The 65423-nt window shown below is 38.9% G+C and overlaps 3 protein-coding genes across 8 annotated transcripts; 1 reads left to right on the top strand and 2 right to left on the bottom strand.

The window, feature by feature from the left end:
- Nucleotides 1-11199: 11199 nt before the first annotated feature.
- LOC142531464 (constitutive photomorphogenesis protein 10) lies at nucleotides 11200-23880 on the top strand. Of its 6 annotated transcripts, none has more exons than XM_075637615.1 (6): nucleotides 11200-11347; nucleotides 11453-11502; nucleotides 11970-12181; nucleotides 12950-13023; nucleotides 13262-13409; nucleotides 23677-23880. In XM_075637615.1, the coding sequence occupies exons 3-6, from the start codon at nucleotides 11971-11973 to the stop codon at nucleotides 23772-23774; spliced, it is 531 nt and encodes a 176-aa protein (XP_075493730.1). In that variant the 5' UTR covers nucleotides 11200-11347; nucleotides 11453-11502; nucleotide 11970; the 3' UTR covers nucleotides 23775-23880. The 6 variants fall into 6 exon arrangements, with proteins under 6 accessions (XP_075493730.1, XP_075493708.1, XP_075493715.1 ...); XM_075637593.1 differs by having other exon boundaries at nucleotides 11917-12181; XM_075637600.1 differs by lacking the exon at nucleotides 11453-11502 and having other exon boundaries at nucleotides 11205-11347; nucleotides 11917-12181.
- Nucleotides 23881-24045: 165 nt separating this feature from the next.
- LOC142531495 (vesicle transport protein GOT1-like) lies at nucleotides 24046-26989 on the bottom strand. The gene is made up of 7 exons (XM_075637646.1): nucleotides 26821-26989; nucleotides 26579-26671; nucleotides 26081-26172; nucleotides 25908-25988; nucleotides 25714-25811; nucleotides 25527-25608; nucleotides 24046-24333 (listed from the first exon to the last, which is right to left on the bottom strand). The coding sequence occupies exons 2-7, from the start codon at nucleotides 26607-26609 to the stop codon at nucleotides 24295-24297; spliced, it is 423 nt and encodes a 140-aa protein (XP_075493761.1). The 5' UTR covers nucleotides 26610-26671; nucleotides 26821-26989; the 3' UTR covers nucleotides 24046-24294.
- Nucleotides 26990-29169: 2180 nt separating this feature from the next.
- Nucleotides 29170-30586, bottom strand: LOC142537616 (uncharacterized). The gene is made up of 5 exons (XM_075643118.1): nucleotides 29962-30586; nucleotides 29767-29865; nucleotides 29642-29698; nucleotides 29484-29563; nucleotides 29170-29361 (listed from the first exon to the last, which is right to left on the bottom strand). Exons 1-5 carry the CDS (start codon nucleotides 30560-30562, stop codon nucleotides 29170-29172), a joined length of 1029 nt encoding a protein of 342 aa, XP_075499233.1. The 5' UTR covers nucleotides 30563-30586.
- Between the last annotated feature and the right edge of the window lie 34837 nt (nucleotides 30587-65423).

Below are 65423 nucleotides of genomic sequence, written 5' to 3'. Positions count from 1 at the left end.
AGCATGTAAAATTGCATGTCCCCATATAGAAATAGGGAGCTTTGTTTTCATAATCATTGGTCTAGCAATCATTTGCAGACGTTTAATCAATGATTCAGCCAATCCATTCTGTGTATGTACATGAGCAACAGGATGCTCAATAATGATTCCCATAGACATACAATAATCATTGAAAGTCTGGAAAGTAAATTCACCAGCATTATCAAGTCTAATTTTCTTGATCGTATAATCGGGAAATTGATTCCTCAATTTTATTATTTGAGCAAGTAATCTTGCAAATGCAACATTTCGAATTGACAATAAACATACATGTGACCATCTGCTGGAGGCATCAAACAATACCATAAAATATCTGAATGGTCCACATGGTGGATGAATTGGTCCACAAATATCACCATGAATACGTTCAAGAAACATTGGTGATTCAGTTTGGATTTTGACTGGTGATGGTCTTATAATAAATTTTCCAAAAGAACATGCTTTACATTGAAACTTATTATTCTGAAAGATCTTCTGGTATTTCAGCGGATGACCATGTGTATTTTCTATAATTCTTCGCATCATTCTTGAACCAGGATGTCCTAATCGATCATGTCAATTGGTTAATATTGAAGAATTATCAACTACCATGTTTGATTCAATGGGACTTATATGTGTATAATGCAATCCAGTAGAGAGCATTGGTAGTTTTTCAATCACATATTTCTTTCCTGATTTATATGTGGTAATACACATATATTTCTCATTCCCTTCATTCATTGTTTGAGTATCATACCCATGGGAGTATAGATCATTAAAACTCAACAAATTTCTTTTCGATTGTGGTGAATATAAAGCATCATTAATCAAAAATTTTGTACCATTAGGTAACAAAAATTGTAATAGCCAAGCCTGGTGTACGGTAAGGTTTAAGATTTCGTATGATTATTGACTATTTGGTTGAGTTTAAGTATAGTTTTGATGTTAAGAGTTGCGATTTATGGTTTATAGCATTGTTGTTATTAGTTGTTGTGTAGTTGTATTGTATCAGCGTTGCGATTCGATTTTAGTTGCATAGAGTTTGTTGTTGGCTTCAGGTGACAGCGCACCCGCGATCTTTAATTCAGATTTTTGATGAGATTGCCGAAGTCACACCGCACCCGCGGTGTAAAGGTTACCGCACCCGCGGTCGTCATGTTTGGATTTTTGGTTGGAATGCCGAAGGCATAGCGCACCCGCGGTGCAAGGTGTAGCGCACCTGCGGTGTTAGGGCAGAGACCAGAGCGCACCCGCGGTCGTCAATTGTGGATTTTTGGGTGAGTTGCCGAGAGCATAGCTCATCCGCGGTCGGAGAGGCAGCGCACCTGCGGTCGATGAACAGTAAAGTCGTGTTTTCGGTTTTAAGTGAATAAATACAAGAGATTGCTCACTTTTCTCTCATTCTTTCCTTGCACTTCTCGATTCTTCAGCCTTGGGGGGAGCTAGGGTTCCATTTCCTTTCTCTCATTTCTTTGATTCAAGCATCTTGTTGGGTATTTGAAGTGGGATCGAGATTATTTTGGGTTCAAAGAGCTGAGGTAAGCTTATGGGTTTGTTTATTTCTTGGTTTTGGTGTTGGGAGAAGTATTGGGTTTGTGATGGTGTTGGTTTTATGGATTTAATGGTATGGGTTTGTGATTATTAAGTTATTAATGGTGCAATACATGGTTTATTGTTGTAGAATTCAACCAAGAGTATAGAATCAAGGTTTCTATTGGTTTGTAAGTGGAATTTCATTCCTTGTGCTCACATGATAATATATGTATGGTGTTTCAATGGTTTTAATGTGCTATTCCCTTCATTTGATTCGTGATATGTATTGATACACTTTGTTGTATATTATGGAGGCATTTTTATGTCTCAATTGTGAAAAAGGGAATACAAGAGAAAAGAGTCTTCAAAGTGTTTGATTTAATGCCAAAGAGAGAGTTTAAATGATTTATTGGATTGATAGATATATAGTCATAGATTGCACGCAATTAGTTGATCAACGATCATAGGCTTATATCCCTCAGAGTTATCGATGTATATCGATGGGATATAGGTACAGAGACAGAGAGGATGTATATCGATGGGATATAGGTACAGAGACAGAGATACTATATAGATATCAATCCAACAGAGAAAAGAGAAATACCATCTTATTGTTATATTATGCTATGTTATTCATGTTTCAAGAGTTGATGGTATTTAATGATTTCAAAGCCATATTTTACAAAATATGATATATGTATCCATTGATATGTAAGAGTTCCACTTGCTGAGTTTTTTACTCATTTCAGTTATTTAATGTGATGCAGATAAGAGCGACAGGCCGGGACGTTGATTGTGGGCCGGAGTCATATGCATATAGAGAAGGAAGGAAGAAAAGTATTTTGATAGCATTTTTGACATGATCACAAAAATTATATTTTGTATTTTTGTTGTATCATTTGATTGATCATGTATATACTTTTGATTATACATTGACATGTATTTTAAATCCTTATTTCTTTTTAGAAAATTTTAAATTCCGCTGCTATTTTATTAAAACCGATTGAGGGTGTTACATTTAGTGGTATCAGAGCACCGTTTTTCGGACCAATGCATATGACTTCGTCTACTTTCAACAGTCCGGGTATGTCTTCTTCTACATCTATTCATTGTTATCTATTGATATGTATTGTGTGAGCATATTGTAGGAGTTATGCCTTCTAAGAGGAAAGCTGCAGAGGGGGAGGATAGTTCTTCCTCTAGATTTGTCGATGAGTTTGGCAAGTTATTGAAAGAGCAAGCTAAGGTTCACAGTGAGCAGATCCAACAGTTACTACGTTTGCAAGGTACAGGTCAAGGTAGAGGTCAAGTGAGAGGCCAAGTGGCACAAGCAGTTGGTACTGATGGGATCTTTACTGCTTTCAAGAGGATGGATCCGCCTGAATTTGCAAGAAGCATTGATCCGTTGGTGGCAGTAGAGTGGATCAAGGCACTTGAGGCTATTTTTGATCATCTCAGCTATGCAGACAAAGACAGAGTTGGATGTGCAGTGTTCATGTTAGTCAAGGCTGCACGCATTTGGTGGAATGCTACCAAGGTTAGTGTGGATGTTCCGGCATTGAAGTGGTCAGAGTTCACTGATCTTTTCTATGACAAGTACTTCCCAGACGCACTTCGAGCTAGGAAGGTGACTGAGTTCTTGGAGCTTCGACAGGGAGGTATGAATGTTGATGAGTACATTCTGAAATTCGAGGAGGGCTGTCTGTTTGCCCCGTATATTGCTTCCAATGACAAAGACAAAGGTGTTCATTTCATTAGAGGCCTTAGAGCAGAAATCAGAAGGGACATTAACATGTCGAAGGCTGTGACATTCAAAGAGATTGTGGCTAAGGCTTTGTTGGCCGAGCAAGATGAGAAAGACATTACTAGGGAGAGACAAGCGAGGCAGCAGGCCATTGTGCAAAGAGGCCAGGGTTCGAACCAAAGAGGAAAGGGCAATTTCAAGGGAAAAGGCAAGATAGAGTCGAGTCCGAAAGCACCGGCAGTTCCATTTGATCCCGAGAAGCCATTGTGTCCCAAGTGCGGTAGGCATCATCGGGGAGAGTGCACATTTGGTACTCATACTTGTTATCGATGTGGCACTACAGACCATATTGCCAAGGATTGTCCGAGAGGAGCGAGTAAAGAGAAGGTGCAGGGTCGCATCTTCACCATGACAAAGGAAGGTATAAACCATGATTCTTCTGTGATCTCTAGCACTATTTTAATTTCAGGCAGAGTAGCTACGACATTGATTGATACAGGTGCTACTCATTCTTTTATGTCTGAACTATTTTTTAGATCTTCAGGTTTAGTTCCTTCTATTCTTCCCCTCCAGTTTAATGTTGTATTGCCTTCGGGGAATGTGTTGTGCCCGACATCTATTGTGTAAGCGTGCTCTGTTCAAATTGATGAGCGAGTGGTTTTTTCCGATTTGATTGTTATTCTGATGGTTGCGTTTGATATTATACTTGGCATGATTGGCTATCAACCTATCGTGCAGTGATTGATTGCGTTGCTAAGACGGTGAAATTTGCAGATGATGGCAATAGGGAAGGTATGCTCGCCACTGCAGGTACTTCGCTGGTCCTTCCTTTTATTTAATGTCTTGAGGGTAAGAAGTTGTTGTTTAGAGGTTGTGATGGGTTTTTGGCTTCGATTGTGGATGTGGATAGAATTGTGAAATTGAATATTGATGAAATTGATGTGGCGAGAGAGTTCACTGATGTTTTTGAGGATGATGTGCCGGGTTTGCCGCCAGACAGAGATGTGGAGTTTGTGATTGATCTAGTTCCAGGTACGGTTCCTATTTCCAAGGCTCCGTACAGAATGGCCCCAACAGAGATGAAAGATTTGAAGACACAGTTGCAGGATCTTTTGGATAAAGGTTTCATTCGGCCGAGTTCTTCGCCTTGGGGAGCTCCGGTTCTATTTGTCAAGAAGAAAGATGGGTCTTTGCTGTTGTGTATTGATTACAGAGAGATCAACAAAATGACTATCAAGAATAAATATCCGTTGCCACGGATAGATGATCTTTTTGACCAACTGCATGGGGCTACAGTGTTTTCGAAGATTGATATGCGATCTGGCTATTATCAATTGAAGGTTAGGGAGTCTGATATCCCTAAGACGGCGTTCCGGACCAGGTACGGTCATTATGAATTTCTTGTGATGTCTTTTGGTCTGACTAATGCTCCTTCAGTCTTCATGGATCTGATGAACCGAGTGTTCAAGCCGTATTTGGATAGCTTTGTCATTGTTTTCATCGATGACATATTGATTTATTCCAAGACCAGAGAGCTTCATTCAGAACACCTCAGAGTTGTTCTTCAGTTGTTGAGAGAGAAGCGGTTGTATGCTAAGTTGAAGAAATGTGAGTTCTGGTTGGAGCATATTTCTTTCTTAGGCCATGTTGTCTCAAAGGATGGTATAGCGGTTGATCCAGTGAAAATCGAGGCGATTCAGAAATGGCCTATCCCTACCACTGAATCAGAGGTACGCAGTTTTCTTGATTTGGCGGGTTATTATCGTCGTTTTATTTCAGATTTCTCCAAGATTGCCCTGCCGTTAATCAATCTGACGAGGAAGACTGTGAAGTTTGAGTGGTCCAATTATTGCCAAAGTGGATTTCAAGAGTTGAAAGATAAGTTGACGTCAGCTCCGGTACTTGCATTGCCCAGTGGTTCAGAGGATTTTGTTGTTTATACCGATGTGTCGAAGAAGGGCCTCGGTGCAGTGCTGATGCAACGTGGAAAGGTTATAGCTTATGCTTCTCGCCAGTTGAAGGACTACGAGAAAAATTATCCTACGCATGATCTAGAACTGGCAGCTGTGGTTTTCGCCCTGAAAATCTGGAGACATTACTTATATGGCGAAAAGTGTGAAATTTTCACGGACCACAAGAGTTTGAAGTATTTGTTTTCTCAGAAAGAACTCAATATGCCACAAAGACGGTGGTTAGAGCTTGTCAAAGATTATGATGTGACGATTAGTTATCACCTAGGGAAGGCAAATGTTGTAGCAGATGCTTTGAGCCGTAACTCGAGTTCTTCTTTGAATTCTTTGATTCAGAAGCCATTGTTGTTAGATTTGCAACGAGAAGAGATAGCTTTGGTTGTTCCGGGGACCATTGCTCGCTTTTCAGCATTGGTCATTCGGGCTACATTGACGGACAGGATCCGTAGAGAGCAGGTCAATGATTTACAGTGGACAGAGTTGAGAGCCAGAGCAGAGGAGAGAGGTAATTCAGAGTTTGGATTGAATGGAGATGGTTTGGTGACTTTCAGAGGCCGTATATGTATTCCTGTTGGTGATGATATTCGGCGAGACGTCTTGACAGAGGCACATACCGCGCCATACTCGATACATCCAGGCAGCACCAAGATGTATCAGGATCTTCGTAGACTCTATTGGTGGCCAGGTATGAAGATGGATATCGCCATGTTTATTTCTCAGTGCCTAACTTGTCAGCAGGTGAAAATCGAACATCAGAGACCTGCTGGGACATTGTTGTCATTACCGATTCCTCAATGGAAATGGGAGCATATTACGATGGACTTCGTGACTGGTCTTCCAAGGACGCAGAAAGGTTTTAACTCTATTTGGGTTATTGTTGATCGGTTGACCAAGTCAGCGCATTTTCTTCCAGTCAAGACGACGTATTCTATGAACCAGTATGCTGAAGAGTACATAGCAGAGATTGTTAGACTTCATGGTGTTCCTGTGTCGATCGTGTCTGATCGTGACCCAAGATTTACTTCAGAGTTTTGGAAGATTTTGCACAGAGCGTTGGGTACACGGTTAGCATTCTGTACAGCATATCACCCCAGAGTGATGGTCAATCAGAGAGAGTTATTCAGATTCTAGAGGATATGCTCAGAGCTTGTACTATTGATTATCCTGGTAGCTGGGATTCCAAATTGTCTTTGGTTGAGTTCACGTACAATAATAGCTACCAAGCGACGATTGGCATGGCACCGTATGAAGCACTTTATGGCAAAAAGTGTAGATCGCCCTTGTATTGGGACGAGATTGGTGAGAGAAAGATGTTGGGTCCAGAGTTGGTCCAACAGACAGCTGATGTTGTTGCTGTTATTCGAGAGAGGATGAAGACAGCACAGTCGAGACAAAAGAGTTATGTTGATGTGCGTCGTAGGCCGTTGCAGTTTGAGGTTGGCGACCATGTGTTCTTGAAGATAGCACCTCTTAAGGGTGTGATGCGGTTTGGCAAGAAGGGAAAGTTGAGTCCGAGATTTATTGGTCCATTTGAGATTTTGGACAGAGTTGGTGATCGAGCTTACAGGTTAGCCCTACCGCCAGATCTTGACAGAGTTCATAATGTTTTTCATGTCTCCATGCTCAGGAAATATATTGTGAATCCTTCCCATGTTCTTCGCCACGAGCCATTGGATTTGACGCCGAATTTGACGTACCAAGAGATTCCAGTCCAGATTCTGGATCGCAAACTTAAAGTGTTGAGAAACAAAGAGATCGGCATTGTTAAAGTCCTTTGGAGGAATCATTTGATTGAAGAGGCCACGTGGGAACCAGAGGACGAGATGAAAGAGAAGTATCCTGAGTTGTTTGCGCAGTGACGTCAATTTCGAGGATGAAATTCCTCTAAGGAGGGGAGATTGTAATAGCCAAGCCTGGTGTATGGTACGGTTTAAGATTTCGTATGATTATTGACTATTTGGTTGAGTTTAAGTATAGTTTTGATGTTAAGAGTTGCGATTTATGGTTTATAGCATTGTTGTTATTAATTGTTGTGTAGTTGTATTGTATCAGCGTTGCGATTCGATTTTAGTTGCATAGAGTTTGTTGTTGGCTTCAGGTGACAGTGCACCCGCGATCTTTAATTCAGATTTTTGATGAGATTGCCGAAGTCACACCACACCCGCAGTGTAAAGGTTACCGCACCCGCGGTCGTCATATTTGGATTTTTGGTTGGAATGCCGAAGGCATAGCGCACCCGCGGTGCAAGGTGTAGCGCACCTGCAGTGTTAGGGCAGAGACCAGAGCGCACACGCGGTCGTCAATTGTGGATTTTTGGGTGAGTTGCCGAGAGCATAGCGAACCCGCGGTCGGAGAGGCAGCGCACCTGCGGTCGATGAACAGTAAAGTCGTGTTTTCGGTTTTAAGTGAATAAATACAAGAGATTGCTCACTTTTCTCTCATTCTTTCCTTGCACTTCTCGATTCTTCAGCCTTGGGGGGAGCTAGGGTTCCATTTCCTTTCTCTCATTTCTTTGATTCAAGCATCTTGTTGGGTATTTGAAGTGGGATCGAGATTATTTTGGGTTCAAGGAGCTAAGGTAAGCTTATGGGTTTGTTTATTTCTTGGTTTTGGTGTTGGGAGAAGTATTGGGTTTGTGATGGTGTTGGTTTTATGGATTTAATGGTATGGGTTTGTGATTATTAAGTTATTAATGGTGCAATACATGGTTTATTGTTGTAGGAATTCAACCAAGAGTATAGAATCAAGGTTTCTATTGGTTTGTAAGTGGAATTTCATTCCTTGTGCTCACATGATAATATATGTATGGTGTTTCAATGGTTTTAATGTGCTATTCCCTTCATTTGATTCGTGATATGTATTGATACACTTTGTTGTATATTATGGAGGCATTTTTATGTCTCAATTGTGAAAAAGGGAATACAAGATAAAAGAGTCTTCAAAGTGTTTGATTTAATGCCAAAGAGAGAGTTTAAATGATTTATTGGATTGATAGATACATAGTCATAGATTGCATGCAATTAGTTGATCAACGACCATAGGCTTATATCCCTTAGAGTTATCGATGTATATCGATGGGATATAGGTACAGAGACAGAGATACTATATAGATATCAATCCAACAGAGAAAAGAGAAATACCATCTTATTGTTATATTATGCTATGTTATTCATGTTTCAAGAGTTGATGGTATTTAATGATTTCAAAGCCATGTTTTACAGAGTATGATATATGTATCCATTGCTATGTAAGAGTTCCACTTGCTGAGTTTTTTACTCATTTCAGTTATTTCATGTGATGCAGATAAGAGCGACGGGCTGGGACGTTGATTGTGGGCCGGAGTCATATGCATATAGAGAAGGAAGGAAGAAAAGTATTTTGATAGCATTTTTGACATGATCACAAAAATGATATTTTGTATTTTTGTTGTATCATTTGATTGATTATATATATACTTTTGATTATACATTGATATGTATTTTAAATCCTTCTTTCTTTTTAGAAAATTTTAAATTCCGCTGCTATTTTATTAAAACCGGTCGAGGGTGTTACAAAAATTGTGCTTTACCACATCCTTTAATGAAGTCTACAGGACCTGATATTGTATTCAACATTGTTTTTGTTGGTTTTAGTTCCAAGAAATATCTTTTATCTCGGAGGATAGTGTGCGTTGTACCACTATCGGGTATGCAAACTTCAGCTTTGTTCATAGCATTTTCCATGTTTGAACTTCAAAAAAATATGCAATGAAATAAAATTACTGACAATACATTTATAAAAATAAAATACAATACAATACATATGTAAAAAAATATAGCACACGATAAAACATTATCATACGGGTACATAAAATATTTTACATATTTATTCCACCAACAAATTGATCATTATCTGAGAAATCAATCAGAAAATCTCCGGCATCAAAATGAGTTGAATCACTCAAAGGTTCACTCTGTTCAGTGAATTTGGTCTCCTTTTCTTTCCCCTTTATTGATTCTTTATAAAGTTTACAAAGGTGCTCAGGGGCTCGACAAATACGGGACCAATGTCCTGGAGTACCACATCTGAAACAAGAACTTTCAAATCTTTTTGAGTGATTCTCATTAACACTCATATTTTCATGGTGCCTTTTCTGTGGATGGTTTGGGACACTCTTTTTAGATTAGTTATGGAAGTAACTATCTCGATTATTTTCAAAACCACGGCCGCATCCACGACCACGACCACGTCCACGTCCACGACCACGACCTCGATTTCGTCCTCGACCAAAATCTTGTCTATAACTTTGATTTTGGTTTCCAGATTTAAATTCATTTTTGTTTACCACATTTACTTCAGGATATGCCGTTGAACCAGTGGGTCGTGCCTGATGATTTCTCATTAACAGCTCATTATTCTTTTCCGCCACAAGGAGACAGGCGATAAGTTCAGAATATCTCGAAAATCCACGCACTCTATATTGTTGTTGTAGAGTTATATTCGATGTGGAAAAGTGGAAAATGTTTTTTCAAGCATTTCGAATTCAGTAATCTCGTGCCCACAAAATTTCAATTGCGAGATTATTCTATACATCGCCGAGTTGTAATCACTGACTTTTTTAAAATCTTGGAATCTCAGCGTATTCCATTCATCTCGGGCGGTCGGAAGTATAACTTCCCTTATATGTTCGAATCTTTCTTTTAATCCCTTCCACAAAGCCATGAGATCTTTTTCAATTTGATATTCACATTTCAATCTATCGTCGAGATGTCGACGCAAAAATATCATGGCTTTTGCCTTTTCTTGTGATGTCGATATGCCATTTTCTTTTATGGTCTCACTTAGACCCAATGACTCAAAATACATTTCTACATCGAGAGTCCATGGCATATTATTTTTCCATGTAATATCAAGAGCAATAAATTCGAGCTTTGTCAAGTTTGACATGGTGGTACTAAAAAAATTACGATGCATTTTATTAGTTAATGAATATTGCAATACAAAGTAATTGATAAACAACAAGTACAAGCATTCGTCAAAATAAAGAAAACACACGAGGATGATATTCTCCGATAAATACAAGACTCGTGAGTAGGATAACCAAAATAATTAAAAATAACCTTGAGAAAGTCATCTTCTTTTTTCTTCGAAAATTTGATGAAGAATAATTGTTTAGAGAAGAATAGAAAGTTGGAGTGATTGAATGTGTTTGTGAGATCATATTTATAGGGCAAAAACTAACTGTTTTGTTAGCGTTTATGACCGTTGGTGTACAAAAAAAATAAATGTATGTATTTGTATAATTTTATGGTAATAATATGATGTATAATATTAGTCATGTTTAAATAATTATGTATATCATATCACATTATTATAATGAGGTGTCATAAGTTATTTTGTTTAAAAACCTTATAGGCTTTTATAGTTGTCGTATCCCTTACCGAGAGTGTGGGATGTCGTCTTAACATCCTCCCAGGATTTATAACAAGTTTTTGAAAAATTTATAACATTATATTATAGATTAAATATATACACAATAAATAAACAATAAAATAAATATTATTACTTTTGTTACCTTTTTCTTCTGTTTTGGAGTTTGGAAAAATATGGAGGACCTTTAGAGCTTCGTGCTGATAACGTGTTGTGAAAAAGTAAAAAATTTATAGTAAAAAGTAAAAATCTCAAACTCTCAAAATTTACCAAACTACACACTTTATAAAATTTTTCTCTCTACTCACTTGTGAATTTCATCACAAATGGTGAGGCTATTTATTGAATTTCTTTACAAATAATCTAAAAATAAATTTATCATTATCTACATCATCACACACTAATTTTCAATATTTACAACTCTTATTTCAACATTCAAATATTCAACACACGTGTTTTAAATATTAATTTTCAACGTAAATTACTAATTTTTTTTTTCCATAGAAAATCTATTTAGATAATATAAAAAAATAATGAAACTTTGACTCCAACTGGAACAATGACCCAGCTTGACCAGAGAGCTTCATGAAACTCCATCAAATTTGAGTTCTATCCTCGCTCACAACCGCCCGCCTCTCTTGGAGTGAAAATTGAGTGTTATTTTCGTTTTCAGGTACTCGATTAAAGATTATTCATTTGCGCTATATAATGTATTTCTCATATTGGTTGCAATTTATTGCTGATAGATAATTTTTTTCTATTTTTACCTGTTTTGCAGAGTACCTTGCATAAGGATTGACTTTAAGCAAAAGGGTTTGGTCATACACTGTAAGAAAATAGGATTTTTTTGTTTAATTTTATTCCTTCTCGGTTCGACATGGAGTAGAAGTTTACTTTTTAAAAAAAACAATTGTCGAGTTTCTAGGTCTTGGGTACCGAAGAATTGAGTAATTTGAGGGCTGATATGACAGCTATTCATCTTATATTATTGAATCTAGCTGATCACTTTCTTTGTTTCCCTCGAATTTTATAGTACCTTTAGTTTAGAAATTTATTTCTTAATTTCAATTCTGATATTAGCGAGAATGTGAGATTATGACGATGATGAAGTCTTAAAAGGTATAAGTTTGCCTCGTCAAAACGGAAGTGGAAAAGATATTGCCATGAACATAAAAGCTTGTAAATTCTTCGTGTGGTGAATACGTAAAGACAGATTACTGTAAGGGTTTGTTCTGGTTTCAGTGAAGGTTGACAAGTCAATTGAACATATAATTAAAGATGAGTAATAATAACAGCATGATGATGATGTCAGCTGGAGGTGGTAGAGGAGGTAGCCGTGGAGGAGGAGGTGGTCGATCATGGCCATCGACAACTTCAGTCTCATCTTCCGGAAAGAGGATTCAGAAAGAGATGTCGGAGCTCAGCATGGACCCTCCTGCTGACTGCTCTGCCGGCCCCAAAGGGGATAATCTCTATCATTGGGTCGCCACTCTTTTCGGTCCTCCTGGTTTGTTTTTGCCTTCTTTTAAATCTGAACTTTCTGTTGTTCAGTCTTGGGCATGCTTCTATGGTTGTGTCAAGCTAGTATATTCCACGGAATTCCTCAATTTAAACCTTGTGTGTGGTGAAATCGTAGATGATAGTCTGTTTCCACTGTTTTAAATCTCATAGAAAATACCCTCTTTGTTTGGCTTTCAAAGAAATTTAAAATCAACATATATTTTAATTGTCATATCGATGTAATCAACCAAATTCATCATGATGATCATCCAAGTTCAACGGAAATTTCATCTGGTTAGTATGTTTTGTGGAGTCCCTTAATTTACTGGTTTCACCTTGATCTTGGAAAAGATATGGACAGAGCGATTACTTGTGCGTGCACTCTCTTTCCACCATTCCCAGCAAGAATTTTCCTTGAATGACTAAAACAAAATGTGAAAATTGTACGTATTTTATGGATGTATAATAGTTTTTTTTTTTTTTTAAAAAGGAATCATATGTTTGAAAACTCGTTTCCGGAGATCAGTTTTCATCTATACTTTCTTTTATCAAATGAGAAAGCTATGTTTTCCCCTCACTTCTTTATATATCCTTTTCCTTCTCTTTAATGTCTGCTGTAGACATAGCTTCTGAAAAATAACTATAATGCGATTTGAGAATGGGTTCATCTGCTGGACATATTGAGCAAATCATATGTCTAAAATTTGTTGCCCTGGCATGGGTTTTTTCTGTTTAAATGTGACAGATCTAATTGAGCTTCTCAAATTATTTGTAGGGACACCATACGAAGGAGGCATATTTTTCCTAGATATAACCTTTCCTAGCGATTATCCATTCAAGCCTCCTAAGGTAATGCGGCACAGCATTTAAACTAAGGTTGAGTTTGGAGAGACCGATGGATTTATTGCTATTAATTCGAAATCTCTAGCTCCAAATCCACCAATCTAAATGTAACTTAATATAATTCGTGAGACAATCTACATACACTTTGAATACAAGTGGCAGATACCCTCAACGGAAGAATCACGGTCTGACACTGTGAATTCTTTAGCTTTACTTTTTCTGACTTTGGATTTTAGGTTTGCAGGTTGTATTCAAAACCCGCATTTACCATTGCAATGTTGACTCTATTGGCAATGTTAGTTTGGATATCCTGAAAGATGGTTGGAGCCCTGCTCTAACAATATCAAAAGTTCTGCTTGCTCTCAGATCGATATTCACCAGCCCCGATATCTGTGAGTGTTTTTAAACTTTGAATAACTCATTTTCTTTCTTTTTTCGAGTGATTAATGAAGAGAAGGGCAGACCACAAGTTCTTCCCTTGCTTTCTGAGAATGTAAGGTGGTGGGTCTGTATGCTCTCGGGCCATTGTTTTTCTTGAGTTTTATTTTTGGGACCTTTCTGTGTTCCTAGTTTCACGCAATACCTGGCAGGATCAATAGTATGTCTCTTTTATGTTAAAAGTGTTGGATCTCGGTTTTCTATAAAAATTTTTATTTTATTTTGACAATCAAAATATGTTTTGCTTTGGCGCTCGTATGATTTGACAAAAAACATTCATAGGATGTTAAAGAATTATACCTTTGGTGAATAATTTCACTTGGCACCAACTACTCCGGTATTAGCGGACGTAGCTCTTGTTGTAAATCCCTACGAACGTTCTTCGATCCACTTCTTTAATCTTCGAATCAGGTCCACGACCGGATTACTTGTTCCTCTTCTAATTTGCACTAGAAAATTATAAATACTTTTCCGTAGAGATAGAACACGAAGAAGAAATCGATTCAATTCTATTAATTAGAATTGCCGAAAACTTCTTGCAAAAGAAAGAAGAATTTTCGAGAGCAGTGCACACAAAAATTGGGAAGAGCCGAAAGTATTTTCTTTTTCAATTCCAAGGAATCTTCGAATAATTGATATGCCATTAAAATAAAGAAATCTTATTATTTATTTAAGCCATCATTTACTTAATTAATCTAATTAATTAAGTAAACTCAAGATTCTAAAATCCTTATTCATTGTTTTAAAGCTTCGGTGGTCTCCCTTTTCAACCAAGTCAATACATATTCTATTATTTCAACTAATGGTCATTTCCTTAATTAATCACATTAATTAAATAATTAGATTTCAATAAATCTTTGACTCTCAAAATTAGCACACTCATAATCATCCAATATTATTTTCTTTGTGTGCAAGTTTTTAAATTATGATATCATGAATATTTTCATATTACATAAATCAATACCATATTTTATAAAAACTTAATGGGCTATATTTTAACTTAAATAAAATATAATTCAATTATTAAAGTCCATTTGAACTTTAATAAATTAGCATGATGTGCTTATACTTTTACAAGCCCATGCTCCCATTACATTAATTTCATCATAATCCCGATCGACGATCCAATATCATCGATGTGACAAATTCAACTTGTTTGTTATTATGATGCACACTTTAATTTTGAGATCACCAATGTCTAAATAAGGCATATGTACTCCTTTTGATTGTCTTAACAGTCATGCTCTCAAAATTTCTATAAGCTTTTATAAACTTTATTTATAAGCTTATCGATTGATCATATCGAACTTATTTCTTACAAATTCAACTCATTGAATTTATTATCTCAACGGGAACAAATAAACCAGTGCTTGTGTGACCCTCAATGGTTCAGGGATACAGCTAGCCTTGGGTTCACAACTCTTTGTGATTCAGGACATAATCCTTTATTCGGGCTTACCCTAGTTAGCCTCATTCTTTTCATCAACACCTTGATCAAGAATGTCAGAACTCATTTCTGATTGTACCCATCGGATCATGGTAAGAGCGTCTAGTAGCATCGCCCCATGATCCCCTAGGTATCACTGATAGTGCCTGCAAGAACCAATCAATTATGATTAACGTATAGTATGGTCCCTTCATCTCATATATCCCGATCGAATCTGCAACCATTGGTTCATCGAGGGTTGCATAATAATTCGATAACTATGTGATACATATAAATAGTGGCATCACATGTACAATTGGAGAACTCCTTCTCCAATGTACATCTCATACTCTGGCCAGAGATTTCATGCACTATTATTACATCAGATCACATAGGATATCCACACCCGTAGGTGAGCGGTGAATCCCCGACTACAATGCACTGGCTCCTATATGTGTCGCAACTGTACCCAACCTCGCCACCTGATGACTCTCCTGGAGCCGGTAAACGAGTCAAAGCACAGCCCTAGCATATAGAGCCTCAGTGTTGTCCCGGGTCGTAAGGACTAATGGTGTACAATCATAACCACGGACTTATCCTCTCGATGAATGATAACCACTTGGAAAGTCCGAGGGAGGGTTGTTCGGTATAATCATCATATGACTACCCATCTGCATGTTTGGACATCTCTATGCCCTTACCAAGAAACGCAGTACACAACATCACAGATGCTAGTCTCGAGCTCAAGCGGCCTTTATCCCTGTTTTAGGCGGCTGAATCCACTAGGAACGAATTTAGAATATGCAGTGTTTACAAATGAGTTTCAATATCGAATTACGATTCATTTGTATTAAAGCATAATCAAGGACTTTATCTATGCTGTTTGCATGGGTATACAGATAAAGTATAACAAGATCATAAAAAGTTAAATTATATTAAAATGAAGATTGTTTATTTCACTTGAGTCAATAAATTCCCTAGCCAACCGTTGGCTTGCAGGGCATCTACTCTAACAATCTCTCACTTGCCCTAGAGCCAACTACCCTTAATCCCATTGCTTCGCGATGCTTTTCAAACAATGGTCCTGGCAAGGGCTATGTAAGTGGATCAGCAACATTATCTGCAGAGGGGACTCTTTCGACTGATATGTCTCCTCTTCCCACAATCTCCCGTATGATGTGGAACTTCCTCAGTACATGTTTGGATCGCTGATGAGACCTTGGTTTCTCTGCTCGTGCAATGGCATCAGTGTTGTTCCAGTACAACGGGACTGGATCAACTCCATTAGGAATAACGCCCAAATCTTGGACAAAATTCCTCATCCAAACTACCTCTTTGGCTGCATGAGATGCAGCAATGTATTCAGCTTCAGTGGTGGAATCCGCAACGGTGTCTTACTTGGAACTTTTCCAAGAGACAGCCGCACCATTAAGCATGAATACAAAGCCAGAGGTCGATTTCGAATCATCTACGTCACATTGGAAGCTAGAATCAGTGTAGCCTTTCAATTTCAATTCTCCACCCCATAGACCATGAACAAGTTCTTAGTCCTTCTTAAGTACTTAAGAATATCTTTCACGGCCTTCCAATACATTGGACCAGGGTTTGCCTGATATCTGCTTGTAACACTCAGAGCGTAAGCAACATCAGGACGTGTCTATATCACACCATACCTGATACTACCAATGGCTGACGCATATGGAATATGTGTCATCATCTCTATCTCTTCATCAGTTTTGGGACACAAAGCTTTAGATAGAGTAACACCATGACATATTGGTAAGTATCCTCTTTTGGACTCTTCCATAGAGAATCGTTTCAAAAATGGTATCGATATAAATGACTTGGGTGAGCCCTAGCATCCTCTTTGATCTATCTCTATAGATTTGTATTCCCAATACGTAGGATGCTTCACCCATGTCTTTCATGGAGGATTTACTGGCTAACCATACTTTAGTTGAATGCAGTAATCCTACATCATTCCCAATGAGCAGGATATCATCAACATAAAGTACTAGGAATGTCACCGCACTCCCACTAACTTTCTTGTACACTCATGGTTCCTCAAGATTCTTAGCAAAACCAAACTCTTTGATAGTGCTATCAAATCTGAGGTTCCAACTCCTTGACTCCTGCTTGAGACCATATATTGATATCTGAAGTTTGCATACCTTATGCTCACTTCCTACTGATGTGTATTCCTCAGGTTGAGACATATATATTTCTTCTTTGATGTCTCCATTGAGAAATGCAGTCTTTACATCCATTTGCCATATCTCATAGTCATACCATGATGATCTATGGCTAGTAGTATTCTAATGGACTTAAACATAGCAACTGGTGAAAAAGTTTTCTCATAGACAACTCCTTACCTTTGAGTATAACCTTTTCCAAGCAGTCTTGCTTTGAAGGTCACTACCTTCTCATTTGCCCCAAGCTTTCTTTTGTAGATCCATTTGCATCCTATGGGAACGATTCCCTCAAGTGGATCCACTAATGTCCAGACTTGGTTTGAATACATAGAGTCCATTTCTGAATGCATGGCTTCAAGCCATTTGGTTGAATCAGTATCAGATATTACTTCTTTAAAGTTCATTGGATCACATCCAACACAAGGCTCATCATGACCTTGTTCATGAAGAAGTGTATATCTTGCAAGTGGTCTAATAACCCTATCAGACCTCCTAGGAGCTTGTACTTCAACTACTGGGTTTAGCTAAAAAAAATGAGTAGCAAACTCAATACCATATTCACCTTATCTGGTTCTTGGGAAATGGGTTCAACTTCTATAGTTGAGGGAGTATCTTGAATTTCTTCAAGTTCTATCATCTTGCCTTTTCTATCTAATAGAAATTCCTTTTCCGAAAAGTGGCATTTCTTGAAACAAACATTTTGCTTCATTGGGATGATAGAAATAATATCCAACAGAATTCTTTGGATATCCTACAAAGTAGCACAAAGTGGATCTACTATCCAATTTGTCTCCCACTGTCTGCTTCACGTAAGCAGGACATCCCTATATTCTCTCGTAAGAATATTTCGGAGTTTTTCCCATCCATATCTCATATGGTGTTTTATCCACTGCTTTAATATGGACATTATTCAACAACATTGCCGCGGTTTCAAGCGCAAAGCCCCAAAACGATGTAGGCAATTCAGTGAATCCCATCATTGATCGAACCATGTCAAACAAGGTTCGCTTACGACGTTCAGAAACACCATTCAATTGTGGTGTTGCTGGTGGAGTCCACTGTGAGAGAATCTCATTCTCTTTTAGATAACCCAAAAATTCAGCACTCAAGTATTCTCCACTTCGATCAGATCGAAATGCCTTAATACTTCCTTTTAGCTGGTTTTCTACTTCAGATCTGAATTCTTTGAACCTTTCCAATGCTTCAGATTTGTGTTTCATCATATAAACATACCAATACCTCGAATGGTCATCAGTAAAGGTAATGAAGTAGGATTGCTCATATTTTGTTCTAACACTTAGCGAGCCACAAATATCTGTGTGGATCAAATCCAACAGACCATGCGCACGTTCCACGTTTCCATTGAATGGAGTTTTAGTCATTTTTCTTTTTAGACAGGACTCACAAGTTGGTAGAGAATTTATGTCTGACAAGTCAAACATGCCTTCTCCCACTAGTTTGTGCATCCTTATTTGGGAAATGTGACATAGTCTAGCGTGCCATATTTGAGAGGGATTTGGATCATCTAACTTTATTTTGTTTGTTGTTGAAATCATGTTTACTTTGACATTCACTTATCATTTTCAGAACATTTCTGGCACATATAATTTCTTATGTCCGGACTTCTTGCAGTGAAATAAATATGTTCTAACTTATCGGGCTTTGTAGGTCTTTTAAGTGTCTTTCAGAGTTTGCCTCTTATTGGGATTGTTTTTCTTGTGAGGGGCAGAACATCTCTTTCCCTTACCTTATGGGCCATTTTTTCGTCCGACGAGAAGCCCATTATAAAAACAACAATTTCTTATTTTATGGTGATCTCATAAGTCATAAGCGTATTGACTAGCTCTTCAAGCCTATAATATATCTTATTCAACTTGAAGTTCATCATAACCCCGTCAAATGAGGAAGAGAAAGACAACAAATTAATGTTATCTAGTAACTCATTAGGAATCACATATTCCAGGCCCACCACATCCTCAATAAGCCCAGTCATACGTACACTACGCTCATGGACCAAAGCCCCATCTTGCATTCGTGTAGTCATGAGCTTTTAAAAGTGGTGTGCATCACTGTACGAGTTTCATGTATCATGCAACTTTTGCATGTGTATTCGAATGTTAGCAGCATTCAACATTTTCTCAAACTGTCCCTACAGTTCATTTGACGTAGAAGCGAGCACATCACACTTTAGCTTGCATACTATGGTCCTACCATCTTGCATGCTTTGTCAGTTCAGCAAGACTGACATTAGTGTGTATGTCATTTTCTCCGAATTTAGAACAATTTTTCCCAATCAGTCTTGAAAATTAGATTCGGTTAGCTTGTTACTAACAGAAAATATACTGATATGGAAACAGAATAATGGTTGCTGATTATTTTAAAATAATTTTAAGATATAAAATATGGATTTTATTTTATAAATCTCCCTCCCACTATTTTGACATTTCCACCACCGTCTGATGAAAAAGGGAAATCGTATTTCCTTAGTGGGCACGTAGAGTCCAATTAGCCAATTATAATCCCAAATAATATCAGCCAATTATAATTTCTAAAAGGTAGAATCCAATTGCATCCCTATGCAACCTCCGCGTGTTTTTCCTCACGTTTAATAAGAACCCAATAATATGACGTCGTTTATTTTCGCGTGTCAAACCAACCCATCAATATTGAATTGTAGTAGACGATCGCCATGAGTTCCCCCAATAATATGAGCCGAAGTCATGGAAGTTCCACTCAATTCACATCATATGTCCGGTGGAAGTCACAGCTTTCCGGCGTACAAGCCTCCCCAATAATATGAGCCAGACACTGTCCGCGGGTAGCGATCAACATGCAACCACGGTTGATGGAAGGCAAGGAAAAATTAAACTCCTTTAATTTTTACTTTTTCGGTTTGATATAAATTTTGAATCTTATTCAAAATGAGGGATTTTAATTTTAAAATTGTCTCATCATTTTAATTTAAAAATCGCGTGCCACGAGTTTGTATGTTTGCTGGATCCATGCAACTATATTATCTAATAATATACATACATGCATACTACTATATATCGCATATATCATAATATGACATTCAACAATAAATAAGGATGATCGATCGCCAACACTATTAGATCCATGTGAGCCATACATGGATCTTGGTCCAAACCTAGGTGAATGCAGGGATGCAAATGCAACTATTACAAAAGCTTCCAATATTTTACATGTCTTCGTCTTGATCATCGGGCCCACCATCTTCCAGTCTTGATCTCCCACTATTTCTAATATTACATTTAAATAGCCATGGCACATAAGGGATACATCTCATGGGGTGGGAACGGGCCATAAACCAGGCCCACTTTAACAATATCAAATATTAAAAACGAATAAAACAGTAAAATATCCTAACATACACCTAACACATTGGTCAAGGCTCTCGATCATCCTTCATGCATTTAATATCAAATATTAACATCAAATTAATTAAACAATTTAATTAATTGATAAATCATATATCTAATAATTATATCACTAACCACCACAATTATTAAAGAATTTAATAAATTAAATAAACTCCTTTATTTAATTTTCAATTAAATCAATGATAATTGATTTCTTATAAAAACTCATTTTTACCATAAATAATTAAAATCATATTCTAATTATTTATTTTACAAGAAAATTATTGATTTTCCAAAATTAATTTGTTTCGAAATAAAAATTGAACCAATTTTCAAAAATATCAATTTTACCCAAAATTTTGAAAAATCAGAAAATTGCACAATGGGCCCAAACAATTCAAGCCCACCAATCAGAACGCTTCCCGAGACGATCCCGGGAAGTCGCCCCCGCTGCCCGCCCGCTGCCCGAACGTTTCGGGCAGTGGCAACCACCTGTGCGCGCAGGGCGAGCACAGGTGCGCGCGGCGCAGCGCGCAGCGTGCGGACGCTCCGCACGCCGCTGCGCGCTGCCCAAGGCAGCGCACGGCGTGCGGACCCTCCGCACGCCGCTGTCGCGCTGATGTGCGCGCAGGCGCTGCGCGCTTAGCGCGCTACCCTGCGCGCGGGTCTGCCCGGAACAGTTCCGGGCAGATACGAATTTTTCCTTTTTTTTTTCGGAAAAATAAAATATTTTAATGGTGCATTAATTTTCTGAAAAATTTTCTTGTGTGGTTAGAAACAAATTATTCAAAATTAAACCATACGTTTTAGAAAAAACCTTGGCTCTGATACCACTGTTGGATCTCGGTTTTCTATACGCCCAAACGCAGCGGAAGTTTAAAAATTTTTATTTTATTTTGACAATCAAAATATGTTTTGCTTTGGGCGCTCGTATGATTTGACAAAAAACATTCATAGGATGTTAAAGAATTATACCTTTGGTGAATAATTTCACTTGGCACCAACTACTCCGGTATCAGCGGACGTAGCTCTTATTGTAAATCCCTACGAACGTTCTTCGATCCACTTCTTTAATCTTCGAATCAGGTCCACGACCGGATTACTTGTTCCTCTTCTAATTTGCACTAGAAAATTATAAATACTTTTGCGTAGAGATAGAACACGAAGAAGAAATCGATTCAATTCTATTAATTAGAATTGCCGAAAACTTCTTGCAAAAGAAATAAGAATTTTCGAGAGCAGCGCACACAAAAATTGGGAAGAGCCGAAAGTATTTTCTTTTTCAATTCCAAGGAATCTTCGAATCATTGATATGCCATTAGAATAAAGAAATCTTATTATTTATTTAAGCCATCATTTACTTAATTAATCTAATTAATTAAGTAAACTCAAGATTCTAAAATCCTTATTCATTGTTTTAAAGCTTCGGTGGTCTCCCTTTTCAACCAAGTCAATACATATTCTATTATTTCAACTAATGGTCATTTCCTTAATTAATCACATTAATTAAATAATTAGATTTCAATAAATCTTTGACTCTCAAAATTAGCACACTCATAATCATCCAATATTATTTTCTTTGTGTGCAAGTTTTTAAATTATGATATCATGAATATTTTCATATTACATAAATCAATACCATATTTTATAAAAACTTAATGAGCTATATTTTAAATTAATTAAAATATAATTCAATTATTAAAGCCCATTTGAACTTTAATAATGCTCCCATTACATTAATTTCATCATAATCCCGATCGACGATCCAATATCATCGATGTGACAAATTCAACTTGTTTGTTATTATGATGCACACTTTAATTTTGAGATCACCAATGTCTAAATAAGGCATATGTACTCCTTTTGACTGTCTTAACAGTCATGCTCTCAAAATTTCTATAAGCTTTTATAAACTTTATTTATAAGCTTATCGATTGATCATATCGAACTTATTTCTTACAAATTCAACTCATTGAATTTATTATCTCAACGGAAACAAGTAAACCAGTGCTTGTGTGACCCTCAATGGTTCAGGGATACAGCTAGCCGTGGGTTCACAACTCTTTGTGATTCAGGACATAATCTTTTATTCGTGCTTACCCTAGTTAGCCCCATTCTTTTCATCAACACCTTGATCAAGAATGTCAGAATTCATTTCTGATTGTACCCATCGGATCATGGTAAGAGCGTCTAGTAGCATCGCCCCATGATCCCCTAGGTATCACTGATAGTGCCTGCAAGAACCAATCAATTATGATTAACGTATAGTATGGTCCCTTCATCTCATATATCCCGATCGAATCTGCAACCATTGGTTCATCGAGGGTTGCATAATAATTCGATAACTATGTGATACATATAAATAGTGGCATCACATGTACAATTGGAGAACTCCTTCTCCAATGTACATCTCATACTCTGGCCAGAGATTTCATGCACTATTATTACATCAGATCACATAGGATATCCACACCCGTAGGTGAGCGGTGAATCACCGACTACAATGCACTGGCTCCTATATGTGTCGCAACTGTACCCAACCTCGCCACCTGATGACTCTCCTGGAGCCGGTAAACGAGTCAAAGCACAGCCCTAGCATATAGAGCCTCAGTGTTGTCCCGGGTCGTAAGGACTAAAAGTGTACAATCATAACTACGGACTTATCCTCTCGATGAATGATAACCACTTGGAAAGTTCGAGGGAGGGTTGTTAGGTATAATCATCATATGACTACCCATCTGCATGTTTGGACATCTCTATGTCCTTACCAAGAAACGCAGTACACAACATCACAGATGCTAGTCTCGAGCTCAAGCGGCCTTTATCCCTGTTTTAGGCGGCTGAATACACTAGGAACGAATTTAGAATATGCAGTGTTTACAAATGAGTTTCAATATCGAATTACGATTCATTTGTATTAAAGCATAATCAAGGACTTTATCTATGCTGTTTGCATGGGTATACAGATAAAGTATAACAAGACCATAAAAAGTTAAATTATATTAAAATAAAGATTGTTTATTTCACTTGAGTCAATAAATTCCCTAGCCAACCGTTGGCTTGCAGGGCATCTACTCTAACAAAAAGCTCATTATTAGCTTTCGTTGGAATGCAAATAGATACTGGTTGTCCTGGGCAGCAGAAGTACAACCCATCCATGTGCTGGTTAGTTACATGCAATTCAAATGTGGTATTAATTACTAACATGCAATGTTTCTTGCAGATAAACCACTTGTTCCCAGTATTGCCAACTTATACTTGGCTGACAGAGCGAAGCACGACGAACAAGCAGCACAGTGGACACTAAGATTTGCAAAGTAGCTGACGTTCAAGTGGGGGGCCTATTTTTGGAAGGCTCGAACTCAAGTGTCCAGAAGTTATGACTGGATTAATTTGAACTTTCATCTCGTTTGTTGAGTGATACCGGAAATGCCTCACTTAATTACACGCTTTTATGGATAGATAGATAGATAGATAGATAGTAATATGGCATAGGAAGAGCATGCACATCTAAATGAACGTAAATTGTTTTTCTTTTTTTTGGTTTTTATTACCTGGATATCCAAACGAACTTCTCATGAAAGAACGGAGAGAATGAACAAGGCCATATATTGCTAAATTCCTACGTAAAATCAATCGGTGCTAGAAGAAATGATTTTGTTTTGTACGGATTAGAAGAACGAGGTTAAAAAGATCAACAGGAACTAATCTACCCCACATTGTAGGTCTAACATATTATACTTTCACAAGCTTATACAAAAACGTTGATCCCAGAGCATTTTCCAGGACTTACAAGTGGCCTGACGCACCGCTTCTTGAACTTCTCTCTTCTCTATTACAATTACACGGGTACTCTCTTACCTCGATAACGTTCAATCAACTGCAACAACAAATATATCAAGCTTGTGTTTATCATATGATGCAACAATACATGTGAAAGATAATATCTGGCCAAAGGGAATCTTGGACGGATAAGTAACCAATTTGTCTAGCGTTTAGAAAAGTTTTACAGGATGAAAAAGGGTAAAAAACTGCAAAAAAATTGCACAAGTAAATGCGTAAATACCCTCTAAATTAACAAGAGCATGGTTAAGTAACGGCCGATATTTGTGATTCTACGTTGCTCATTTTCGAGCTGACAACAAAGCATCAAATAATAATCCCAGTGTAGGATTTAGAATTATTACCAAGGTTATGTTCAAATAAGAACAATGGGAACAAAATATCTAGTTAAAAATTAAAATATTCTCTTTTTTACTTTCATATTAACAAGAAACCGATTAACCTTCTAATAGTTATATTTAATCTCTACCATTGATCATCATGCCTTCCCAAGCATATTGGCCACAAGAACCCTTCATTGGTGCATGCAACAGTAAATATATGATGCATACATTTGGTACCAGTGCAAATCAGCATTCAAACAATGAACAAGTGACCTTCATCTGAACTTCTAGTTTTGCTTAAAAAATAAAACAAAACTTCAAAGAAATACTAGACCCAAGAAAAAACAGATACATTTCTTAACAACACTCTCAAGTTTCAACACCGAAGAACATCTCGAAGGATAACCTTCTGTTACGACATTATCGATCAGTGGACATTGCTCAGCAATACTCTATCAGGATATGGGAAAGGGTTCAAGATAGTAGATGATTAAACAACACACGGTCACAGACAATGAAGAGCATAGTAATGCAATTTTTCATCTTGTTACGTAATTTTTATATCTTTGGTGTTCCCATCAGGATTTTGTGACAAATCAGAAAAGAAGATTCATTCAGGCGTTTTGGCATCCCAGCTTAAGTATATTGTAGATGATTATTAAATTTTAAATATAAGCTTCAGATAACAATGTTCAATTTAGTAACAAAATTTTCGATCCAAATAATCATTCGCTCACCGACTACTTTGAGTTACTTTATCATACTTCCGAACACAGACAAATTCAGGGAATCAAATTTAGTAAACAAACCCTACAAGAATACAACTAAACACAAGACCATCTTCTTTCCAAATGAAATCATAATAATAAATTATTGTTCTCTAAAATATAAATCCATATATACATACCGTTCTGACAAAAGGCTGCTGGAAAAGCCAACCAATAACAGGTATCTTCTGCAGAAAAACAGCCACTGTTGGCCAGAAGCCACTGCAAATAATCGATAATTAACAAAAATTGTTTCAGTCTAAGAAGATTGAAATTAAACCAAATAGAAGTTAACCGTTCATCCTTTATGCATAGCTAGTGTTAAACCTGAATAAAACAATGAATCCATACGACTCAATAATCATTCCTAGCACAGGCCATCCAATGATGACTAAGAAGAAGCCAACACCAAATGAAACAGAACCCTGCAATACGTGACAAAAACATATAAGATCGTTATAAAGAAATAAAAATGTTGACAAACAACAACAATGTAGAGTAGTCTTCGATGGCAAAGAAACCTTAAAGTTTGAAGACCTCAAGAAGAATTGCATGGACGATTTAAGTCCAATTGTTAATGCAACCCCGGACATGAAGAGGATCTGTTTTAGAAACATAATCAATATTAGCAAAATGAACGATGAGAAAGATACCAGTGAAAACAACTGATTGCCTAATACAAAATCACACTTACATTTCCCATCGCAAGTAGTCCTTTGTCGAAGAAGAAAATGATACCCAAAAATGAAAAAAATACTCCAAAACCCGTCAAACCAAGTCCAATTTCTGTTTCATTACATCAGATAACGAAAAAAGTTTTGATCAACCACATCAAAAACTTTATTCACCAAAAATAAATTAATTTAGAAGTCGAAAATCCAATGACTTTGCCTATTATTCACCATAACCATGAGAGAAAATATTCTCATTGGAGAACAATGAAAAAATAAAGGAACGATATTCACTTCATTCACGGTTGAAAATAAACAATAAACAATTCAAAATTTCATCAACACAGGCAAATCATATGAAAAATATCCACAAAAATACCTAATTACACAAGCTCCATATCAACTATTAACAAGCCAAACATATCATATGCAACAAACAAACACAAGCACACAAACGCAAAAAAGTTTCAGAACGCTGTAGAAATTATGGACAATAGATTAAGGACGATAGGTTAACATACTTTTCCGGTCGTTCATCTCAAAAGACATCATCTTCGCAGACGCAGATTAAGATACAATATGGTTCAAATCCCGAAATGAAACTTCGCACCACTCTGCACATAAATCAGACATCAATTACACAATAAAAATGCAGAAAATAACATGTACAGTGAGAACACAGTCAAGTTACTACTTGTTAACGAATTCGAAACACAAAAAATTAGGGTTAGAAACAAAACAATCACAAGATCTAGCACCCTACCTCCTAACTCCTGGAATATCTGGAGTCTGGGATAGAATTGCTCGAGTTATTTCACTTTTCAACGTCCAAAGGGAAGCAGTCACTCCATATCAATGAGAGGTGTGACGACTTTACAAATGAAACGACTGCATTTCGTTATTCGCAGATCGAGAGTTAAAAAAATAGGATTGAGACATAAAAGATTTAAAAATGAAAGACTCTGACCTTTTTTTTTTTCTTAAGGAGGAGTTCTCCTGATTATTATATCAAGTTTTAATTAAACTGTTAACTTAATAAATTAATTGTTATGATCTATTTTTTCTCTTTCTTCTTCGTCTACTCACTTCTTCTCCGTCGACCAAGAAGACTTCTTGTTGGTCTACCAAGTGTGGGAATTCTTCTTTGGGACCAGGTTTTGTGGACAGAAGAATATCTTGGTCGACTAAGATGAATTCCTTCTTGGTCGACCGAAATTAATTTGTTCGACTATAAGATTGATTTATATGTCATGATGCATGGCTTACTGAGAGACTGTGTATCCCGTTTCGGAAGAAAATGAATGGCCACGCAACATTAATTTTCCATTGGTGTTACCCCTTTGTTAGAGAAGAGAGTTGGCAGAAGAAAACAAAACAGAATTCCTTCGATCGGTGAATTCAGCAAGAGATAGTTTGAGGGTCGACCAAAGTTTTATTTTTGGTCGACCATGAGCCTAATGGTCGACCAAGACCATTAGTTTTTTTGGTCGACCATCAGGCTCATGGTCTGGGAGTAGCCTGATGGTCGACCATTAGCTTGATGGTCGACCATTAGTTTTTTTTGGGTCGACCATTAGTTTTTTTGGTCGACCATCAAGCTAATGGTCGACCTTTAGCATGATGGTCGACTATTAGCTTGATGGTCGACCATTTTTTATTTTTAATTGATATTAATAATTGTCGAATTAGGATAGTTGTGAGATTATTATTCCGTGATTCATATGTAAATTAAAACATATAACGTAATGCAATTATTATTCATATTTTTTGTTGTAGGATCGTGACATATTTTTTTAAAATGTAACATGTCGATTATTACATATAACATAATCGTGAAATTACGCTTCGTATTTTTTAAAATATAACGAAATAGTTCGATTGTGATTCTACGGTTCATAGGTAACTTAAACATATAACATAATCATATTTTTTAAAATGTAACAAAATACTGAGATTGTGATTCTGTTATTTATATGTAATTTAAAACATATAACATAATCCTGAATTTACGTTTCATTTGGTTTTTTAAATTTAACATGTTTGTGAGATCGGGACACATGTCAATTATTACATATAATATAATCGTGAAATTGCGCTTCATATTTTTTAAAATATAACAAAATAGTTCGATTGTGATTCCTCGGTTCATAGGTAACTTAAAACATATAACATAATCATATTTTTTAAAATGTAACAAAATACTGAGATTGTGATTCTGTTATTCATATGTAATTTAAAACATATAACATAATCCTGAATTTACGATTCATTTGGTTTTTTAAATTTAACATGTTTGTGAGATCGGGACACATGTCAATTATTACATATAATATAACCGTGAAATTGCGCTTCGTATTTTTAAAAATATAACAAAATAGTTCGATTGTGATTCCACGGTTCATAGGTAACTTAAAACATATAACATAATCATATTTTTTAAAATGTAACAAAATACTGAGATTTTGATTCTGTTATTCATATGTAATTTAAAACATATAACATAATCCTGAATTTACGATTCATTTGGTTTTTTAAATGTTACATGTTTGTGAGATCGGGACACATGTCAATTATTACATATAACTTAATCGTGAAATTGCGCTTCGTATTTTTTAAAATATAACAAAATAGTTCGATTGTGATTCCACGGTTCATAGATAATTTAAAACTTATAACATAATCATATTTTTTAAAATGTAACAAAATACTGAGATTGTGATTATGTTATTCATATGTAATTTAAAACATATAACATAATCCTGAATTTATATGATAAATCGTGAATTTACGGGTCTAAACCCTAAACCCTTAAAACCCTAAACCCTAAAACCCTAAAACCTAAAGCACATTGGTCGACCAAAAGGACAGTGGTGGTCGACCAAAAAAAGCTAATGGTCGACGCACAGTGGAGGTCGACCAAAAACCACAGTGGTCGACCAAAAAGCGCAGGGGTCGACCAAAAATAGAGTTGTCGACCAAAAACAAGTGTGGTCGACCATTATAACATAGAACATATTTTTTTTGAGATTGAATCATATGTAAATTATAACAAACGGAGGCTAGGGTTTACGTAACAAACGTGTCCAATAATTACATAAAATTATTCTATACATCACAACAATGACCAATCATTAAGAAACATATTACAAGCTAAAAAATATCTAAACTCAGATACTAATTTTTCATCAAAAGTTAGTACTAATTGGGCACTCTTTGTAGACAAAGAGTATCCAGCAACCGCTAACACAAATGCTCCGCAATCTTCACTATGAAAAATAAAAATAAAATGAAAAGTTATTATTTGCTGTACAATTAAAACAAAACAAAAAATGAAGTTATTATATTTTAAATCAACTTACTGTATAATCTTGGGACTGAATTCATCACGAAGCTTTACATAAATATAAAATCAAAAAAGTGCATTACCTCACCTTCCGAGGACTCCTCTGTAATGCTTGGAAGGTTTGGCTCAAATATCTGTTGGGTAGCCAGATTATCATCAACACCTAACAGCGTACATTAAACAAATTAAAATAATAACAACTTTAATGCAAATATGAATAGACAAGGTGTAGTGTAATAACCTCTCGACGTGGTCGCCTCGCCACCTGGCTTACACGCATCCGGAGTCACTTGAATATCTAAAAATAAAGTTTATTGTTAAATATACTATAGATAAATATAAAATCGAAAACGTGCATTAACTCACCTTCTGAGGACTCCTCTGTAATGACTGCAAGGTTAGGCTCAAATATATGTTGTGTTTGGCTACTACTGCCAATTTCCCTAGCCAGATTATCATCCACACCTAACAGCGTACATTAAACAAATTAAAATAATAATGACAATTCTACTAAATCATTCTATTACATAAACATAAATATAATTAATAAAATTAACTCACCAAAATCTGCCTCGGATGATTTCCTCTTCCGCCCTCTACTATAGGCAACGCTATAATTTTTGTTCTGATGCACTAGCATGTTAGACCTCATCTCAGCAAAACCAGCTCTGATCTGTTCAGGCATACTCGATCTCAACTCATCGAGACCAAGATTAAAACTCGATTTCATGTCATCTAAAGCCATATTTATATTCCGGATACACGCTCTGGTCTCAATAAATTCTGCTGACATCTTAACATACATAGACCTAACGGAATCCTCCAAGACAGTCAACCGCCTCTCGAAACGATGCTCCAAGGGTGATAGCTGGCGGGAAGGATTGAGTCCAAAGTGAACTCTAGGACCCGTACGCATAGGAGAACTCGTGCTAGAGCTGGATCTATTGAGATCTCCAGAACGGGTGCCGGAAACGTCCTGAGATGCATGTGCAGAAGGCGTATGCTGGAGTGATCTACTCATCACCATAAATGTTGCCGGAAACATCAGGACTTGAATGTGCAGAAGGCGTGTCCTGGACTGAGGGAGACTCCAAAGGGTGCTCGCTACATATGACTGTTTGACCTTCCCTCCAGAGCTCGAGCACCCGAGTGACGACCGCATCAGGCGCAGAATCAACAAAAAGACCGGTCGCAGTAGCGATGAATCTTCTCAAATAGCGATGAATCTCGCCAATCTCTTTATATATGTATTGAATTGACAATTTGCATCGAAGAATTACATCCCTGCCTAGTTTTTTCGGCAAATAGACCTGTCACAAAAAATAAATAAATACGTTAGTAAAGTTATAAAAGATTGGTCGACCAAAAAGAATGGTCGACTACACAATGTCGACCAATTTTTATGGTCGACTAACAAAATTGGTCGACCATAAAATTGGTCGACAATGTGTGGTCGACCATCATAAAATTGGTCGACCAATAATGGTCGACCAATTTTTATGATCGACCAAAATAGTTGGTCGTCCACAAATGGTCGACCAATCATTTTGATCGACCATAAAATTTGGTCAATCGACCACAAAATCAAAGTCGATCTCAACTCATCAACGAACACCGCAGCAAACCTAAATCGACAAAAATGCAGAAGCAAAATATCGACATAAACGTGAAAATTACCACATTTTCGTTTGCCATTCCTTCGATTGAGTTTGCGTCGCTTCGACTGAAGGGTTTTTCCGTGAACGGCGGGTAGGGTTTACGGGGGGAGGTTTCTCTGTTCTTTTGCAAAGATTTGTTTGTGTGGATTTAATTGTGTGTTTAAAGATTTTAAACTTAAAACACAGGGACATAAAAGTAAATGTACGTGTGGATCCTTTTTTTAAAAAAAAAAAACACATTTGAGTCCCTTTTCCCTAATTTTCCCCAGATGATCTCCCCTCCCTTGTCTAAAATACCCCTAATGGAAATATTTATATTCACGCACATTAAATTTTGATATAAACATTATTTTATGCATGATAATTTTCTATATAAAATATAATTACATCAAAATAAATTTTTCTATCTAATTTTAATTTTTAATCACTATATAAATTATTTAAAATATATTATTTATTAGTGTTTTTATTACAATATGGACGTTTTTTTTAAGCGTAAAATAAATTTCATATATTAAAATATTTATTAATACAAAATACACGAGTATTTTTGGACAAATCAAAGCAGCTAGGATCTACAAAGAAACAGTAACACCAGACATACAGGAGCCAAACAGAAACATACAATAGTGTTGGGGTTATATTTTAATTATGCCAAATTTATTCAAACCTAAGTTCCAGAAAGAGAACTGACAATAGTCTATAAGAGCCATCGATAATTTGAATTGATTTGAATAAATCAAAATGCGTCCAAATAGTATGTGATCATAGAGAGATGATGAGAAAAATCATTGAATGTGAGAAAAACCGTCCAAAAACTCAGAAGAAAATAAGATCGGTAGAAACAAAAAAGGACAGACATCCTTTGCACAAATGCTAAAAACTCCATGTAGAAATTTAATAGTTTAGTCAAGTGTTTTCATTCCAGATTCAAATAGTTCGAGACATTTTCTTTCAGATTTACGCAACATTATTTCATTAAATGTTACTATTTTGTAACTTCCTACATTTTATTTAAAATATAAATCATGTTAGGAGTTTATATTTCAATTTTTAACAGTTCTTTAGTTTTCTTCGTTTATGTCGTTATTGAAATGTCCATAACTTTTTAACTTTAAAATCCTATTAATTTTTTTATAAACGTCGAAACTTGCATACAGAATAACTCAAAATTTCCAAAATCCAACAAATCTCAAGTGCATACAAATCCCTAAATCGTCAATTAACAAAAATCATACGTCAATCTTTAACATTTCGAAACTAAAATTCAAAATAAAACATAAAAATCTCTAAATAAATTGATGCAATCCGGGCCAAATGGAAGAGCCGGGTCGGATGCTCCACCGGATCTGCTATTAAGATGTTTGAAGAAATAAGAGCAAGATGTCCGAATCAAAAGCTTTCTTCCTGAGACAGCTGAAAGGATCCGCAACAAAGAAAGTAACCACGTGAATGGGCACCGGAGGGGTATCCGGCGTGATCACTCCGATGCTTAAGTCAGTGAATGACTCAAGCTATAAAGCAATATAACCAGATAATGGTTGTGATATTGGTGTGGAAGATAAGCAATAAATGTGTGTATTTAAGATCTGAATAAAGAGTGATTGCAAAGAAAAAACCTGTTATTTATAGTAGGAGATGTAATGATGACCTCGTTCTTTGTGCTGCTCATTAATTATAGTAGGGCGGCTGATTATATCCTATTATTCTGACATGTCAAATCTCATACTAGTCACATTTAACCTACCTGATTTTGTCAACCACTTGGATTGGTGTCAGAGATATGTCGGCCGCACACACCCTACTTTGTTGGTATAATTAAATGCGTCACTTATATCGAAGTGGCCTGGGAAGAAGGCCTCCCGAGAACTTGCATGAGAGCCCAGGGAGAATATGTCCCGGGTGTTCAATGGCCCGGCCCTTTGATGGGCCTCTTCACAGATTCTCCCTGTCAAGCTATACCTTCAATGTCCCGGGTACTTTTCAGATCCTTCCATTGCCTCGGATCATCCATGACCCGGGAATAAATCATATTCCTGAACCGGGCATTATCCATGACCCGGGAATAAATCATATTCCTGAACCGGGCATTATCCATGACCCGGGTCATCCCGGGACATTATCACTCCCTCCTTAAATAGTCGGGCTAGAGTCATACTCGCTGTCCCGGCTAGTCCTGTGTGCCCGATCAGGGAAGAAAATTTGTCGTTTAGTATCCTTGAGTCATTAGGGCTGATGTCATGATATTAGGGCTGACGTAAGCCCTACAATTAAAATCTGTCACATACTTTTCTTATTCCGAGAAAAGAAAATCATTGCGATGCTTCGAATTTTGAGCCCGTCTTTTCAAATATTCCACTCGATTTCCCATGTGAATCTCAACCATCCATGTGTTTTACGATCAACGGCTCAGATTAATTCCTTCGTCCCTATATATATCCGTACCTTAAGTTCATTTTTACTTTTTAACTTCTCGCGCTTCTCTTCGAACTTCTTCTTCTCTGACGACGCGTTCTACCTCAGGCGATCTCTTTGTTACCAGCCACAAGCCACCTCCTTCACCTCGTAAGTTCTCTTTACTTACTTCCTCTTGCTTCTTCTTGTTCTTTTTCATCATGTCTCATTCTACTTCCTCTACTTCGGGTCAAGACATCAGGGGTCTGTCGGAGGATAACTCCCCGACTCCTTCTGAAACCTGCGTCCATATCCCCATAGGTATCCCCATTCCTTCCTCCCGACTTCTTCCTAAAAAACAAACAACCAAAGCATCTTCTTCCCGACCTACTGGCCCCTAGGGCAAAGGGAAGAAGAAAATTACGGGGTCACTGTGGTTTTCCATTGTAAGTTCCACCCTTCGTTTCGGGGCTTCTGATGAAATTAGGTCCCTAGGATCGATCCCTTCTACCTATAGAATCAAAATACCCGGGCCAACCGATCACCCGGACACTCTGCCCCCAGGCTTTCAAATTTTTTTTGTAGAACAACTCAGGAGTGGGCTTCGATTTCCAGTGTAACGCCCCGAAAATTTTAAGATCCACGCAAACCACATGTATTTGAATTATTAAATTCTTTGTACTTTAATTAATTGTTTTAATTGCATTAATTAATTATGTGGTGCATTTTGACATGTTTAAAATATATTTTTCTACATGATTGCATTAAAGTGTAATTTTTAAAGGTTATTCGAGTTGCGATCGAGGAACGGAGACCGAGGGTTGAAAAATTGAAAATGTTTTTATTAAATAATTGTTTTTAATTATTTAAAATATGGGTGTTGGTTTTTCTTATTTTGAAAATAAGGGGTTTTTATGTGATTTTATACGGCGGGACGTAAATTTTATCGGTGTTGGTTTTTCAACAAAAATACGAACATTTTGACAACTCGGATAATAAATTCACAAACTTATTTAAACAAAATTATTTTAAATATTTTAATTAAATACTAATGGGCTAAGAAGGCTTAATTAAGTTGTTAATGGGCCTAAACTAGCAATTAGAATTTAATTAGGATTCTAAACATTATTTAAAGAATAAAACCCACCCATTAAACCTACAACCCCACGCCCCACAATCTCACAAATTCAGAATTCTTTTCCTCAGACTACACGGCATACACACAATATTTTGAAGGAGAAAAGTTCAAAAGTTTGCAAGGGTTCTAGCCGCCGTCTCCTCGTCGTCGATAGTCAACGAGAAATCTTGCGTTTAAAATGCAAAGGCACGCCATATTCTCTTTTTACTCATCATCACATCATAATATGTTTTATGCATGAAAAATATGGAAAACAAGTGACACTTTTGTGTATTTTCGTTTTTGTATATCACATGAAATTTCAAGCAAGGTTTTTGATTCCCAATTCATGTTATTATGTGTTTAAGAGGGCTGCCATGACTAGGACACAATTAAGCATTGTTTTTCATGAATTTAGAGTCCTAGCACATCACCTAAACACCACACACGATCATGAAGCAACCGGAAAAGCAACTTGCTGTCACATGTGATCATGGGTTCGGTTCTATGGGATTGTTGGCTGGGCTTGGGTTCGGTTGGGACCAGGGCTTGGCTAGGGTCTGTGAGGGGTCAAGGGAAGAGTCCTAGCCACGCTAGGATGCGAGTCAAGAGGCTGGGAAGGAGTACTAGCAAGCTAGGACTCCAACCCGTGAAGCCCATGAAAGCTGCGCAGGTACAGCAGCTGGTGCAGAGAAGGGATGGCTCGGCCTGGGGGCTCTGGGCTGGGATAGGTCAAGTCATTAGGGTCCTAAGAGGGTACACAAGGGTTAGGGTCAGGGGCTAGCTCGATTGGTTGGAATCCTAGCAAGTTCGAAGAGTCCTTTGTCAAGTGAAACTCTCGGCCATGGCATGCTACTGGTGTGTGGCTGCGGTTTTCAAGCTTGGCTTTGAGTGTGTTGGTTTTAAGGGTCCAGGAGGGTGCCTAGAGGGTCTGGGTCGGGGTTGGACTCGATGAAAATTCAAGTTGGCTCAAGGGTAGTCTAGGTGGGTTTGTTGGCTGTTTCTGCAGCTCATGTTTTGCTTCATTTTTGGAGCATAAGGTCATGCCCAATGGGTTCTAATGGTTCAGTAGGGTTCCTAGATGGGTTGGCTAGGTTTTGGTTCAAGGCGGCTCGGGCGTGGCTCGAGTGAATTGGGATATGGCTCGGTGTGTTCGAATAGGGGTCAAAAACGAGATGTTAAGAACTAAAAATGAATCCATGGGTCCACGGGTGTGGCTCATGACTTGGAATGATAGAATAAATCATAAAAAGGTTATGTTAAAAATTTGGGACCAAAATAACGAGTTTTGGATTTATTCGGAATTTAATTGCCGCACGAAACGTCAATTAACGAGTTAATTGAAAAGCCTAGTTTTAAGTTTCATAAAATTATGAAAAATTAGGTTTAAGCTTAAATAATTATTATAAGTCTGAGTTTTCAATTTGGGAATTTTATAATAAGGTTTAGTTTAATTCGAGATTAAAACGCATTAATACGTCACATTCATAGATTAATTTAAAAGTCATCGAATTAAGCTAAATAAAAATATGAGAAAATTCATGTGGGCTTAAATAATTATTTGGGACATGTTAGAATCAATGAAATTAAGAAAAAGTCAAAAACGTAAAACGTCACGTCCAGGGGTAAAACGGTCTTTTTACACCGGAAAATTAGTAAACGTCATGGCAGTGCCCTATTTGCTGTTTTATATGCTAATATGATTATTTTTTTAATGTTTATGAATGTTTACATGTTAAAATGATTAATTTATATGTTTATGAAATTTTATACGTTTATGGATTTTTATGTCAAAACGTTTATTTTAAATGTTTACGATTTAATATGTTAAAATGTTCATTTTAAATGTCTATGGATTTTTATGATTAAACGATAACGTTAAAAGACATGTTGCATGCTTGGTTTAAAATGAAAAATGTTATATGCATGATTTTTATTAAGTGATGATAACATGTTGAAGGATGTGAAAGGATTGTGACTAACACGATGATATGTTGGAGATATCGTGAGGGTTATGGTCCCAGTGGGAGCCCAACGATCGTATTTCTTTGGATACGAATATGGATATGTATATGATGATATGATAATACGTAAGGCAAGGGCCCAGTTGACCGGTGAGAGTGTTGCTGGTGTCCCCCGCCGCCCAGTACTGTGGTTACATGTAGATGGATCCATCGCCTAACACGTATATGAAAGTCACAATCAACGATCTGAATTCAACAAACACGAACATGAACACGAACATGAGTATGAATACGAATATGGACATGAATATGAATATGTTTAAGTGATATGTTTATGTCTTTTGAAAATGTTTTTATGCATCATGAAAATGTTTACGAAAATATTTAAGTTTAAGTTTATTCATCTTCATGAAAACGATATTTTAAGTACAAGTATTTTTCACTGTTATATGTTAACTGTATTATGTATTACTCGTTATCAAGAATATGACGTGTTGAGTCTTTAGACTCACTAGGTGTGTTGATGCAGGTGATTTGAATAGCAATGATATTGGAGGTCTTGACGAGTGACTTGCTGGACTGTCGGTGCACATAACCCGGGGACCGACGCTAGTTTTCCGCACTAGTTATGATTTACAATTTGGAGTTATGTTAAAGATATTTTTACGACGTTTTATTTATGAGTGGTTTTTGAGAGGTTATAGTATGGGCTATACTTTTCAAATGTTAGTTGGTTGATTTATTTTAAAATGATGTCAAAAATATTTTATGCTTGTGTATGCAATTCGGCCGATGCTAAGTGAGGTTTTAAAAAAAAAAATTTCTAGTACTTTTTAAGAAAACGAATAAGCAGACGTTTCATCCAGTCCACCTTTTCTTTGAAGGGATTGCTCGGTTCTTTGGGCTCCCGATTAACCATCTCCACCCTAATTCCTTTAGGATTATGGCGGCTACTTTTATTTTGTTCCGCATGAAAAACATCCCCATCAATTCTTCCATTTTCCATTATTTCTACTCTTGTCGGTTTAATGACGGGGTTTTTTCTTTCATGGCCCGGATACATTACTGATTTTTGACAGACATCCCTTCCTTTCTGAAGGGATGGAAAACAAAATTTTTCTTTTTGCAATTCCCGACTCCCCTTACGTGCTCGACATGCTTCCTACCCTCAATGTCAGAGCAACCTGAACTTTCCCGGGACTTCAAGCTTCTTCCCTTTTTTACTCATGCCCGGGACGCCTTGGAAGGCCAGTCCTTTCTGTCATCTGTGCCGATCAGGTGGGGGGGGGGGGGGGGGGGGGGCAATCTGGTTCACTACGGGATAGGGCCCCGCCCTCAAGACCCTGTGGACCAGATAATAGACGAGTTTGGGCAGGCCTGGTCCACAAGCTGGTAAATTACTTTCCCCTCTGTCCCTTTAACTTGTATTTTATCTTTCTAACTCCCAACTTTGATGCAGCAGAAGAAGAAATGATTAAGGCAAGTCTATTGGAAGCGGCGGCCAATAAAAAGGCCAAACAAAAACAAGCCTGGGCGGAATAAAAAGGCCCGGGAATCACAAGAACAAGGAGAACGTCAAGCCCGGGCAGATGCTGAAGCCCGAGAAAAAACTGTCCCTACCATAGAGGAGACCACCTCTCTGGTCAGCGAGGAGGACCGGGCTCCTCTAAATCACCGCAAGAGGAAAGAACGCATGGAGCCGATCACAGAAACAATCACTGTGGAGGAGGAGCCCGAGGTACCTGCCCAATCGCCTATTCTTCCCGGTTCCTCTGTTGGCCCTGATTTCCAGGGTGGAGCTCCCTTAGACTTGTCAAACCTTTTTGGCGATGAGGTGAGCACGGATCTGACCAAGATGGTGCGAGGCCTTCTTCGTCCCGTGGAGGTGGACCATCTCAAGGGACTTCATCCAGACCAAAAATTGTATGAAGGGGTTTCACGGTCCTTCTCTGTGAGTTCAACTCCTTTCCCCTCTTTTTTTATTTATCAATCTGGCTTTTCCTTTGACTGGCAGGGCTTGCAGATGATGATATCTGTGTATGAGCAGGTGGCTGTGGCAGCCAAGCATGCAAATCATCGGGCCTCCTCTTCCCGAGAAATTTATAATAATCTTAAGGAAGAGGTGGGCCGGATGACAGAGGTCCATGAGCATGTCCTGGCCCGGGAGAAAGCCGGCTGGAAGCAACAAGTGGACCTGGTCCAAGCGGAATTGGCCGAGGCCCGGAAAGCCCTTGAGGACCACTCGGCAGCTGCCAAGGTAGAAGTGCAGGCTGCTAAAGAGGAAGCAGAATCCTCCCGGGCCCGAGCTGATGAAGCGATCGCTGCCTTTGAACTCTTGAAGATTGCCCAAGACGAGAAGATGACCCAATTCTTGAAGTCCCGGGAGTTCAAGAAGATGGTGGCTGATAATGTCTTCCCCTACTTTGACTTGAGCTTCAGCAAATGCCTAGAGCAATTCCAGGAGGCGGGCCTCGTTCCTTCTGACCGGAAGGACTTCCCGTACTTGGTCAAAGCTGTGGCCTCTCTCCCGGAGGAAGAGGAGGAAGAAAATGAGCAAGATCCTGAATCCAAAGTAGAATATATTTTACTTTTCTCCCTGGCTTCTGGGCTCTTTGTAATTTTTCTTTTCGTATAATGAAAATGTTCTCTTTCCTTTTTTGCATTTGATAATCGTTTTAAAATATTTCCTAATGTTGTAGATGATGAACTTTCCTTAAATATTCTTGTAGATTTTAACCAACCTTCACAAAGCACATTAATAATCGGGGTATAATTCCTTGAGTTAAGTAATCAATCTTGGCAAATAACCGGGGTGTGGGTCACCAGGCCAGGGTATGGGTCCCTGGACTTAAGAGATAACCGGGGTGCGGGTACCTGGGCCAGGGTACAGGTCCCTAGACTCAGGAGATAACCGGTGTCTGGGTCCTCAGGCCAGGGTACGGGTCCCTGGACTAAATAGATAACCAGGGTGCGGGTCCTCGGACAAGGATACAGGTCCTGGACTTAAGAGATAAACGGGGTGCGGGTCCCCGGCCAGGTACGGGTCCCTGGACTTAGGAGATAACCAGGGTGCGGGTCCTCAGGCTAGGGTATGGGTCCATAGAATTAAGAGATAACCGGGGTACGAGTCCCCGGGCCAGGGTACGGGTCCCTGGACTTAAGAGGCATTTTTCAGGAGAATCTCTTTATCCGATAGACAAATAACAGATACAAGATTTGGAATTTAAAAATAATATTTCTTTAGGTGAAATGCATTCCATGGTCTCTTAAGGGTGTGCCCCCTGAGGATCTTCCAGGTAGTAGGCTGCACCCGAGCTGACTCTCTGAATCACTTTGAAAGGTCCTTCCCATCGTGCTTCTAATTTTCCCACATCACCTACTGGCTTCACCTTTTTCATAACTAGATCTCCGACCTGGAAATCTTGTGCTCGAACGTGTTTGTTATAGGATTTCATCACCCGGCTTCGATAGGCTGCCATTCGAATGACTGCCCGATCTCTTTTTTCTTCAACCAAATCAAGCTCAATGGCATGGGTCTGATCATTGTTACTCGGATAAGATTCTATCCGAGTACAGGATTGTCCAATCTCCACATGTAAGACTGCTTCTGAACCATAGACTAAGCTGTAAGGAGTTTCCCGGGTAGCTGTTCGAGGTGTGGTCCGATACGTCCACAGTATACTCGGCAATTATTCTACCCAATCTTTACCTTTTCCATGAATTCGGGCCTTTAATGCTTGAACGATGATCCTGTTGGTTACCTCGGTTTGGCCATTGGCTTGTGGGTAGGCTACTGAGGTGAAAGATTGAGTGATCTTCATTTCTTGACACCAAGACGTGATTTCTTCCCCTGGAACTGCCTCCCATTGTCTGAAATCAATCTTCTTGGGATACCGAATCTACAAACAATAATTTTCAAGAGAAATTTCATCACATCTTCCTTAGTAATTTTAGCCAAAGGTTCAGCCTCTACCCATTTAGAGAAATAATCCACAGTCACAAAAAGAAATTTTTTCTGTGTCCGGGTTACGAGAAATGGACCCACGATATCCAAGCCCCATTGGTCGAAAGGACATGATGATGAGATGGATTGCATCCCAGTAGTTGGATTGTGCTGAAAGTTAGAATGATACTGGCAACCCTTACATGTCTGGACAAGTTGAGCAGCATCTTGATTCATTCGGGGCCACCAAAATCCGGCTAATATTGCTTTCCGAGCTAAGGCGGTTCCACCGAGATGTTCGCCACAGCACCCTTCATGCATTTCTCGGAGAACATATTCCACTTCATTTTCCGCTAGACATTTGAGCAAAGGGCCCTGATATGATCTTCTATACAAAATATCATTTAAAAGGACAAACATGGGTGCTCGCTTTTTGATTTTTAAAGCTTAAGCCCGTCTTCCGGGAGCTTGGCATGGATTATATACTCGATCAGAGGAGTCATCCACGAATTTTTCCGGGTAGACGGCACCTCTTCATCAACAGAGAGCACCAGCTGGGTAAAACACAAGACTTCCCAGGTGCTTATATCTGACATAGAGGTGGCTAATTTGGCTAAGGTATCAGCCTCTCCATTCTCTTCTCTGGAGATCTGTTCGACACTCCAATCAGTGAGAAATGCTGCCCGGGCCGTGATGAGCCCTAGATATTTGATAATTTTTTCATTTTTGGCCTTGTATGTTCCTTTTATCTGCTAGGCGACCAGTTGAGAATCAGAGTAAATAATGACCCGGGAAGCTCTGAATTCCCGGGCGGCTTGTAGTCCTGCCAGAACGGCTTCATATTCAGCTTCATTATTGGTGACCCGGGAGTCGATTCTTAGAGTTAATTTAATCTTCTCTCCTGATGGAGCAATCAAAACCACTCCGACTCAACATCCTGACAAATTCGATGCACCATCAACAAAAACTCTCCATATTTCCTTTTCTCCTGGTTGAACAATCTCTATCAAGAAGTCTGTCAATGCCTGGGCTTTTATAGAAATTCGAGGTTTATATTCAATGTCATATTCCCCGAGCTCTATTGTCCATTTGACCATTCTGTCCGATACTTCAGCATGTACCATGATTCTTCCAAGCGGGGAGTTATTAAAACCACGATAGGATATGAGAGAAAATATGGTCTTAGGTTCCGGACAGTCACCACCAGGGCCAGGGATATTTTCTCTACTTCACTGTAATTCAATTTTGCTCCTCTGAGGTCATGACTGACATAATATACTGGCTTTTGGTCGGTCCCCTCCTCTCGGATAAGTACAGAGCTAACAACATATTCTGTGGTGTACAAGTAGACCCATAGCTTTTCCCCGGGCTCAGGCTTTACAAGGACAGGTAGCTCGGATAAATGCTTTTTCAGATCAAAAGCCTGCTCACACTTTTCATCCATCCGAACTTTTGTGCCTTTCTCAGGACTTGGAAAAATGGATAACTTCTGTGTGCAGACCGAGAAATGAATCGAGATAAAGCAGCAATTCTCCCGGTTAACCTCTGCACTTCCCGGACAGATTGAGGGGAAGGCATGTCAATTACTGCTTTAATCTTCTCTCAGTTTACTTCAATTCCTCAATCTGTTACCAGGAAACCCAAGAACTTTCCACTCCTGACCCCGAACACACATTTGGCCGGGTTGAGTTTTAATCCATATTGTTTCAGGATGGCAAAGGTCTTGGTCAGATCAGCAACAAAGCAAGAGACTTCCCGAGTCTTGATCAGAATATCATCCACATAAACTTCCACATTTCTGCCTATCTGCTTCTGAAAAACATGATTCATCAGACGTTGGTATGTGGCCCCGGAATTCTTCAATCCAAACGGCATAACCACGTAGCAGAAAGTGCATCCAAAACTGATAAAACTGGCTTTATCTTGATCTTCCCGGGCTAAGGAGATTTGATGGTACCCCTGATAAGCATCCATAAAGCTCAATAGTTCGAACCCTGATGTTGAGTCAACCAATTGATCAATCCGAGGAAGTGGATAACAATCTTTGGGAAAAGCTTTATTTAGATCTCGGAAGTCTACGTACATTCTCCATTTCACGGTAGCTTTAGGAACAAGGACCACATTTGAGAGCCAAGTGGGGAATTGTACCTCCCGAATGTGACCGGCCCGAAACAACTCTTCCACCTGTTCATCAATGACTTTGTCCTTATCGGGACCAAAATGTCTTTTCTTCTGCTTCACAGGCCGGGATCCCGGGATAATATTTAATTTATGCTCAGCCACAAGGGGCGAGATTCCGAATAATTCCTGTTGAGACCAAGAGAAAACATTGATGTCAGCTTTTAAACAATTTAAGAGACTTACCCAGGTGGAAATGTCAAGGTCTCGGACAATCCGGATATATTTCCCTGGCTCAACTTCCACCACCTCCTGCTCCTCCTTGGCAACAAAATTCACCTTCCTTTCCTCTGCCACCTCCTTCATTAGAATCACCCTCTTTCCCTTGTCTTCCCTCCTCGCTCTCTTCTGATCCACTCGGACAGTCTCCCCATAACACTTCCGAGAAAAAGACTGGTCTCCCTTGACCTCCTCGACTCGTCCTCGTACTGGAAATTTAATTTTTTGATGGTAAGTGGAGGCCACAGCTCTCATCTCATTCATACCTGGCCTTCCAAGGATAATGTTATATGAAGAAGGGGCATCTACCACTGTAAGACTGTCATGACCGTCTTTCGCAAATCTCCAGATCGCAGAGTTAAGGGCAATGTTATTTCCTCTTCTGGGTATACAGGTGGCCCGCAAAGCCAAACAAGGCAGTCTCAACCACCTCCAACGGGTACTCATGTAAATCCATTTGAATCAAGGCCTATTTGAAGATGACATTGACAGAGCTGTCATTGTCAACGAAAACTCTTAATACATCATAATTGACCACTTGGGCTTGAATAACGAGAGCATCATTATGGGGCAGACTGACTCCCCTGAGGTCTTCTGGGCCAAAACTTATGACCGGCTCCTTAATCCCCTCCCATCAATTTCCAAACACTCTCTTCTAGTTCTTGCTTTCCGGGCCCGGTTGGAATCGCCATCTGTAGATCCTTCTGAAATCATTTTTATTATTCCGCGAATTGGGGAGGAATCTTTCTTTTCTGGTTGTTTACTTCTCTTCTCCCGGGACCCTCCTTCTTCTTTCCTGCTCCAACTCGGGACATCTGCCAATCTTCCTGAGTTGTTAGGTCTGGGGTGCAGGGCTAGCCAAGGTGCTTGCCTCGGTTCACTATGTGTGTTAGATCTTGGCGCAGAACGCTGATTGGATTCTCTTTTTAAAGTTCGACACTCATTAGTGTCATGTGAACATTCTTTGTGAAGGGTGCAATACCTTTCTTCTCTAGTCTCGACAATGATGCCTTTGGACCTGGGCGCTGGGTCAAGTTTGAGCTACATTCTTGGACTTGCCGGTCCCGGGTGATTCTCAAGGGGATATGAGAAAAATTCCCCGGACCACTCTTCTTATGAGCTCTCTCCTCGGGCCTAAAAATTCTATCTCCTCGGGCTCTCTTCAAAGCCTTATTTTTTGGTTCTGGATCTCTTCCATATTGATATATTTTTCTGCTCGGGATAAGAGATCTTCAAAATCTCCGGGCAATTTCTTTGTTAAAGATCGAAAGAAATCTCCTTCCCACAACCCTTTCATGAACGCATTAGTTTCAGTCTCGGGGGCGCAGAAAAAGCTACTCGATTGAATCTTTTGATGTATGCTCTTAAAGTTTCATCCTGGCCCTGCTTCACTTCAAACAGACTAAAAGCAGTCTTCTTATATTTCTTGCTGCTGCTGAACTGGTGCAAGAATATTTTCTGGAAATATTCAAAGGATTTAATACTTTGAGGCGCCAATCCTTCGAACCACCTCTGGGTCGAGTCCACCAAAGTAGTCAGGAATACTTTGCATTTGATTTGATCCCCATAACAATGTAGCATGGCCATGTTTTTGAATCAGGCAAGATGCTCTTCCGGGTCAGAACTCCCATCATAGTCCTTAATCCTGGCTGATTTGAAGTGCCCGGGAAGTGGTTCCCAGACGATGACATCAGAGAATGGGCAACCCTTGACGAAAATTCGAGCACTGCTCCTAGAGCCGACTTGCCCCTCCAACACTTTCACCTTCTTCCTCAATTCTTCTAGCTCTTCTGCCACAGTAGGAGATTCAGAACCAGCACTTGACTCCCTCTCTTCTTCCCTTACCTCTTCCTCTAGATCCTCCCGCAGCTACTTATGCTCCTACTCTGGATGGGTAGAATGATGAGTAGGGGCTCTCTTCTCCATGGCTGCCTTCACAGCATCAGTTACAATCTTGGTCAACTCTTCAGGTGTTAAATTGATGGTAGGCTGGGGATCATTAGGTGGCAGACCACCTGCACCAGAAAAACGAATGTTATTCTCTTCCTGGATCCGAGAAATGTCTTGGTTCATCCTCCTGGTAGGAGCCATATCAACGTCTTATAACTCTGTTTCCGACAGACGGCGCCAATGATGCAATCCGGGCCAAATGGAAGAGCCGGGTCGAATGCTCCACCGGATCTGCTATCAAGATGTTAGAAGAAATGAGAGCAAGACGTTTGGATCAAAAGCTTTCTTCCTGAGATAGCTGAAAGGATCTGCAACCAAGAAAGTAACAACGTGAATGGGCGCCAGAGGGGTATCCGGCGTGACCACTCCGATGCTTAAGTCAGTGAAGGACTCAAGCTATAAACCAATGTAACCAGATAATGGTTGTGATATTGGTGTGGAAGATGAGTAGTAAATGAGCAATAAATGTGTGTATTTAAGATCTGAATAGAGAGTAAATGCAAAGAAAAAATCTGATATTTATTGTAGGAGATGTAACGATGACCTCGTTCTTTGTGCTGCTCATTAATTATAGTAGGGCGGCTTATTATACACTATTATTCTGACATGTCAAATCTCATACTAGTCACATCCTAGCCTACCTGATTTTGTCAATTACTTGGATTGATGTCAGAGATAGGTCGGCCGCACACACCCTACTTTGTTGGTATAATTAAATGCGGCACTTATAATCGAAGTGACCTGGGAAGAAGGCCTCCTGAGAACTTGCATGAGAGCCCGGGCATCCAATAGCCCGGGGCGAATATGTCCCTGGTGTTCAATGGCCCCGGCCATTTGATGGGCCTCTTCACAGATTCTCCCTGTCAAGCTATAAATAAGTGTTCCTCGGGAGTGTACTGACGGACTCAATCTACTCAAGCGTCAGTACCTCCCTCAATATCATCCTCACATGCAACCATCCAAATCTAGTGAGTCTAATAACTCAGCACGTTCTAAACATGAGTAATAAATACTACATATACAGACACATGCATAAAAACCATATTTTTATTTAAAATAGCTACCGTAAATTTTTAAGCATAAATAAATCATTTAATCGTAAAGCTTTCCACCATCATATATCATTTTTGGGTGAAGTTTGATTCTTGAAAGTAACTAGCTGTAATCGTATTGTGTAGTTGATTGATTAGTCTTAGCTCACCATTTCACATGGAGACTGGCTGTAAGGTCTAGGAAATTCGAACTACGTAACCCGACTGCCTTGCAATCTAGGGTTTCTGTTAAAATATATGATTTAAAATTTTATGCATTTTATTGAATATGTATTGTATGGTTAAGTGTGTATTTCATTGGTTGCTAATGTCTCATGCATTAAGGTTTTAAGTTGCATTTCACGTTCGAACGAGTAACGAAGACCGAGGATATTTAGGAAAATATATTTATTGAATAATTAATTTTAATTATTTAATATGTGGTGTATTTTAGTATGATTTTTGAAAATGCATCTTGGTTGGGTAATTTTACTCGCCGAATCATATTTTTAACCGGTACGCAAATTTTAATGATTCGGAGGACTTTTTGAGTGTTCTGGCATTATTTTCAAAAAGTACCAAAACGAAATATTTTTCGGGAGTGTGTTTGGGCTTGAAGGGTTTATTTTAGTGCTTAGTGAGCCCAAAACCCTTTTAAATCTATTTAATTTTAATTAGAGGCTCATTTATGCTTAAACATTTTATTTAAACACACCATTAGAAAACCCTAACCCCAGCACACCCATTCGACCTCCCCTCCCATCCATCAGTAGCCTATTTTCGAATATTTTCAGCAGCAAGTCTCGAAATACTCCATAGTTTTCAAGAAATATTATTCCCCTCTCCTCCGGTGTAAGTCATGCGCGCATACCTTCGAGTTTTTGAGCTCGTAAACGTTAAGGCAAACCATGTATCTTCTTTTTCTCATCATTCATGTTGTGTATATACTGATATGTGTGCCGTGTATGAATATGGGGCAGCCCTTGCATGTTAAATCGTTTTTGGCTTCGGTTGATCATGGTGCAAGGGGCTGCTGTGTGAGGGTTCTAGGGGTCTGTTCACGTCGAGGAAGAAGATGTCACTAGGCTGGATTCGAGAGTTGGTTGTTCGGGTTGAAGGCCGAGGCGTAGCAGTGAGGCGGCTAGGGTTTTCTTGACACATCCGAGCCTTGGGCGTGCATGGTGTGTTGTCGTGCTTAGGGTTAGTCCAGTGGAGGTCCTATGTGGTCTGGCATGGTCCTAGGGTGTCTAGCTGGGGTCAGGTCTTGGTGGTTTGGGGCATGAGTCGAAGGGTTAGCGCTAAAGGTCCGAGTATTGTGAAGGGGAACCCGTGCAGTAAAATTCAAGCAACTTTCCAGGGCTGGTCGAGGGTCTTAGGTGGTCTAGACTAGGTGGCTTATGGGCTGGTAGGGCACGGTAGAGTCATGGTTTAATTTGGGAAGATTTGGTTAAGTTTTATGTTGATTCGGGTTAAAATCGGGGGCCTTTTCAAGCATGCGGGCTCCCTCTGAGGCCTTCTCTCATAGACAGGCTCCCTCTGGGGCCTTCTCTCTCATGATATTTTCAATCATATCATATCGTATCATGTTTTTCACAGTCATTTCACATCTTTCAAAATATTTTTTTCCGTTTTTATTCATAAAATATCGTATCCTTTTCCAATTTCGTAAAATAACATTTTACTAGGAAAATCGTATAGCTTTAGCGTAAATCATAAAATTACATATTTTCATCATAAATGTTTTAAAATATCATTTATCATATATTATGATTCTTCGGGATACTATCAGACCTTTCGAACAATTCGGGACTTAAAATGACCATTTTACCCAGACCCCAAAACCCTCGATTTTGACCTTATCTTACTTTTTTCGACTCGAGCTTATCCCAAATCATCATATAAGATTAAAATTAATTTTTAATATTTTTATTAGATGTAAACCCAAGCCTTTAGATTTATTGACTTAATAACTAAATTGTGAAGCGTGTTTATCCCGAATTAATTCAAAACTTAATATTTTCTTCCCAAACTTTAAACATAAACTTTTAATACCTAAACTACCCTCATGAATCATGATTCAACCCCTATGGATCACGGTTCAAACCACTTTCCTTTCTAAGCCTCAAAATCAAGCCCTAGCCTTAAATCAAGCCACGCTCTCGTCAAACACCGAGCCACCCTCAAGACACCTAGGACCAGACCCTCACCAGTACCTCTTAGACCCTTCCTGATCTAGCCTTGCCCAGTGCATCAGCCCCTATCCCAAAGCTAAGCCGTACGCTCCTCTTTTTTAATTACCTAGGTCGCAGCCCTATCCAAACCGAGCCACCATGGACCACGACTGCACCAGACCAAGCCTCGACCCCGAGCCATCCTCCCAAGACCCTATTGGATCAGCATAACCTGCCCCAACTGGGCCGTGCACCTTACTTCATAACCAAGCCGTGCACGAGCCCTACTTCCTCGTAGGGTTTACCCATGGCTTCTCCTCGCCCTAGCCATGAGTACAGCCTCACATGGACTCTTCCTAGCCTCTAGCCCAGCCGCACTCAGGGCCTGAACCTAGACTCAGGAACTGTATCCCCCTATCTGAGCCTCATTTCCCCTTAAACCAAGGGAAACCCTAGCTATTAAACCTTAGCCATGCATGGCTCCCCCCTCTGCCCTTGTCCAGCCATTTTTTTTCCCTTAGCGACACTTTTCCAAGCCATTTAACGTCTTGTACTGGCAGCGTGTCCCTTATAATTCAAAACATGTTCATATATGGATAAAAATCATCAAAACTTTGAAAATAATCATCACCACGTTAAAAGATTTGTACTCAAATATTTTTCATGATAAAATAAATAAATCATGCTTAATATGATTTGAATGGTGCAAAAGAAAGGTTTAGTAGCGTTCCTTTGCGTTAAAAAACACTCGAATATTCGATCGTTGACGTGGGTTGCGAAGGAGGACGAACGAGTGACGAAAACCCTTGAACCTTTCTCTCAAAATTTTCGAAAATCTATGAGTGTGTGGTGTGTGAGGTGTTCGGCCACTAGGGATACTTAGAAGCCTAGTATTTTGTTTTATAATTTAGGGTTTTAGGTGATTTAGAAGTGTAGAGTTTAGTATCTTTAGGACTCTTGATTTGAAAATAATTAGGCTCAAAATCTTAGGTAAATTATGCCCATTAAGACATATTTAATTGTAAAATAAAAGTTTACAAAAACTTATTTTAAAAAATAATACTTTTTGGACCTTAAAATGAAATGTCTATTACGTAAAATACTACTAGAAATTATTATTTTTTGTAAGCCCATTTTCGAAATTAGATCTTTATGCATGCACTCGATAGTATATGAAAATTTTACATTTTACTGTGAAAGTAATCAACCAACAGATGAAATTACTTCAGTTTAAAAATAGGCAATTCGACAACCCTCGATATACGTTTTTTTTAAATAAAACAAATATGAAACGTGTAAAAATCTTGATAACCATCAACATAATAAAATGAATGAGTATGAAAATATCATCCACCCCTAACTCAAAACAGCTAACTCGACCCAGGTCAAAATGACCATTTTGCCCCAGGAAAACCCTAATTGACCATTTTACCCCTGGACCTCAAAATTTCGACCTGAAGCCAACCAAATCCATAAAACAACTAAAGACATAATTATAGGCATTTCCCATGGGTAACCTCAAGCCCATTCTGTAACTTATACGGTTCGTTTTAAAACTTGGACCGGGGTCTCCGTGTTAACCCGAATCAACCCGAAACTTAACCAAACTTTCCCAAATTTAACCACCACTTATTCACACCCTACCAGCCCCTAATCAACCTAGATCAGAAAAATTAGGACCCTCATAAGCCGCTGAAACCTTGCTGGAATTTTTCTGCGCGTTACAACCTACAAACCCTAATGCACTAAACCCTCAAACTTTAGACTCTAGGCCCTACCAACTCGAACCAGCTTTGAACCAACCCTTCCTAGCCCTCCTCTGGACCCTCTTGGATAGACCTAACCCAAAACCTCAGCCCCATGCACGCCGTAAGGTGCAAACACATGAACCACCCGAGATGCGACCAACCGATACCAACTCTCAAACAACACGCTCGGTCGACTTCGTGACCAAGTCCAGCAGCGTTCGAGCCATCCTAGACCCCCGACTCAAACCCACTAGGGTCCAATCCAAGGCTAGGAACGGCCCTTGCTGTTGCGTGTTTTCTTGATTTTGCGATCTTCGAATGGCTCCATATGGTAAGTAATTCAAAATTTTGCGATCTTCGTATGCACTGTCAAACAAAGATAAGAAACAAATCAATGTTTAATGTAATACAATAAAAACAACTCTAAATTAAAATTTAGACTAATTGGTAACAATACTAATATAAATTTAAAATAAACACTCCCCAGCAACGGCGCCAAAAACTTGTTGCGTGTTTTCTTGATTGCTCGCAAGCGCACGACGTCAAATTATAGTAAAATGTATATTTGAGTACAAGCACTAGATTTTAGTTATCTAAAAATGGATTGCGACATCCTCATCAACAATCTACTATTAAATAACACATCAAGCACTAGATTTTTATGGGCTTCGATAGCATTATAGGCCCTTCCAAACCCTATAAATACCATTGACGTTTTTTTTCCCTTTTCTTGTTTATAATTTCCTCTTCCGAGTGATAAATTGTAAACATATAAATCATTCAAATTATGCCCAATAAATTGAAAGCATTATGATTAGAACAATACAAAAGAACAATATGAAGAACTTAAATAGCTTAGTTCATAAATTCTAACACATGGTTTCTAGTTTTGTTCCATCTTTCCTCTAGAAATAAAAATTAGTTCATAATAACAGAAGCAAAACAACAGAACATGGTTCTAAAATAATACATATCAAATAAAAAACAAAAGAAAGAAAGAAGAATTTAGAACAAGAGTTTGAAGTGCTGATTCCGTTCCCGGAGTTGTGCAAAAGATTTCCCAAAAACTTAATGAACTTAGGACTTCAATCTTCTAGCAGCAGCCTCCGCTTTTCCCTTGGCTCCTCAATACCCTAGATTGTAAGTAAATCATGGATTTTATAGTCCCAGACAAGCCCAAATTTGCAGAACACCAAAATCTTGGACTTCCATGCGCAGCACACCAAAATACAGATTTTTCGGATTCTGTCTTGCAAGGACCGCAGGGGCGGTTAGGAATTAATCGCAGGTGCGGTGCAGCTACTGGTGTGTGAACGCGGGTGCAATATGTTTTCCAACACGGGTGTGGTGTAAATATATGCGCGGATGCGCTGAAGCTTTTGTATTTTTGCATCTTTTGCACTTTCCAATTCAACATTTTAATACTCTACACTCTCATCCTAAGCTTTCAAACTAAAACAACAAAAACAACAACAAATCGCATAAAACCTGCCCAAGAATCACAAAATTCCAAGTTAAATACAAGTAATAAAAGTGCAATAAATTGCACTTATCATTTGCACAGCCGACTCACCCCAAAATCCCGATCTAGTCACATCCTAGCCATACAACCAAGAAGTACCAATCGGCTCTCACTAATTCTCGACCCTCAACTGAATCCAAGCCCTTGACACCTTATTCTTAGACGTGTAAAACCCCCTAGGATAATGACTTGGCAGCCCCTTACACAAACACAAAGAAAACGTGAGTTACATGATAATCAAAAGCATTTTTTGTTACAAAACGTTGCACAAACGATTCAATATAAAAAATGCAAGCAATCCTCATGCAAGCGCACACACACCAGCATATACATAGCGTGAATGATGAGAAAAAGGGATACATGGCGTGCCTTATCGATTATGTGCTCGAAAAATTAAAGATATGCATGTAGGACTTGCACCAGAGAGGCGAGGAAGGAAAGTTTCTTGAAACCTGGAGAGAAAAATCAAGGGGCTGCAGAAGTTTGAAGTGAAAAGCTGCAGCTATGGGGGGGAGGGGGCGTCCGTGTAAGTTGAGTAGGGTTAGGGTTTAGTTTAGTAGTGATTAAGTTAACTAAACATGCACTAATGGGCCTATTATAAAAATTAGAGGGGTAAAAAGGGGTTTGGACCCATTAAGCACTAAAATAAACTCATCGAGCCCAATAACACTACCGAAAATTATTTATTTTAGGTACGTTTTTGAAAATATTGTCCCAAACTTTTAAAAAGTCCATCAATTCGCTAAATTTTGCAAACCAGTTTAAAATATTACCCTGCGAGTAAAAATACCCAACTAATGCTCATTTAAGAAAATCCACTAAAATACAACATACTTTAAATAATTAAAAATAATTATTTAACAAAAACATATTTTCTTAATTATCCTCGGTCTTCATTCCTCTTTCGAACGCGAAATGCAACTTAAAACCCTAATGCATGAAACTTTAAATAACCATGAAATAAACACCAATTAATGCAATAATCATGCATTAAACGCATAAAAATTATTAAACACATATTTTAAATAAAATCCTAGATTGCATGCAGTCAAATTACATAGTTCAAATTTCCTAGACCTTACAATTAGCCCCCTCTTAAACAGAATTTCGTCCTCGAAATTTAAAACATACTGAATAACTCCGGGTAGCGACTCCTCTCATCTCGGCCTCAATATCCCAAGTATCCTCCTCCTCGGAATGATTTAGCCACTTGACCTTGACTATGTGGATCACCTTGTTCCGGAGCCTCCTCTCCTGCCTATCCAATATCTGAGTGGGTCTTTCCTCGAAAGACATGTTCGGTTTCAGCTAAAGTGGCTCATAGTTCAGCACATGCGAAGGATTCGACATTTACTTCCGCAGCACAGAGACATGGAACACATTATGAACTCCCGCTAGATTCGATGATAATGAAACTCTGTATGCGAGTGTCCCAACTCTCTCTAGGATTTCGAACGGTCCGATGAATCTAGGACTGAGCTTGGCCTTTTCCCAAATCTTATCATACCCTTCATCGGTGCGACTCTCATGAATACATAATCCCCTACTGCAAAGACAAGATCCATGCGCTGCTGATCTGCATAACTCTTGTGTCGGCTCTGCGCGGTCCTCATATGTTCCCGAATCTTAACCACTAACTCTGCAGTCTATCTGACAATATATGGCCCCAATTATGCTCTCTCCCCTACCTCGTTCCAATAAATTGGAGACCTACACTTCCTCCCGTACAGTGCTTCGTATGGAGCCATACCGATATATGTCTGGTATTTGTTGTTGTACATGAACTCCACGAGAGGTAATTTTGACTCCCATCTGCCCTGGAAGTCGATCACAGTCAGCTCTAAGCAGGTCCTCCAAAATCTGAATCACCTTCTCTGATTGTCCGTAGGTCTGAGTATGGAAGGCAGTACTGAATAACAGCTTAGTACCCAATACTTGATGCAGACTCTTCAAGAACGCACACGTGAATCTTGGATCCCTGTCTGACACGATGGACACTGGAATCCCATGCACTTTTACTATCTCTCTGATATACAGCTCTACAGACTGAGTCATGGTGAAAGTCTTCCTGATCTGTAGAAAGTGTGATGACTTAGTGAGCTGATAAACTATTACCCAAATGGCATTATTATTAGAGTAGGTGCCCGTCGAGCCAAGTGTTGGCCGAGGGTTCATGATTAAACTCTATGTATGAACAATCTTTATTTTAATAAAATTTGAATTTATCATTTTGACACTTCTTTATCTATAGACCCATGCTAGTTGCATAGATAAAGTCCTTGAATATACAAATAGTAGAAAGAATATGAGATGCTCATATGATGAGTATCATGAAACTCATATTTGGAATACTGTATATTCTAAACAGTTCCTAGTCGATTCAGTCGCCACTAAGAAGGATATAGGCCGCTCGAGTTCGAGACTAGTATCTGCGATGTGAGTACCATGTTTCATTGGTAGGGGACATTGTGATGTCCGAGCATGCAGATAGGTGCTCCTTGTAGAGTGCCCTGAACAACCCTCCATAAATGGACTTTCCAAGTGGTTCTCACTTATCGAGTGGAAAAGTCCTAGTTTATGGTTGTACACCATTAGTCCTTATGACCCGGGACAACATTGAGACTCTATGTGCTAGAATTACACTTTGACTTGTTTACCGACTCTCATGGGGTCATCAGGTGGCAAGGTTGGGTGTTCTGTCGAAACATATAGGAGTCGATGCATTGTAGTCGGGGATTCACCGCTTACCTTCGGGTATGGATATTCTATGTGTTCTCATGTATATGTAGTTTGAAATATCTGATCAGAGTATGGTGGTAATTAAGAAAGGGGTTTTTTAGATTACACCATCGATGCAACTACGACATGACACATAGTATCGATTCATTGACAACTCTCGATATACCAATGGTTGTCGAATCGGTCGGGATATATGAGTTGAAGGGACCGTACTGTACGTTAACCATAATAGAATGGTTCTTGCAGGCACTATCATTTGATACCTAGGGAATCATGTAAGCGATGATGCTAGGCGTTTAACATGATTGGTTGGGTACTATAAGACTTGAGTTCTGACGTTCTTGTTATCAAGGAGTTGATAAGTAAAAATGGAGCAATTGGGGTATGCTCAAATAAGGACATGTTTAGTCCGAATCACATGGAGATGTGAACCCACAGCTAGTTGTATCAATGAACCATTGAGGGCCACACAAGTACTAGCTTTCTAGATCCCGTTGAGAAATAAAAATAGTTCAATGTGTTGAACGGCTTATAAATGAGTTTATAAAAGTTGAGAAAAATAGAAGTATGACTTCTATGAGAGAAATGTAATTTTTAATTTATGAATGTGTTCCTAAATTAAAAATAGGCCAAGTAAATAATGTATTTGAAAATTGTGATTTTCATAAACATTATTATGGACTAAATTAAATTAATTCAAGTGTTGAATTAATTAAACACTAGTGGGCCTAGTAGAGTCCAAATAATTAAATTAATTCAAGTGTTGAATTAATTAAATAACATTGGGCCTTGTAGAGCCCAATTATAAATAATTATTTAACTAGTGGGCTTGAGTGAAATCAAGTAAAATTTAATTGGGCTCAAATTTGTTTGAGACAATTTAAATAGTTCATGGGCCTTGTAATAGTTACAAGCCCAAATCACATTGCATGCTTGGGAGGTGAAGAGTTGGGGAATACTTTTGACTAAAATAATGCATGGCATGTAACCTTTTTGGATCAACTTTTTGCACTACCAAGACAACTCATCCTCCCTCATTCAACACCACCTTGGCCGAAACTTGAGCACAATTCTCTCCAAGTTTTTCCTTTTCTTTTCTTCTTCAAGTGTTGAGGAAGAAATATTATTCTCCTTGAATAATCCTCTTAATTTTCTAGTGCAAATTAGGAGGGGATTTACCTAGCAAGTGGTGGGCTTGATTTTTGAACAAGGAGTGTTCAAAGGAGGAAGCTTGTAGATTGTCTTGCCTTAAAGAGCTTTGTTGTTTGACAACAAAGTTGGAGCCATTACATCAATCCTTGAGATTGATAGGTAAACTTCTCAACACCCTATGTATGATATTTGGTGTTTGTTTGTATTTGCTACACAATATCATGAGGTGGCCGAAAATTTCTTTATGAAAAATCAAAATTTTTAACTTCCGTTGCGCTTCCGGTCACCGTAACCGATCCCCTTTCAAGTGGTATCAGAGCTATGTTACGATTTTGTGTAGCAATTACAAGATATTATGTTGAGATCGATTTCTAACCGCATGAGTGTATTTTTTGCAACCAAAAACCGAGGCTTATTGTGGGGAACTTCGGGCAGCATGTTGCTGCCCGAGGGGCTGCCCATTTCGGGCAGCTAGGGCAGCCCGAACAGCCCCATTAAAAAAAAAATTTTTTTGTTGCCGGAATCCGGCGACGGCGTTGACGACTAGGGTTTTCAAAAGTGTTTTGGAATATCAAAGTGTCATGGGCCTTGAGTTGTTGGGCCATTGGATGGCTAACATATTTGTGAATTTTAAATGGGCCAAAATGTTTTTGGTGAAAAAATAAGTTTTTGGGCCCTTAAGTTTAAAATTACAAAAGTTGCAAATATTTTCTCATTAAATAAATATTTTAAGTTAAACTTTAAATATTTATAGTAAATGGTGATTTACAAGAAATTCGGTTATAAATAAATTAATTTGAAAGTAGACAAAGGTGTTTGTATACTTTGTTAATTTAGTTTATAATCGTGGCAGTTAGTGATTGGATCAAGATATATAATATTGGATCAATTAATTATTGTGATAATTAATTGATGGTGTATGATATGTGATATTATGCATGAAGGATGATCAAAAGCCCAAGCCCAATTTGCTAGGTGTATGCTAGGATATTTTGTGTTGAATGATTGTAATAATTATCAATTTATAAAGTGGGCTTGGTTTGTGGCCCGTTCATACCCCCATGAGATGCATCCCTATTTGCCATGGATATTTATTTGTAAATATTAGTATAGTGGAAGATCAAGAATGGAAGATGGTGGCCATGATGATTATGAAGATCGAAGACATGTAAATATTGGAAGCTAATGTAATAGTTGCATTTGCATCCCTTGCATTTCCCTAGGATTGGACCTAGGCCCGTGTTTAGCTCACACGGGCCATTAGTATTGGGGCGATTGATCATCCTTTATTGTTTACTTTTTATAATTTTGCATGATATGTTATAAATAATGAGTATGTACGTTATTATTATGATAATAACAAAGTTGCATGAATCCGGAAAACATACGATCAAACATGGCGAGTTTTTTAAATAAAATTAATGATGAGACATTTCAAAATTAAAAACCCTCATTTTGAATAAGATTCAAAATTAATATCAATCCCGAAAAGGGGAATTATAAATTTGTTTATAATTTCCATGTCTTCCATCGACAATGGGTGCATGATGAACGCTACCCATACTCGGGGTTCGGCTCATATTATTGGGGGCCCTGGGTGCCGGAAAGCTGTGACATCCATTGACATGGTGATGTGAACTACGTGGAATTCCCATGATTTCGGCTCATATTATTGAGGGAACTCATGGCGACCGTCCATTAAGGTTCAACATCGATGGGTAAGGCTTGACACGTAAAGATGAACGACGTCATATTATTGGGTCCTAATCAAACGTGAGACAAAAGTTTACGTAAGGGTTGCATTGTGATGCAATTGGAAACTACCTTTTAGGAATTGTGATTGGCTGATTTTATTCGAGATCATTATTCGCTAATTGGACCTTACGTACCTACTGAGGAAAAGAGTTTTCCGTTTTCACTAGAGGGTAGTGGAAATGTCAAAACAGTGGGAGCGAAAATTTATAAAGTTAAAGTCCAAACTTTATATCTTATTAAATATTTTAAAATAGTCATTAACATTTATCTGTTTTACTTTTCAGTACAAAATTTGACAATATCTTCAATTCGCAATCCGCTTTCTGCCATAATCGAAAAACATGTGTTAACCGGACCTAACTATCTCACTTGGCTAAGAAATCTAAAAATCGTCCTAAACTCGCAAAAGATTGCATATACACTGACTGAGTCGCCCCCTGCTGAGGCTCCGACTAGCTGCACTCCTGAGGAATTGCAGGCTTACAAGGATTGGTGTGACCATGACTTGAAGGCTAGGTGTTATATGCAGGCTTCTATGAACGATGAGCTACAGAGGCGTTTTGAGGATGCAAAGAATGCTGCTGACATTCATATGCACCTCAAGGAGCTCTTTGGTGAGCAGACTCGGCCTCTTAGGAATGCTACCGTCAAGGAGCTGATCACTATGCGCATGCGAGATGAGGGCCTCGGTCCATGAGCATGGCCTGAAGATGATTGGGCTCGTGGACAAGCTTGTTGGCATGGATCTGATCTTGCCTTCGGAGTTGAACACCGACCTGTTGCTCTTATCGCTGCCTAGCTCATTTGATCCTTTTGTGGCGAACTTCGACATGAACAAGATGGAGCCGACCCTTGAGGAGTTGGTGAATATGCTTGTGACCTTTGAGTCCACTATCAAGAAAGAGAAGCCGGTTCTTTTTGTGGGCTTTTCATCTGGTACGAAGACCGGTCCACCTGGGAAGGGAAAGAAGCGTTCTTTCCAACGTCCCAAGAAGAACGCGCCCTTGAAGAGGCAGACTCCGATTCCCGCTGTGGCAGCCGCACCAGTTAAGGCTGACAAGACTGTTGACATCTGTCATCACTGCAAGAAGCCTGGACATTGGAGGCGTAATTGCAGGGAATATCTGGCCCAGAAGAGTTCTGGAAACGGTATGTTCTATATCGAAGTAAACATTTCAATTAACTCTACTTCTTGGGTATTGGATACCGGCTGTGGCTCACATCTCTGTAATGATTTGCAGTTGATGGGAAGAAGTAGGAGGCTCAGGGAAGGTGAGACCTTCTTGAGGATGGGCAATGGGGCAAGAGTTGCTGCCAAAGCTGTTGGAGATGTTTTTTTAATTTTGAACAATGATTTTAAGTTGTTGTTAAGAGACGTTTTGTTTGTACCTGAGTTGGTGAAAAACATTATTTCCATTTCTATGTTAGATAAAGATGTATTTTCTTGTTTATTTAGCAAAGGTGTTTGCAATATTTACAAGAATAAATGTTTAATTGTAACTGGAGAACTTGAAAACGATCTCTACACCTTAAAATTGAAAGATATTCCACTTAACAATGTCCAAGCTATAACAACAACAAACAAGCGCAAACAAGATACTCTTAATATGGCACAATTATGGCATGCTCGATAAGGACATATTTCCCTAAGAAGGATGAACAAGTTAGTGGGAGTAGGCATGTTTGATATGTCTGATATCAATGCTCTCACGACTTGTGAATCCTGTCTAAAAGGAAAGATGACCAAGATTTCCTTTAAGGGCCATGTGGAGCGAGCCAAAGGGTTATTGGATTTGATCCATACCGATGCGTGCGGTCCGCTTAGCATCACCACTAAGCATGGACATGCCTACTTCATCACCTTTACCGATGACTTTTCGAGGTATGGGTATGTGTATTTGATGAAATACAAGTCTGAAGCCTTTGAAAGCTTCAAAGAATTCAGAAGTGAAGTAGAGAAGCAATTGGGACGAAGCATCAAGACACTTCGATCGGATCGAGGTGGTGAGTACTTGAGTTCCGAGTTCCAAGAGTATCTTAGGGAGAATGAGATTCTCTCTCAGTGGACTCCGCCCGCTACACCACAGTTGAATGGTGTTTCGGAGCGTCGTAACCGGACTTTGATGGACATGGTTCGGTCTATGATGGGGTTCACGGAGTTGCCGCCATCCTTTTGGGGATATGCGCTTGAGACAGCGGCAATATTGTTGAACAATGTCCATGCAAAGGCAGTTGATAAGACACCATATGAGATATGGATGGGTAAGCCACCCAAATATTCTTATCTTAGAATATGGGGGTGCCCTGCTTATGTGAAGCAGGTAGTGGGAGATAAATTGGATAGTCGATCCATTTTATGTTACTTTGTGGGATATCCAAAGAATTCGGTTGGATACTACTTCTATCATCCACAAGAAACAAAGGTGTTTGTTTCTAGGAATGCAACCTTTTCAGAAAAGGAATTTCTATTAGATAGAAAAGGCGAGATGATAGAACTCGAAGAGGTTCGAGAGACACCCACAGTTGTAGAACCCACACCCGAAGAGCCAAGAGAGGAGATACAAGCTCCTAGAAGATCCGAGAGAGTCTCGAGACCACCTATGAGGTATGGTTTGCTTCTTGAAGAGGGCCATGATGAGCCTAACCATGGATGTGATCCAAGGACCTTCAAGGAAGCATTATTTGATGCCGATTCATCCAAGTAGCTTGAAGCGATGGAATCTGAGATGAATTCCATGCATTCGAACCAAGTGTGGAATCTCGTGGATCCACCTGAGGGAATTGTTCCCATAGGGTGTAAATGGATTTACAAGAGGAAACTTGGGGCGGATGGGAAGGTATTGACCTTCAAGACGCGATTGGTGGCAAAAGGATATACTCAAAGACAAGGAGTTGACTTTGAGGAAACCTTTTCTCCAGTTGCAATGTTCAAGTCCATAAGGATTTTGCTAGCCATAGCTGCATGGTATGACTATGAGATATGGCAGATGGATGTTAAGACAGCCTTTCTTAATGGGGATATTAAGGAAGAGATTTACATGTCTCAACCCGAAGGGTTTAAATCTATCGGAAGTGAGCATATGGTATGCAAACTTCAAAGATCTATTTATGGTCTAAAGAAGGCATCTAGGAGTTGGAACCTCAGATTCGATAGTACAATCAAAGAGTTTGGTTTTGCTAAGAATCATGAGGAACCCTGTGTATATAAGAAGGTCAGTGGGAGTGCTGTGACATTCCTGGTGTTGTATGTTGATGAAATTCTACTCATTGGGAATGATGTAGGAATGTTGCAATCAACGAAGATATGGTTAGCGAGTAAGTTCTCGATGCAGGACTTGGGTGAAGCTGTTAGCGGACCGGTTACGGTGGCCGGAAGCGCAACGGAAGTCAAAAATTTTTAATTTTAAGCTCAAATTTTCGGCCACCATGTTTGTGTGCAACATTTACATTCAAACACCATAAAACATTCATAGGGTGTTAGAAAGTTTTACCTATCAACCTCTTGAGGTTGATGAATGGCTCCAACTTTGTTGTAAACAACAAAGCTCTTCAAGGTAGGCAAGTCTACAAGCTCCTCCTCCCTTTCCTTCAAAATAAGGCCCACCACTAACTAGGTAAACCCCCTCAAATTTTGCACTAGAAAAATTTGAGGATTTATCAAAGAGAAGTGCAAGAATTCCTCAAACAAGATGAAGAGAAAAATGGGGAGAAATGATTGTCAATTTTTCGGCCAAGTGAGGGGAGAGTGAAGGAGTGAATGAGTTGTCTTGGTGTGTGAAAAAGTAGTGACCAACTTTAGCATGCCATGCAATTTTTTAATCAAAAGTAATCCATAACCTTTCACCTCCCAAGCATGCATTCTCATTTGGGCTTGTAACAATTACAAGGCCCATGGACTTTTATTTAAATGTCCCAAACATATTTGAGTCCATTTAAAGTTTACTTGATTTTACCCAAGCCCACTAGTTTAATAATTATTTCTAATTGGGCTCTACAAGGCCCAATGTAATTTAATTAATTCAACACTTGAATTAATTTAATTATTTGGACTCTACTAGGCCCACTAGTGTTAAATTAATTCAACACTTGAATAAATTTAATTTAGTCCATAATAATGTTTATGAAAATCACAATTTACAAATACATTATTTACTTGGCCAACTATTAATTTTAGGAACACATTCGTAAATTAAAAGTTACATTTCTCTCATAGAAGTCATACTTCTATTTTTTCTTTACGCTTATAAACACATTTATAAGCCGTTCAACACATTGAACTATTTTACTTCTCATCGGGATTTACAAAGCTAGTACTTGTGTGGCCCTCAATGGTCATTGATACGACTAGCCGTTGGTTCACATCTCCATGTGATTAGGACTAAACATGTCCTTATATGAGCATACCCCAATTGCTCCATTCTTATTTATCAACCCCTTTATAATAAGAACGTCAGAACTCAAGTCTGATATTACCCAACCAATCATGTTAAACGCCTAGCCCATCGCTTACATGATTCCCTAGGTATCAAATAATAGTGCCTGCAAGAACCATTCAATTATGGTTAGCGTACAGTACGGTCCCTTCAACTCATATATCCCGACCGACTCGACAACTATTGGTTTATCGAGAGTTGTCAATGAATCGATACTATGTTTCATGTCGTAGTTGCATCGATGGTGTAATCTATGAAACCCCTTTCATAATTACAACCATACTCTGATCAGAGATTTCAAACTACACGCACATGAAAACACATAGGATATCCATACCCGTAGGTAAGCGGTGAATCCCCGACTACAGTGCATCGACTCCTATATGTTTCGCCGTAACACCCAACCTTGCCACTTGATGACCCCATAAGAGTCGGTAAACAAGTCAAAGTGAAACGCTAGCACATAGAGTCTCAATGTTGTCCCGGGTCATAAGGACTAATGATGTACAACCATAAACTAGGACGTTTCCACTCGATAAGTGAGAACCACTTGGAAAGTCCTTTATGGAGGGTTGTTCAGTGCACTCTACCAAGAGCACCTATCTGCATGCTCGGACATCACAATGTCCCCTACCAATGAAACATGGTACTCACATCGCAGATACTAGTCTCTAACTCGAGCGGCCTATATCCTTCTTATTGGCGGCTGAATCGACTAGGAACCGTTTAGAATATACAGTATTCCAAATATGAGTTTCATGATACTCATCATATGAGCGTCTCATATTCTTTCTACTATTTGTATATTCAAGGACTTTATCTATGCAACTAGCATGGGTATACAGATAAAGATGCGCCAATATAATAAATTCAAATATGATTAAAATAAAGATCGTTTATACATAGAGTTTCATCGTGAACACTCGGCCAACACTTGGCTCGACGTGCACCTACTCTAACAATCTCCCACTTGCACTAGAGCCAACTACTTATATACTTCAAACCCATTGATTCGCGATGCTTCTCGAATGATGGTCCTGGTAAAGGCTTAGTTAGTGGATCAACAACATTATCTGCGGAGCCGACTTTGTCGATCGACACTTCTCCTCGTTCCACAATCTCTCGGAGGATGTGGTACTTTCTCAATACATGTTTGGACTTCTGATGAGACCTTGGCTCCTTCGCCTGAGCTATGGCTCCCGTGTTGTCACACATCACCGGGATAGGAGCAACTCCATTAGGAATGACGCCCAACTCTTGGACAAAATTCCTAATCCAAACAGCCTCCTTTGCTGCAGCCGATGCAGCAATGTATTCTGCCTCAGTGGTGGAATCCGCAGTACTGTCTTGCTTGGAACTCTTCCAAGAGACAGCACCACCATTGAGCATGAATATGAATCCGGAGGTTGACTTCGAGTCATCGATATCGCTTTGGAAGCTAGAGTCAGTATAGCCTTCCAATTTCAGTTCTCCATCCCCATAGACCAAGAACAACTTTTTGGTCCTTCTCAAATACTTGAGGATGTCTTTCACAGCTTTCCAGTGTGGAAGACCAGGGTTGGATTGATATCTACTCACTACACTTAGTGCAAATGCCACGTCAGGACGTGTAGATATCATCCCATACATGATACTACCAATAGCCGAAGCATACGGAATTCGTGTCATCGCCGCTATCTCTGCATCAGTCTTGGGAGACATAGACTTGGATAGGGACACGCCATGACACATTGGTAGATGTCCTCTCTTGGACTCATCCATCGAGAACCGCTTCACGATGGTATCAATGTATGTGGACTGGGTGAGACCAAGCAATCTTCTTGATCTATCTCTATAGATCTGTATTCCCAATAAAAATGATGCTTCACCCAAGTCTCGCATCGAGAACTTACTTGCTAACCATATCTTAGTTGATTGCAACATTCCTACATCATTCCCAATGAGTAGAATGTCATCAACATAAAGAACAAGGAATGTCACAGCACTCCCACTGACCTTCTTATACACACAGGGTTCCTCAGTATTCTTAGTAAAACCAAACTCTTTGATTGTACTATCGAATCTGAGGTTCCAACTCTTAGATGCCTGCTTAAGACCATAAATAGATCTTTGAAGTTTGCATACCATATGCTCACTTCCGATAGATGTAAACCCTTCAGGTTGAGACATGTATATCTTTTCCTTAATATCCCCATTAAGGAAGGCAGTCTTGACATCCATCTGCCATATCTCATAGTCATACCATGCAGCTATGGCTAGCAAAATCCTAATGGACTTGAACATTGCAACTGGAGAAAAGGTTTCCTCATAGTCAACACCTTGCCTTTGAGTATACCCTTTTGTTACCAATCGCGCCTTGAAGGTCAATACCTTCCCATCCACCCCAAGTTTCCTCTTGTAAATCCATTTACACCCTATGGGAACAGTTCCCTCAGGTGGATCCACAAGATTCCACACTTGGTTCGAATGCATGGAACTCATCTCAGATTCCATTGCTTCAAGCCATTTGGATGAATCGGCATCGGATAATGCTTCCTTGAAGGTCCTTGGACCACATCCAAGGTTAGGCTCATCATGGCCCTCTTCAAGAAGCAGACCATACCTCATAGGTGGTCTCGAGACTCTCTCGGATCTTCTAGGAGCTTGTATCTCCTCACTTAGCTCATTGGGTATGGGTTCTACAACTGTGGGTGTCTCTCGAACCTCTTCGAGTTCTATCATCTCGCCTTTTCTATCCAATAGAAATTCCTTTTCCAAAAAGGTTGCATTCCTAGAAACAAACACCTTTGTTTCTTGGGGATGGTAGAAATAATATCCAACGAAATTCCTTGGATATCCCACATAGTAGCATAAAATGGATCGACTATCTAATTTATCTCCCACTGCCTGCTTCACATAAGCAGGACACCCCCATATTCTAAGATAAGAATACTTGGGAGGCTTACCCATCCATATCTCATATGGAGTCTTGTCAACTGCCTTTGTATGGACATTGTTCAACAACAGTGCCGCTGTTTCAAGCGCATATCCCCAAAAGGATGGCGGCAACTCCGTGAACCCCATCATAGACCGAACCATGTCCATCAAAGTCCGGTTACGACGCTCCGAAACACCATTCAACTGCGGTGTAGCGGGCGGAGTCCACTGCGAGAGAATCCCATTCTCCCTAAGATACTCTTGGAACTCGGCACTCAAGTACTCACCACCTCGATCCGATCGAAGTGCCTTGATGCTTCGTCCCAATTGCTTTTCTACTTCACTTCTTAATTCTTTGAACCTTTCAAAGGCTTCAGACTTGTATTTCATCAAATACACATACCCATACCTCGAAAAGTCATCGGTAAAGATGATGAAGTAGGCATGTCCATGCTTAGTGGTGATGCTAAGCGGACCGCACACATCGGTATGGATCAAATCCAATAACCCTTTGGCTCGCTCCGCATGGCCCTTAAAGGGAATTTTGGTCATCTTTCCTTTTAGACAGGATTCACAAGTCGTGAGAGCATTAATATCGGACATATCAAACATGCCAACTCCCACTAGCTTGTTCATCCTTCTTAAGGAAATATGTCCTAATCGAGCATGCCATAATTGTGCCGAATTAAGAGTATCTTGTTTGCGCTTATTTGTTGTTGTTATAGCTTGGACATTGTTAAGTGGAATATCTTTCAATTTTAAGGTGTAGAGATTGTTTTCAAGTTCTCCGGTACCAACTAAACATTCATTCTTGTAAATATTGCAAACACCTTTGCTAAATAAACAAGAAAATCCATCAATATCAAGCATAGGAATGGAAATAATGTTTTTAATCAAGTCTGGTACGAACAAAACATCTCTCAAAACAAAATTAAAATCATTGTTCAAATGTAAATAAACATCTCCCACAGCCTTGGCAGCAACCCTTGCTCCATTGCCCCTCCTCAAGAAGGTCTCACCTTCCCTGAGCTTCCTACTTCTTTCCATCACCTGCAAATCATTACAGAGATGTGAGCCACAGCCGGTATCCAATACCCAAGAAGTAGAGTTAATGGAGATATTTACTTCAATGT

The sequence above is a fragment of the Primulina tabacum genome, chromosome 2, assembly GCF_025594145.1.
Source record: "Primulina tabacum isolate GXHZ01 chromosome 2, ASM2559414v2, whole genome shotgun sequence".
Taxonomy (NCBI): domain Eukaryota; kingdom Viridiplantae; phylum Streptophyta; class Magnoliopsida; order Lamiales; family Gesneriaceae; genus Primulina; species Primulina tabacum.
The sequence above is the reverse complement of the archived record's forward strand: the minus strand, read 5'-3'. Positions and strand labels throughout refer to the sequence as shown.

What these genes read in the sequence shown, in the direction of transcription:
- LOC142531495 (XM_075637646.1), bottom strand. Translation starts at nt 26,609, where the DNA reads ATGATGTCTTTTGAGATGAACGACCGGAAAA. An exon ending in TGAGATGAACGACCGGAAAA is followed by an intron (nt 26,173 to 26,578) that starts GTATGTTAACCT and finishes GTAATGAAACAG; the next exon opens with AAATTGGACTTGGTTTGACG. An exon ending in GACTACTTGCGATGGGAAAT is followed by an intron (nt 25,989 to 26,080) that starts GTAAGTGTGATT and finishes TTTCTAAAACAG; the next exon opens with ATCCTCTTCATGTCCGGGGT.
- LOC142531464 (XM_075637593.1), top strand. Translation starts at nt 11,953, where the DNA reads ATGAGTAATAATAACAGCATGATGATGATGTCAGCTGGAGGTGGTAGA. An exon ending in ATCCATTCAAGCCTCCTAAG is followed by an intron (nt 13,024 to 13,261) that starts GTAATGCGGCAC and finishes TTAGGTTTGCAG; the next exon opens with GTTGTATTCAAAACCCGCAT. An exon ending in ATTCACCAGCCCCGATATCT is followed by an intron (nt 13,410 to 23,676) that starts GTGAGTGTTTTT and finishes TGTTTCTTGCAG; the next exon opens with ATAAACCACTTGTTCCCAGT.
- LOC142537616 (XM_075643118.1), bottom strand. Translation starts at nt 30,562, where the DNA reads ATGCGGTCGTCACTCGGGTGCTCGAGCTCTGGAGGGAAGGTCAAACAG. An exon ending in TACAGAGGAGTCCTCAGAAG is followed by an intron (nt 29,699 to 29,766) that starts GTGAGTTAATGC and finishes CTTTATTTTTAG; the next exon opens with ATATTCAAGTGACTCCGGAT. An exon ending in AGGAGTCCTCGGAAGGTGAG is followed by an intron (nt 29,362 to 29,483) that starts GTAATGCACTTT and finishes TTAATTGTACAG; the next exon opens with CAAATAATAACTTTTCATTT.